We start from the raw sequence: 61,801 nt of genomic DNA on the forward strand, positions 1-61,801 counted from the left end.
TTATATTGGCTGGAGATTCATGGCGATGTTCGTAGGTGGTGTACGGCGTGCCGCGAATGCCAGTTAGTAAATCCAGCGGCCATTCCAAAAGCGCCTTTGCTGCCCCCTACCATTAATCGAGACCCCATTCGAAAGGATTGGGATGGATCTCATCGGGCCATTAGATCGGTCATCCCGAGGGTACCACTTTATATTAGTTCTGGTGGACTATGCAATGCGATACTCGGAAGCAGTGCCTCTGCGCAATATCTCAGCACGCAGTATTGCAGAGGCACTCTTCCGCGTTACCGGGTATCTCCCGAGTTGGAATCCCGAAAGAGATTCTGACTGATCAAGGCACCACATTTATGTCACGGACACTGTGTGAACTGTATGGGTTATTGGGAATTAAGCCGATCCGCACCAGCGTTTATCACCCACAAACGGACGGTTTAGTGGAATGGTTCAATCGCACCCTCAAAAATATCATTAAAAAATTCGTAAGTGAGGACACACGTAATTGGGATAAGTGGCTCGAGCCCTTGTTGTTTTCAGTGCGAGAGGTCCCCCAAGCCTCCATGGGGTTCTCCCCGTTCGAATTATTATATGGGCGTAAGCCGCACGGCATTCTAGATGTGCTGCGGGAAAATTGGGAGGAGGGACCTTCACAAAGTAAGAGCAAAATTCAATACGTTATGGACCTGCACGCAAAACTCCACACGCTCACCCACCTAACCCAGGAGAATTTGCGGCAGGCCCAAGAACGGCAAGCCCGCCTGTACAACAAGGGTACGCGCCTTAGGGAGTTCACACCGGGAGATAAGGTACTCGTACTGTTGCCCACATCGAGCTCCAAATTGATCGCCAAGTGGCAAGGACCCTTTGAGGTCACACGGTGAGTCGGGGACATCGACTACGAGGTGAGGTGAACGGACAGGGGTGGGGTGCTACAGATTTACCACCTCAATCTGCTTAAACTCTGGAATGAGGAGGTCCCTGTGTCGGTGGTTCTGGAGAAGGCAGAGCTGGGGCCGGAGGTTCAAAAAGGGGCATTGGCATCACGTACCTCTCCGGTCCCCTGTGGAGACCACCTCTCCCCGACCCAACTCACGGAGGTCGCCCAGTTGCAGACCGAGTTTTTGGATGTGTTCTCACCCCTGCCCGGTCGCACTAACCTCATAGAGCACCACATAGAGACGCCCCCGGGGGTGGTAGTGCGTAGCCGCCCTTACAGGCTACCCAAACACAAAAAAAAGGTGGTTCGGGAAGAACTTGAGACCATGCTCGAAATGGGCATCGTTGAGGCGTCCCACAGTGACTGGAGCAGCCCGGTGGTCTTGGTACCCAAAGCCGACGGGTCGGTCCGGTTCTGTGTGGACTATAGAAAAGTCAACACGGTGTCTAAATTCGATGCGTACCCAATGCCTCGTATTGATGAGCTGCTCGATCGACTCGGCTCGACTCGACTCACTTTTATTTGACACTGGATTTGACGAAGGCAGATCCCCTCGACTCCACTATCCCGAGAAAAAACGGGCTTTTCCACACCGTTTGGTTTACACCAATTCGTCACACTTCCGTTCGGGCTGTTTGGGGCGCCCGCTACGTTTCAGCGGCTGATGGACAGGGTCCTCCGCCCCCACGCCACCTATGCGGCCGCCTACCTTGATGACATTATCATCTACAGTCATGACTGGCCGAGGCATATCGAACATCTGAGGGCCGTCCTTAGGTTGCTGAGGCGAGCGGGTCTCACAGCCAACCCGAAGAAGTGTGTGATTGGGCGGGTGGAAGTACGGTATCTGGGCTTCCACTTGGGCAACGGGCAGGTGCGGCCCCAAATTAACAAGACCGCAGCAATTGCGGCCTGCCCGAGGCCCAAGACCAAAAAGGGGGTGAGACAGTTCCTGGGGCTGGCTGGCTATTATCGGAGGTTTATACCTAATTATTCGGACGTCACCAGCCCGCTGACTGATCTGACTAAAAAGGGGGCACCAGATCCGGTCCAGTGGACGGAGCAATGCCAGCGGGCTTTTTCTGAGGTAAAGGCCGCACTGTGTGGGGAGCCACTTTTACACTCCCCTGACTTTTCTCTCCCCTTTATATTACAGACCAATGCATCGGACAGAGGGCTGGGGGCGGTTTTGTCCCAGGAGGTGAAGGGGGAGGACCGCCCAGTCCTATACATCAGCAGGAAGCTGTCGGTGCATGAGGGGCGCTACAGCACCATAGAAAAAGAGTGTCTGGCAATCAAGTGGGCGGTCCTCGCCCTCCGTTACTACCTGCTGGGGTACCCTTTCACCCTCTGTTCGGACCACGCGCCCCTCCAGTGGCTCCACCGCATGAAGGATGCCAACGTGCGGATCACCCGTTGGTATCTGGCACTCCAACCCTTTAATTTCAAGGTGGTCCACAGGCCGGGGGCGCAGATGGTCGTGGCGGACTTCTTCTCCCGTCAAGGGGGGGGGGGGGAGTCGGCTGCAGGGGGTATGTGGCAGCGGGGGCGTGGCTAAGCGCCGGTCTGTGACAGGAGGGCGGAGTCAGGGAAGGTAAGTGGCAGAATCACTACACCTGTTGTCGATTAACCTGTGTTTGTGTGTGTCTTCCCAGTGACCGCGCCCTATTTAAAGAGGGAGAGCAGAGGAGTTCATCCCGAACCAGACGCCGGTTGTGTGTTGATGCATGTCTGAGTGGGAAATTTGTTCACTGAAAAGTGTGGCAATAAAAGCTGTATTTGCAAACCTGATCTCTGTCCTGCCGTCCTCTGTGCTCCACCCCTTTGTTAGAACTGTTGCAGGTAGTATGAGTATTTGGAAGCAGCCAATGTGTGGAAAACACGGGACATAAATGATTCAGTGATATTACCATCAAACTACTGATATCTACAGTTAGGTCCATATATATTTGGACATTGACACAAATTTTGTTTTTTTACCTGTTTACTGAAACATATTCAAATTGTAGTTATATAATGGACATGGACATAAAGTCCAGACTTTCAGCTTTCATTTGAGGGTATCCACATTAAAATTGGATGAAGGGTTTAGGAGTTTCAGCTCCTTAACATGTGCCACCCTGTTTTTAAAGGGACCAAAAGTAATTGGACAATTGACTTAAAGGCTATTTCATGGGCAGGTGTGGGAAATTCCTTCATTATGTCATTCTCAATTAAGCAGATAAAAGGCCTGGAGTTGATTTGAGGTGTGGTGCTTGCATTTGGAAGATTTTGCTGTGAAGAAAACATGCGGTAAAAGGAGCTCTCCATGCAGGTGAAACAAGCCATCCTTAAGCTGCGAAAACAGAAAAAACCCATCTGAGAAATTGCTACAATATTAGGAGTGGCAAAATCTACAGTTTGGTACATCCTGAGAAAGAAAGAAAGCACTGGTGAACTCATCAATGCAAAAAGACCTGGACACTCACAGAAGACAACATTAGTGGATGATCGCAGAATAATTTCCATAGTGAAGAGAAACCCCTTCACAACAGCCAATCAAGTGAACAACACTCTCCAGGAAGTAGGCGTATCAATATCCAAATCTACCATAAAGAGCAGACTGCATGAAAGTAAATACAGAGGGTTCACGGCACAGTGCAAGCCACTCATAAGCCTCAAGAATAAAAAGGCTAGATTGGACTTTGCTAAAACACATCTAAAAAAGCCAGCACAGTTCTGGAAGAACATTCTTTGGACAGATGAAACCAAGATCAACCTCTACCAGAATGATGGAAAGAAAAAAGTATGGCGAAGGCATGGTACAGCTCATGATCCAAAGCATACCACATCATCTGTAAAACACGGCGGAGGCAGTGTGATGGCTTGGGCATGCATGACTGCCAGTGGCACTGGGTCACTAGTGTTTATTGATTTGACACAGGACAGAAGCATCTGGATGAATTCTGAGGTAGGGGAGAGTGGGGTAAGATGAGCCACTTTTTACATTTTTCATCATAACTACATGTTAAAGCCATTTTTGCTTCCAGTCTACACACCATACCAAATTTCAAAGTGTACTGTTACTATCTGAGCAAAACATAATTGATAAGCTCTTATGGTTAGAGTGATATTACCTCTTGAAAAAAAAATGTCAAGTGGCTCAACTTACCCCATGCACGGGGTAAGATGAGCCACTGTGTGGGGTAAATTGAGCCAACACAAAACATGTTAGGTTAACAAGTAAACAACTTTTATTATTAGAAATGCAATCAATGAATCAAGTCAAGTCAATCAAGTGGGGGATAGGGCCGTTGCATAGAGAAGGGGAGATGAAGAGAGAGGTGATAGAACGAGATGGGATAGGGAGGGATAGATAGATGGACAGAGAGAGATATATGCGTAGATAGATAGAAAGAGGGATGATTAGAGAGGGAATGAGAGATATACTATATTATAGAAATTACTAAAACAGTAGAACAGTGCCAAAAGAATCTTATTTCTTTCAGTAGGTTAAAAAATTGCTAAAACATGCAGCAATCATTCCATCAATCATTCAATCATTTCATCATTATTCAATGTTCCAAGCGTTCAAATGGCAAGGGAACACCATTTGCCTCTCCCTCCGTGCTGTCCCCCCAACAGTAAAGGGGCAGGGCAATTTTTTCACAATATCCTGTCTTGACAGGACAGCCTCATCTTTCTCTTTGAAGACAAAGGTTGGCTTTCTTGCAGAGCCATGGCATGACCGGCTTCTTTTGAGAAATCTTGCCTCTATTTCGAAGACATCCAATTTGATTATCTGGCCAATGAAGAAATGCACTTTCTTCTTCCCCGTGTATTTGTGTATTTTGCCACAACATAATCCCCCACATCTAACAACTGGTCTTCCTCATCTGATGTCATATTATATATATATATATATATATATATATATATATATATATATATATATATATATATATATATATATATGTTGTTGTCATATATGACCAGTAAATGTGAAAACTTAAGTGTCATCCATATAGGGTAAGCTCAGCCACCAATGAGGTAAGTTGAGCCAGTGGCTCAACTTGCCCCACATCTAATGGCTCATCTTACCCCATGGCCACCATTTTGTAGAAAAATGCTAATAAAGGGGATTAGGCTAATCAAAATTATTTTTATTAGCATTCATATCATAGCTTAGAAAGCCACTAACTTAACCCTAATGTGTCTAAATATTATTCTACTTTTGTCTTCTCTAAATCATCTTCACTGTGGACAAACATGGAATTGACTTAGAAAGCACAAAAACACATTTTTATAAATATGTCCCTCACCTAGTTTGACATGTGGTGCTCCTCTCCACAAGTGTAAGTAAATGGTCCCGGCCCCCTTTGAATGTGGTCACATGGTCACATTTGTTTACTGTTTCTTAGAAACAGGGGGTGGCTCATCTTACCCCCTGGCTCATCTTACCCCGCTCTCCCCTATTCAGAGACATACTATGTGCTCAAATCCAGCCAAATAATAATCTGCATTTCATAATACAGATGGACAATGACCCAAAACATAAAGCCAAAGCAACCCAGGAGTTTATTAAAGCAAAGAAGTGGAATATTCTTGAATGGCCAAGTCAGTCACCTGATCTCAACCCAATTGAGCATGCATTTCACTTGTTAAAGACTAAACTTCAGACAGAAAGGCCCACAAACAAACAGCAACTGAAAACCACTGCAGTAAAGGCCTGGCAGAGCATTAAAAAGGAGGAAACACTGCGTCTGGTGATGTCCATGAGTTCAAGACTTCAGGCAGTCATTGCCAACAAAGGGTTTTCAACCAAGTATTAGAAATGAACATTTTATTTACAATTATTTAATTTGTCCAATTACTTTTGAGCCCCTAAAATGAAGGGATTGTGTTTAAAAAATGCTTTTAGTTCCTCAAATTTTTATCCAATCATTTTGTTCAACCCACTGAATTAAAGCTGAAAGTCTGAACTTCAACTGCATCTGAATTGTTTTGTTCAAAATTCATTGTGGTAATGTACAGAACCAAAATGAGAAAAATGTTGCCTCTGTCCAAATATTTATGGACCTAAATATATTACGTTCATTATGTCTTCTTCTTAAATCAAAATAATGAGTTTTTCTTTTGTTTCAGACATGTAAAAGCTTTTTACTTTTACCTGACATGTTTCGACGGTGTAACTTCCGTGTTCATCAGAGGTGACCCTCTGATGAAGACGGAAGTTACACCGTCGAAACATGTCAGGTAAAAGTAAAAAGCTTTTACATGTCTGAAACAAAAGAAAAACTCATTATTTTGATTTATGGACCTAACTGTATATAAACCGATCATGCATACTGCTCCACATTAGTCAGTACATAAGTAATGTGTGTGGATAATCACAAAATGGAGTTAGATTCTTGCCATTCAGGTTGTCTGTGTTTATGTGTCAGCCCTGTGATGACCTGGCAACTTGTCCAGGGTGTACCCCGCCTTTTGCCCGTAGTCAGCTGGGATAGGCTCCAGCTTGCCTGCGACCCTGTAGAACAGGATAAAGCAGCTAGAGATAATGAGATGAGACAATAGCAAACTGTCACAGGTACACCCCAGCAATGCCACAGTTACAGTATGTTTCCTGTAATTAAGACAAGAAATGATGAGAGAAATGTGGCTTGTGTCTAATTAAATGCCACCCCAATTGCTCTGCAGTTTGTAGGCCTGAGAAAGAGATTCACCTATCTCATTGACTTTCCCCCCAAAAAGCTAGACAAAATGCAGTCATTAACTCTTGCCTCATGTAGAACAAAACAGAAAATCAAACAAAACCATCTTTCAAAATATATACTATGCTGTATAACCAGTATACACAAGAAATGCTAATTGCATGCATAATTGTGCTTTTAAAAAGCCCAGATAATGGCCAGGGGTGGTGAGTAATGTGAAGAATGTGACTGAATGTGAAGAACTTTCAGCAAAGTAAAAAAAAAAAAAAAAAGTGTTGGCTGACAAAATATTTTCAATACATGAGATCTACTATTTACACTCAGAAGTGTGATGACATCTCTCTTGGGCTTGCACGGTGTCCATTATAAACATCCGCTCACATCAGTATCATTCCATTGAGCTAGGCTGCGAAAGTGAGGCTCTGCACCAGAGGTAACTGATGTAAGATCTGCATCAGATGTGCAAACATTTCATTGCAGATTCTCATTTCTTTTTTTACTTTTAAAAATCTGATCTGTGAGGAAGTGGTGGTGATTTGCAGAGATTAATCCTGTATTGTTAGTGATATCTGTAAATAGTTCATTGTTCTTTTTTTTCATATTATGTCAGTTATTAATGACAGCACAAATGAGGTTTTGCTTATACATGAGCAAATACTCCAGGTTGCACTGACTGAGGGACGAATATCAAAAGTTAGTTTAATAATGTTAATGTCTCTGTTCTTTTTCTATTTAAATTCCATCATGGTCTACACTCTTTGGAGTAAGCCTGTTTTTAAAGAGACTCCACGCTACATTCTGTTTAACCACATGCTTTTCAATGACTTGATTCAGCTCTTTGTTACATCTTTGTTGTTTATTTTTAGTGTGGCCTATCTCAGGTTAGTCATGGTTGCTTGTGCTTTTTTAGTTTTAGTTTCAGGTACAACTTTTCGTAATGCACCTTTAAACCTGGCTGTGATGTCATTAGAGCGTTATGTGGCCATATGCTTTCCTCTAAGACATGCTGAAATAGCCACTCAGAAAAGAACTTGTATTGCCATTGGAATTATTTGGTTTATGGGTTTCATAAACTATATAGTTGACTTGTTTTACAGTACACTGACAGAGCCTAAATTTTTAACATCACAAATATTTTGCACAAGAGAAAGGCTCTTCATAAAGCAGTGGCAAGTAGATGTCCATCAGGGCTTTAATGTATTTTACTTTGTGTCAGTGTCTATGATCATCCTTTTCACTTATATCAGCATTTTGATCACAACCAGGTCCATTTCCTCCAATAAAGACTCTGCTGTGAAAGCCCACAAAACCGTGCTGCTGCACCTCATTCAGCTGGGCCTGTGCCTTACTTCTTTTCTCTACAGTTTTGTTATAGAGCGAGCTGCAGCGATGGCCAGCAGCAACAGCAGCTTCTTCACGGACCTGCGTTATCTAAACTATGTGTTTGTGCTGCTCTTGCCACGTTGCCTAAGTCCACTCATCTATGGACTGAGAGACGATGCTGTACGACCCTTATTCATGTACTACTTTCGCTGTGCCAGAGGCAAACGCATGACTGCTGTCAATATACATTGAATTAAGGACATTTTTCAGAGGTTTAAGGATATTTAAACCTGTTCAATATTTTCAGGAACTCATGGAGAATATATATTATGAATATATATATATATATATATATATATATATATATATATATATATATATATATATATATATATATATATTCAATATATATATTCCTTGTAACTCAGCTTTCTTGTTGCTGGAGTCAAACACAGTTCCAACCACTTATGCATGTTTGCATAAGGCTGAAACCAAGTTATATATTTTCACTCAGAAGGGACTGACCACTATTTTATCATGTCTAATGGTAAAACTGTGTAATGCTTCAAATGTTTAAGTAAATCATGTCATTTATACATCTTTGAACAGGGCCTAATTGTCTTTAATGCAAATGTTTGACTATATCCTGCTGACCACTTAACATAAGTTAAAAATATTTTAAAAAGAAAAAAATGTGGTCATTAAATATATGTAGATTATAATTAAGGTTTAGTAAGGTTTATTATGATAGAAAACCCAATAAAATGATGCTGATAGATAGTGTTATAGGCTAAATGTGTTCACTAATATCCAGTTTTCCTCTCCTGAAAAATTTTCAAGTTTGTGCTCTTTTAATTTAAATCTCAGACAAGCAGCATATGGGGTTACTATGTTTACATTTAGAATAGACGTTTTGACAATGTAGGGTATTCTTTTAAGTCTCGGCTGAAAACACGTTTGTTTAATCAAGCCTTTTGTTGATAGCTTTTTATGAGGTAAAGGAGCAGATCTGGAGGGCTCTTGGGCAGAGTGCTTTGGTAAACTGGGATGTTTGGATGCCATTTGTCTCACATTTGGATGCTGTTCCAAATACCCAGTATGCACTAACATCAATTAACTACCTACTACCTGACCATTACTATAGTATGTTCTGGTAAGTCTGCATACTACGCTTGTAGTAGATCAACTGTTCTGTGTACCATTCAACTACTCTATATATGATTAAAAATGTACTGAGTATTCGGGCACACTACAGATTATGGCATGCTGCTTTTTATGAATTACACAGTACAGTAGTATGAGTATTTGCATGTAGCTAATGTGTGAAAAACACTGGATGTAAATGATTCAGTGAAATTGTAGTTGACCTACTGACGGCTACATAATTTGAATATTAATACCGTCTCACTGTAAAGTGACTTGCAGCAAATTTAAAAGAAGAAAACATTGGCCGATTTAGCTGGAAATTGTAACATATTATCCATTATATATGGTCTTGCACATTTCACATCTCATGGAGGTTCCCTCGCAGTAGCATCCCATTAAGTACAGTCAAGAGGGAATACACGGCACCTGTTACTTTACCGTTATGGAACACTGAGTGGAGATGAAAATTTATTATCTTTCTTTTGTTGTTTTTACCTGAGACATGACTATGTTTTGATTTTTTTATGTGAAAGGGGCGAAGGACAAAAAAGTCTATGTTCCATGTCACTTTTCTTGTTTCAACTGTCTTTCCATCTACAGTGTCAAATTGAACAGATACTTTCACTGTGCTGATATCTGCACTTTTTAAAAAAAAATATTTTCCTCCAGGAATTAGTTTGTTAGATTTTATCTTACCATATTGCAAGAAGGCATGGATACACTTGGAAATTAAGTGATTGACAGTCTTGCCTGGAAGAGACAGGCTGAGTACCTGGATCATGCTCTGTCTGTTCATTACATGGACTCTAGCTGCAGATAGCACCAGAAAGTCCTTAATATCCAAACTCTGGCTCCAAATTTGACAACATGGCAAATAAATTTTGGTTTCATTTCGATAGAACGGAAGGTCATAGAGCCATGCAGGTCATGTTTTTTTTTTTGTCAGTCATTTAAACAATCATACAAAATGAAAAAAAAAAACTTAAGTATCCAATGCTTGTTTTGCAAACAAAAGGGTTTACACAAACACACGTATCGTGGCTGGTTTTTCTACACGTTTGAGAAGCTGCCATAGTTTTTCTGGAGATAGTGACTGTCATAATTGTTTCTGTTTTTTCAGTAATCCCTAACAGCAACCATTTTTTGGGTTGTATATACATCACAGCTACACATCTCAAAAAAGTTGGTACAGGGGCAATAAGAGGCTGGAAAAGTTAAAGGTACAAAAAAGGAACAGCTGGAGGACCAAATTGCAACTCATTAGGTCAATTGGCAATAGGTCATTAACATGACTGGGTATAAAAAGAGCATCTTGGAGTAGCAGCGGCTCTCAGAAGTAAAGATGGGAAGAGTATCACCAATCCCCCTAATTCTGCGCCGACAAATAGTGGAGCAATATCAGAAAGGAGTTTGACAGTGTAAAATTGCAAAGAGTTTGAACATATCATCATCTACAGTGCATAATATCATCAAAAGATTCAGAGAATCTGGAAGAATCTCTGTGCGTAAGGGTCAAGGCCGGAAAACCATACCAGGTGCCTGTGATCTTCGGGCCCTTAGACGGCACTGCATCACATACAGGTATGCTTCAGTATTGGAAATCACAAAATGGGCTCAGGAATATTTCCAGAGAACATTATCTGTGAACACAATTCACTGTGTCATCCGCCGTTGCCAGCTAAAACTCTATAGTTCAAAGAAGCCGTATTTAAACATGATCCAGAAGCGCAGATGTCTTCTCTGGGCCAACGCTCATTTAAAATGGACTGTGGCAAAGTGGAAAACTGTTCTGTGGTCAGACGAATCAAAATTTGAAGTTCTTTATGGAAATCAGGGCCGTCGTGTCATTCGGACTAAAGAGGAGAAGGACGACCCAAGTTGTTATTAGCACTCAGTTCAGAAGCCTGCACCTCTGATGGTATGGGGTTGCATTAGTGCATATGGCATGGGCAGCTTACACATCTGGAAAGACACCATTAATGCTGAAAGGTATATCCAGGTTCTAGAGCAACATATGTTCCCATCCAGACGACGTCTCTTTCAGGGAAGACCTTGCATTTTCCAACATGACAATGCCAAACCACATACTGCATCAATAACAGCATCATGGCTGCGTAGAAGAAGGGTCCGGGTACTGAACTGGCCAGCCTGCAGTCCAGATCTTTCACCCATAGAAAACATTTGGCGCATCATAAAAAGGAAGATATGACAAAAAAGACCTAAGACAGTTGAGCAACTAGAATCCTACATTAGACAAGAATGGGTTAACATTCCTATCCCTAAACTTGAGCAACTTGTCTCCTCAGTCCCCAGATGTTTACAGACTGTTGTAAAGCGAAAAGGGGATGTCTCACAGTGGTAAACATGGCCTGGTCCCAACTTTTTTGAGATGTGTTGTTGTCATGAAATTTAAAATCACCTAATTTTTCTCTTTAAATGATACATTTTCTCAGTTTAAACATTTGATATGTCATCTATGTTCTATTCTGAATAAAATATGGAATTTTGAAACTTCCACATCATTGCATTCCGTTTTTATTTACAATTTGTACTTTGTCCCAACTTTTTTGGAATCGGGGTTGTAGAACATATTTGTGTGTTTGTGTGAACTTGAATTCACTTCCTGAAGTGGTCAGATTTCAATATTTGATGCATTTTCATCTACATATGTATGTGCATGATCATCATAGTCAATGAACATAGAACATCCAAGTGTCAATGTGATTTAGTACACCTGATTCCAGCTCCAACATAACTCAACCAGGTCAGCAATGGATGCAAAGCTTATTATTACCTCTGGCTCAGATTTGTTGAAGAGGTGGGCTGTGGGTTCCTGAGGACTTGGCCTTAGTCCCCTAATTAATTAGATCAGTTGAAATTTAAATATCCAGGAGCAGGTTGTGGATAGGTGAAACATAGTGGTAGGAGCATCATGCTCCGGGGCTATTTGTTTTTAGCTGGAAATGTGGCTCTATTCAAGATGGAATGGAATCATGAATGGCTCCTGTAATGATGGTAGGCCAACAACTGACTTATTCTCTGCAGGTGCTCCCTGCTGTGCCAATGTCCTGAAAGGACAGTGCCCCTCTCACAGCACCAAACATGAGTAGTGACAGTTCAGCACCACCAGTTGAAGATAGCACCGCATAAACACATAAGAGGAGGAGTGGCCTAATACAGCATGGCCAGCAGGCATTAATTACAGTGCATGGATTCACCCTTCCTGAGCTCACAACAGATAAGGGCTGCATATGGTATAGTGAGTTAGTTGTCATCCTGAATGCTTGTGCTAATTTCCTGTGTGTTTCTTCCATGCCAGACACCAGCTCAGACAATGCACTCTCTCGGTGCAAGGGGAAGAAAGGCTGCTTTCAGGCCATAGGAAGTTTCAGCTCTGTATTCACTCCTCTGGGACCCTCCACCCTGCCTGCAACCCTACTTCCAAGCTCACGGCACCACCTCACAAAAGGGGAAAAAAATTAATTAAACCCCATCTGCTTTGCACCTTACACCTGTTTTCTGTGTGTTTATGACTACCACTGCAAGCATCGGGGCAAGCCCTGTTACGTGCTCATCATCCCCCGAACTAGAATTGATCCCGTTTTTCTCCATGCTCTTGCAGAAGGCGATCGCATTTCTCTGCCTCTCCTCTCCCTTATCTTCCCTGCTTTTGCTTCTCTGTCTCATCTGTCTATTGTCTATACTTTTGAGAGACTCTCTCCACACTGCTCTCCAAACTAAAAATCATGGAATTGATAAACTGGTCTGTGGCGGGGGGGCGTGGTCAAGCATCGGTCTGTGACCGGAGGGCGGGGTCAGGGAAGGTAAGTGGCATAATCACTGTACCTGATGTTGGTTAATCTGTGTTTGTGTCTTTCCCAGTGACCACCCCCTATAGAGGATGTGCAGTCATGTGACCCGCACGTGTGTACTCCGCCCACTCCGGCATATTGGACAGCATCAGGATAGTTTACCTTGTGTGAGCATAATGGATCCAGGGAGTAATCCCCAAGAAAATTCGGAAAATACCCCATCTACATCGCGCGATTACTTGTCTAAGTTTGTTCAGCATCTTGAAGGTGACCTGAGGCAGTGTTACGTGGAAAAGTGTTCCAGGTTGGGGATTGCAGATCCGTACAACTTGCCTCAATCCTTGTTCAGGGAAATTCGGAGCTGCGGTGCCGGCGATTTGCCCGATCTGGCCTACCACGACATTTACAATTTTCTTGTTAATCGTGAATCGTGTTACACTGGCAAAGCCCTCAAAGCTTACAAGAGCTTGGAAGCTTATAAATATTTTGTTGCAGGATGGGTATCTCAACTATACCTCTGGAAGTTCCCGAAGAAGGAAGTCTACTTGATAACCTCACGGGTAAGTGGCATTAAGACGTTTATCATAAAGAGACTATGCAGGACGTTTTATCTTAAGAATGTTTGAAATTTAAACTCGGTTCCAAATAATGACAGGGTTGTAAATATGTATGTTTTTGTCTGAAAAACAGTAAATCTGCGCAGCTTCCACGAAAACGTGGGCAGTTTTCTTCTCATACTTCCTATTTTTCATGGACTGTAAGGCATTTGCTTATTTAGTAATTTTAATACAGAATTTACTCTGATGAAATTATTCAGACACTCCAACGCCCCCAAAGAAAAAAATCGGGTCTGCGCGTTTCAGCCGTGAAACGGCATCCACCGTTTGCATCCCTGTTTAAACTCATAGGTTAACCGACTTTAACCGGCTAATGAGGCTCGGTGGTCAGTCAAGATTTTTTTTAGTTTTCGCCATCCCTACTATGGATTGGCCTTTCAAAGGCATATATGAGCCAAAAAGATAAAACATTGTCATAGACTAGGCCAGGATAGTAGGGCTAGGCATAGCCATTTTAAACGTTAGAGATTGTCTAGTTTCTAAGTATGCAGCTATCATTCAATCCGAAAATCAACTTAACAGATGTACTAGGAGTATTGAATTAGAAGATTACACAAAATGCTGAACAAGATATAACCATTCTTGAAAGATCTACTCCCACACACTTGATAATTAGAACGGGTTAGTCTAAGTTCTATGCGCGGCCTTGCCGTCCAAAATGGCGGATAACGAATATCACATGACCTCGTGACGTCATGTGCACGCTCTCTATGTAAGGAGAGAGAGAGCAGAGGAAGGAAGCTCTCTCCATGACCTGAGGTCTCATGTGTGTGTGTGGCTGAGAGAGTGAATATAGTTACTGAAAAGTACTAAATAAAGAGATTTTCTTGTGGAACTTAATTCTGGCCTGCCATCTTTTCTGTGCTCCACCCCTACGAACTGCTACAGTGGTGCCGAAACCCAGGAATTTGAGCACAGGAAGAACAGCCCCATGGAGTCCTCCCCCTTCGCGGACCTGGTCCACGCCCTCGCCACGGCCCAGCAGAGCCAGCACCAGGCGCTAGTCACCCTCCGAAAGGAGCAGGAGGACTGGTTCGAGGCCCTGGTGCTGGCGTAGCAGGAAGACCGACAGGCGTTCCAGCACCTCCTTGCGTCGGCGGGGTCCACCACCTCCACCGCCGCGGGCTCTTCTCCCCTCACCCTCACTAAGATGGGCCCGCATGATGACCCCAAGGCCTTCCTCATGTTCTTTGAGCAGGCAGCAGAGGCCTCGGGCTGGCCGGTGGAACAGAGCGCGGCGCGCCTCCTCCCCCTTCTAACGGGCGAGGAGCAGCTGGCCGCGCTACAGCTCCCCGCCGATCACCGGCTGGTCTATGCGGACCTTTGCTGGGCCGTCCTCCAGCGGGTGAGGCGCACACCTGAACAACAGCGACAGCGCTTCCGCACTCTGCGTCTGGAGGAAGTTGGCCAGCCGTTCGCGTTTGGCCAGCAGCTCCGGGACGCCTGCTGGCGGTGGTTGAGGGCCGACAACCACGACGCCGAGGGGCTCATCGATCAGGTGGTACTGCAGCAGTTCATCGCCCGCCTACCAGAGGGAACCGCGGAGTGGGTCCAGTGCCACCGCCCGGCATTGCTGGATCAGGCCATCGAGTTGGCGGAGGACCATTTGGCGGCTGTTCCGACGGCAGGACAGCGGACATCGGACATCCTCTTCTTCCCTCTTCTCTCTCTCTCTCTCTCTCTCCCCCTCTCTCCTCCTGTGTCTCGTCCTCGCCCCGTTCCCCCACTGTGGAGACGGGGGCCGGCCCCACCCCAGCCACCCCGTCACACCCGTGGTGCCCTCCCATTTTTCCCTTCTGTGTCTGTCTCTCCCCCCCCCCAGGTGAGTGAGCCCCAGAGCGCCGGTGCAGAGAGGAAGCCCGGGCCGGTTTGCTGGTGCTGCAGAGAGCCGGGCCACCCTAACAGCAGTGCTCGGCAATGGAAGTGGGCACGGTGGTTCGGATCCCCGACGCACCAGGAGCCGCCCTTGATCGGGCCGGAGCGTATCGCATACCGGTGAGTATCCAAGGGGATACATATCAGGCTTTGGTGGACTCTGGCTGTAATCAGACCTCAATTCACCAAAGCCTGGTGCAAGATGAAGCATTGGGGGGAGCACAGGGGGTGAAGGTGTTGTGTGTGCATGGGGATGTTCACAGCTACCCTTTAGTGTCAGTCCACATTCTTTTCCGAGGGGAAAAATTTAGAGTAAAGGCGGCGGTTAATCCTCGCCTCACCCACTCTATAATTTTGGGGACTGATTGGCCAGGATTCGGGGAGTTAATGAGCCATCTAGTGAAGAGTGGGTCCTGCTGTAATTCAGCAAGGGGAGGTCCCGGTGTCGCTTTGGCGGGAGCAGCTGTCACAGAGCCGTCTACGTCATCTCCTCGTCAGAGTGAGGAGCAGCAGGCTGCTCCTCCCTCTCTCGGGGAATCCCTTGGGGATTTCCCGTTAGAGCAATCACGAGACGAGTCTCTGCGGCATGCGTTTGACCAAGTGAGAGTAATCAATAGTCAAACGCACCAGCCAAATGCCACCCCGTCGTTCCCCTATTTTTCTATTATGAAGGATAGGTTATACTGAGTGACGCAGGACACTCAGACTAAAGAGCAAGTCACGCAGCTTTTGCTTCCAAAGAGCCGCCGGGAATTGGTATTCCAGGCAGCTCACTTTAATCCCATGGCTGGACACTTAGGGCAGGATAAGACACTAGCCCGACTAATGGCCTGGTTCTATTGTCCAGGGATTCACGGCGATGTCCGTAGGTGGTGTACGGCATGCCACGAATGCCAGTTAGTAAATCCGGCGGCCATTCCAAAAGCGCCTTTGTGCCCTTTCCCATTAATCAAGACCCCGTTCAAAAGAATTGGGATGGATCTCGTCGGGCCATTGGATCGGTCAACACGAGGGTACTGCTTTATTTTAGTTCTGGTGGACTATGCAACGCGATACCCGGAAGCAGTGCCTCTTCGCAATATCTCAGCAGCGCTCTTCCACGTCATCTCCCGAGTTGGAATTCCGAAAGAGATTCTGACTGACCAAAGCTCCTTGTTTATGTCATGTACACTGAACGAACTGTATGGGTTATTAGGTATTAAGCCGATCCGCACCAACGTTTATCACCCACAAACGGACGGCTTAGTTGAACAGTTTAATCGCACCCTCAAAAATATAATTAAAAAATTTGTAAGTGAGGACGCACGTAATTGGGATAAATGGCTCGAACCCTTGTTATTTGCAGTGCGAGAGGTCCCCCAAGCCTCCACGGGGTTCTCCCCATTCGAATTGTTACATGGGTGTAAGCCGCGCGGCATTCTAGATGTGCTACGAGAAAATTGGGAGGAGGGACCTACGCCCAGTAAAAATCAAATTCAATACGTTATGGACCTGCGTGCGAAACTCCACACACTCACACACCTAACCCAGGAGAATTTGCGGCAGGCCCAAGAATGGCAAACCCGCCTGTACGACAGGGGTACGCACCTTAGGGAGTTCGCACCGGGAGATAAAGTTCTCGTACTGTTGCCCACATCGAGCTCCAAATTAATCGCCAAGTGGCAAGGACCCTTTGAGGTCACACGGTGAATCGGGGATGTCGACTACGAGGTGAGGCGCTACAGGTTTACCACCTCAATCTGCTCAAACTCTGGAACGAGGAGGTCCATTAATAGAATTGAGGAATGTGTTAAGGACATTAGACACTGGATGCTTATTAATTTCCTTCTGCTTAACTCTGACAAGACTGAAGTACTTGTACTAGGATCACATACAGCTAGAAGTAAGTTTTCTGATTACACAGTAACTCTGGATGGCCTTTCTGTTTCTTCACGTGCAGCAGTAAAAGACCTCGGAGTGATTATTGACCCCAGTCTTTCATTCGAAACTCACATTGATAACATCACCCGGATAGCTTTCTTTCATCTCAGAAATATTGCAAAGATAAGAAATTTAATGTCATTGCATGATGCAGAAAAACTAGTCCATGCTTTCGTTACCTCCAGGTTGGATTATTGTAATGCCTTACTGTCTGGATGTTCCAATAAGTGCATAAACAAGCTCCAGTTAGTTCAAAATGCAGCAGCAGGAGTCCTTACTAGAACTAGAAAATATGACCACATCACACCTGTCTTATCCACACTGCATTGGCTCCCAATCAAATTTCGTATTGATTATAAAATACTACTATTGACCTTTAAAGCACTAAATGGTCTCGCACCACAGTACCTGAGTGAACTTCTGCTCCTCTATGACCCGCCACGCCTACTTAGATCAAAAGGTGCAGGCTATCTGCTGGTACCTCGTATAGTGAAGGCTACATCAGGGGGCAGAGCCTTTTCTTACAAAGCCCCACTGTTATGGAACAGCCTTCCAAGTAATGTTCGGGAATCAGACACAGTCTCAGCATTTAAGTCTAGGCTGAAAACATATCTGTTTAGTCAAGCCTTTTGTTAATGGTGTTTATGAGGTAAAGGAGTAGATCTGGAGGGTCCTCAGACAGAGTGTTTTGGTAAACTGGGATGTATGGATGCTGTCAGTCCCCACTCGCTTGCTCACTCGAGTTTGTTGACGGTGTAGTGGCTGGCTGCTTTATGTCCCGGGGCTCCCTCATGCCTGTGTTACCTTCTGGCTCTCTCCTTTTAGTTATGCTGTCATAGTTAGTTGCCGGAGTCCCTGCTTGTACTCGGTGCAATATGTATACTGTTCCTACTTATTCAGGTGACATTGGGCATACCTAACAACCTGTGTTTTCTTTCCCTCCCCCCCCACCCCAAATCTGTCCCTCTGAGTTACATGGAGTCAACAAGAAATCTTTTGGTGGAGAGGGTGGAGACCTCGACTGTCTATCGTAGCCTGCAGGGAATCGGCCATCAGACATTCTGTCACATGTCCCAGACCCGGTGAAATGTAACTGAATTGTCTTGGCTAGCCCTAAGGGTCCCATCTGCATCTCATCATTGCTGAGGAGTGTGCTCCCATCACCCAATCAAGCATCCAGCCAGAGCAGGTCATGATATATTTTACCATATTAACATGCCATTGTTGTGTGTTATGCCTGATGTAAAGACTCTCGTCTCTGCGAGCCTACCACACAGATTTAATACTTGTCATTTTTAGGGCATACCTAACAACGTGTTTTCTTTCTCTCTCTCTCCCCCCCCCAATCTGTCCCTCTGAGTTACATGTTGATCCTGGGATTGAGATGCTGGCCTCTTCTGCCCCTCAGACCTGCTTGATCCTGGTGCCCTGTGTCTGGTCGGAGTTTTATCGCACCGCTCCTGTGAAGGACGGCCCCATGAGGACAGTTGAGGGTTATACCTGTTAAAACTGTTAATATTATAGTCAGGCTGTCTGTTGTTGCCCAAATGAGGATGGGTTCCCTTTTGAGTCTGGTACCTCTCGAGGTTTCTTCCTCATGTCGTCTGAGGGAGTTTTTCCTTGCCACCGTCGCCACAGGCTTGCTCATTGGGGATAGATTAGGGATAAAATTAGCTCATGTTTTAAGTCGTTCAAATGCTGTAAAGCTGCTTTGCGACAATGTTTATTGTTAAAAGCGCTATACAAATAAACTTGATTTGATTTTGATTTGAGTCCCCGTGGCATTGGTGTCGGTGGTTCCGGAAAAGGCGGAGCTGGGGCCGGAGGTTCAAAAGGGAACATTGGCATCGCGTACCTCTCCGGTCCCCTGTGGAGACCACCTCTCCCTGACCCAACTCGCGGAGGTCGCCCAGTTGCAGACCAAGTTTTCGGACGTGTTCTCGCCCCTGCCCGGCTGCACCGACCTCATAGAGCACCACATTGAGACGCCCCGGGGGTGGTAGTGCGCAGCCGACCTTACAGGCTACCTGAACACAAGAAAAAAGTGGTTCGGGAAGAACTCGAGGCCATGCTTGAAATGGGCATCGTCGAGGAGTCCCACAGTGACTGGAGCAGCCCGGTGGTCTTGGTACCCAAGACCGACGGGTCGGTCCGGTTCTGTGTAGACTATAGAAAAATCAACGCGGTGTCTAAATTCGACGCATACCCAATGCCTCGTATTGATGAGTTGCTCGATCGACTAGGCACGGCTCGCTTTTACTCGACACTGGATTTGACAAAGGGTCATTGGCAGATACCCTTAACTCCATTATCCCGAGAAAAAACGGCCTTTTCCACACCGTTCGGCTTACACCAGTTTGTCACACTTCCTTTTGGGCTGTTTGGGGCGCCTGCTATGTTCCAGCAACTGATGGATAGGGTCTTCCGCCCCCACGCCACCTATGCAGCCACATACCTAGATGATATCATTATTTATAGTTAGTTTTTTTTCTTTATATAAAGACATAATGAACGTAATCGAAATAAATAGATATCATTATTTATAGTAATGACTGGCCACGGCACCTACAACACCTGAGGGCCGTCCTTAGGTCACTGAGGCGGGTGGGTCTCACAGCCAACCCGAAGAAGTGTGCGATTGGGTGGGTGGAAGTACAGTATCTGGGCTTCCACTTGGGCAATGGGCAGGTGCATCCCCAAATTAACAAGACAGCAGCAATTGCGGCCTGCCCGAGGCCCAAGACCAAAAAGGGGGTGAGACAGTTCCGGGGGCTGGCTGGATACTATCGTAGGTTTATACCTAATTATTCGGACGTCACCAGCCCACTGACTGATCTGACTAAAAAGGGGGCACCAGATCCGGTCCAGTGGACGGAGCAATGCCAGCGGGCTTTCTCTGAGGTGAAGGCTGCACTGTGCAGGGGGCCAGTGTTACACGCCCCTGACTTTTCTCTCCCCTTTTCGTTGCAGACAGACGTGTTGGACAGAGGGCTGGGGGCCGTTCTGTCCCAGGAGGTGGAGGGGGAGGACCGCCCCGTCCTGTACATAAGCAGGAAGCTGTTGGTGCATGAGGGGTGCTACAGCACCATCGAAAAGGAGTGCCTGGCGATCAAGTGGGCGGTCCTTGCTCTCTGCTACTACCTCCTGGGGCGCTCTTTCACCCTCTGTTCAGACCACGCGCCCCTCCAGTGGCTCCACCGCATGAAGGATGCCAACGCATGGATCACCCGTTGGTATCTGGCACTCCAGCCCTTTACTTTCAAGGTGGTCCACAGGCCGGGGGCGCAGATGGTCATGGCGGACTTCCTCTCCCGTCAAGGGGGGGTGTCGGCTTCAGGTCGGATGGCTGCCCGGACTCAGTCGGGTGGTGGGGGTATGTGGCAGCAGGGGCGTGGTCAAGCGTCGGTCTGTGACCAGAGGGCGGGGTCAGGGAAGGTAAGTGACAGAATCACTGCACCTGATGTTGGTTAATCTGTGTTTGTGTGTCTTCCCCAGTGACCACCCCCTATATAAGGAGAGAGAGAGAGCAGAGGAAGGAAGCTCTCTCCCTGACCTGATGACTCGTGTGTGTGTGTGTGGCTGAGAGAGTGAATATAGTTACTGAAAAGTACTAAATAAAGAGATTTTCTTGTGGAACTTAATTCTGGCCTGCCGTCTTTTCTGTGCTCCATCCCTATGAACTGCTACATGGTCTCTTCACGCAATTGACACAATTTTCTCGATGAGAAGCCTGGGTTCGGGGGAACTGGCCTGTCCTGCCGGAACGTTTGCAGCTGGCTACACGATGGATGCGTGGGAGAGGTGGCGGATCGTGTGCCTGGTGGTTCTTTCTGTGGAGGACATTGAAGACATCTACCTATTCGGAACCATGATCACAGGACTTTTGCTGATTGGATTAGGCATTGCCCTGGTTTATTGAGGAAATCAGAAAACGGTGACAGCTGTCCAAAGCCCCATAAAGCTGCCCGACATGATTGAAGTGGTGGGCAAAGCTGTCGGCACTCAGACTGTGGCTATTCAGAACTTGAACCGCAACATGGATAACATCATGGAGAAGCTTTTGGCTTTGCAAAGGAAAATGGATCGATTCGGAGACCAGAATGGACAAACAGTAGTCGTGTAAAAGAATGCATCTACTCGCCCCAAGACCAAACAATCCCAATCTTATCTGCTTTCGGCTCCCTCAGACAGCACTGGCCAGGGCCGTTGCTGGAACAACAACTCCCCCTGAAGATCACTGCAGTGAGATGGTCTTGCATTCCTTCCCCCACTCTCCACGGTCACTGCTTTTTACCCCCGGTGTGACAAGAGGGTGCGCGACCAGCGCCATTGTGGCTGCAGGAACTGGCTGCTTGCTTGCACTGCATTCCCCCTACCTCTGCCCCTCCCCCCTTACCCCCCCGATCGCCCCCACCCTCTCCCCCCTCAAGTCCCGAGTTTTCATGTTGTTAAGTGTACTGTGTTATTTGTGCTTATGTGCTGAGGTGTTTTTTTTTTTAATGTTCCCACACTGTACTCCCCACAGGAGCATAGTGTGGGGGTTGCTTTTTTCTCCTCCCCTCTCCTCATGTTCTCCATATTTTTTTCTTTTCATCCCTGTCTTCCTGTCCTGTCTACTCCCTCTCTGTCAATTGTATGTATGTGTATATGTAAGGACGGGTTGATGGTTCATTTCGCTGGCACTGACTAGTGACAATAAAGGGTTCATTCATTCATTCATACACCTGGCCCATGTCCACCCGTTATGCAGCCACCTTTTCATCTTGAGAAAGCTTAAAAAAGCCAAACTCCCTTGTCAGTTCTGAGTGAACTTCTACAGGAGCACAGTAGAGAGCCTTATCTGCTATTGTGTCACAGTTTGGTACACCAGCTATACTGCAGAGAATCAGAGCGTTTTGGACTGGATAGTTAAGACTGCACAGAGGATTGTGGGAACTAAGCTACCAAATCTTGACAAATGTTATGCTAACTGTTTATGTAAGCGAGCTAACAACATTATCAAGGACTCAACACACCCAGGTCATAAACTGTTTGTTCCCTCCCATTGGGCAAAAGATACAGGACTATCAGAACACACACAAATAGATTGAGGAACAGTTTCTTCCTCAGAGCTGTAGCCTCCATTACCTCCCCCCCCCCACACACACACACACACCCCCAAGTTGCTGCTAACGCACTGATCACTTGACATTCAGGCCTGTAAATACAATTATTACAATCTGTGCAATATCTGCTTACATTTCATTTTACTTACTTGATCACTTTACACATAAGAATGTAAATACACCTATTACAATTGTGCAATATCTCCCTACACTGCAATTCCTCCACTTACTTTATCTTGTATTTTGTTTATATTCTTTTTATTGCTGCTATTTAAAGTAATCTCAGTTCTTTAAGACAATGCAAATTAATGCTCAGGGTTTCCTTGCTTGAAATCCTTTATGATTTGTGCAGATTATTTGGTTACTGACCCAGTTTGTACTTTGATTACTGCTCATCATCTTTGCCTTTGATACCCTGTTTATCCCTTGCCTGACCATTGCCTGTTTAATGACTCTGCCTTTGATTACCGATTTGGATTTTTCTGACAGCTTTGTTGCAATTAACTCTCTACTGCTTTTATAACTGCTTTGTATATCTGTCACCTACATACATCACAAAAACATGACATGTTTTTAATATGGAGGGGAACAAATTTCCATATTTTCATATGGTGAGCTAAAATTTCACTGTGGTGGCTGCTGCAAAATTTTCTGTGCCACCAAAAATCTGTACATCTCTGCCACCACTGCACACTCTGAGAGGGTATTTAGCACTGAAAGCAATACTGTATCCTGTTCTCGGCCATCTGTGAAGCCAGCACCAGTGAATATACTTGTATCCTTCTCAAAGAACCTTATACTGTGATATATGTCAGACAGATACAATCTTCTTGCTATTTTATTACTTTGTTTACATGGATAAAGAGTGAATGAATGATTTTTCTTTGCACGGTTAGTTTACTTTATATTCAGTCTACGCAAAAAGATTAGAATCAGGCCCATTTTGGTAGGAAAGAATGCATGTTTTGTTATGGCTTGCATTTTTGCGATCGATCGATCGATAGATCGATAGATAGATAATGTTATTTACCAGCTGGGAGGTCCGTATCATGAAATACTGTGACCGAGGTCTTGAAAGTACTGACCGAGGCCCTCTGGGCCGAGGTCAGTATTTAAGGCCGAGGTCACGGTATTTCACCATATGGACTGACCTCATCTCATTATCTCTAGCCGCTTTATCCTGTTCTACAGGGTCGCAGGCAAGCTGGAGCCTATTCCAGCTGACTACGGGCGAAAGGCGGGGTACACCCTGGACAAATCGCCAGGTCATCACAGGGCTGACACAGACAACCATTCACACTCACATTCACACCTACGGTCAATTTAGAGTCACCAGTTAACCTAACCTGCATGTCTTTGGACTGTGAGGGAAACCGGAGCACCCGGAGGAAACCCACGTGGACACGGGGAGGACATGCAAACTCTGCACAGAAAGGCCCTCATCGGCCACAGGGCTCGAACCCGGACCTTCCTGCTGTGAGGCAACAGTGCTAACCACTACACCACCGTGCCGCCGGTAAATAATATATTTATTTTTTTCTTTACCAAATTCTAACAGAAAATGAGGGCACCCGAAAGGGAAAACCAAGCCGAGGCACCATTTTGAATCCTCATTCATGGCTGTAATGCAAATGGCTTCCTCCTCGGTATACAAGTGCACTTCCATGGCAGGAAAAAAACTACATTTTGCCGCCTATGTAGTCCCCTATTTATACAAAATTGAGTCATTTCAGGATTCAGCCATGTTTTTGCTTGGCATTAGCAAGTTACAGGTTTTTAGCTTTCTCCTGAAATGTTTTCTTTTATTTCTTCTTCCTCAGGTTAGTGAAACTCGCTTTCGCTGTGAAGACTGTCATCGCTATCCATGATGTAAAATTAATGCTATTCTCCTGAGAAATGTGAAAATAAATGTTGACAAAAAATGCTACTGTGTTTGTTGGGTCCGTAACGGATCCGCTCACCAGCCAATCAGAGCGCAGGATTTGATGGAAACCGGACCACGAAAAAAAATAATTGCAGGTTATTAGGATGCAGTGCTGCAGCACAGCAACCTATGGGCTCCCCTAGGGGAGCCCATAGGTTGCAGTGCAAAGCACTGCAACTATTGTTCTTCTACGTGTTTCTTCTTCTTCTTCCTACGTATTCTTCTTCCTCCTACGCAAATTTCGATTAACTCAATAACCATATGTCGCACACAGACAAACAATATATCAAAACGTGCGGCTCGATCGGACTCGCTATGCTATTACTTTTCTCTACAGAATACGATTTTTTCGCAACGTAGTCGCGAAAAAATCGTCGAAAAAACCCCCATTCATTTCTATGGAATTAATTGAAAAAAAAGCACTTTTTCAACGTTTTTCAAACGTCCGCTGCTCTGGTATGCTTTCACCTAGAGACGTGATTCAAACTCTAAAACGTAGGAAAACTTCTCCTCTGTGGATCTGGCATTCAACTTTTCTGCTAGGTTCTACACTTTCGGATCAGTCCTGGCTCAAACGCCATGTGGGTTCCGGGAGAAAATCCGGCTTTTGAATGGGTGTCTATTGCATTACACACCAGTGCATCTCGTTAAGTCAGAGTGTAGACAGCTTGAAAAAAAAGGTCAAACTTTCTCGCTTAAACTGTGTTTTCAGCCACAAATTTCACTCTACAGACATGATTTTCTCAAAAATAGTAGGAAAACTTGTCCTGATTCACAAAATGTGAATAATTAAACGATAGGATTTACAGTTTTTGAATGAGAAGCCTCAAACTGAGAAGAGTGCAGCCGAGAGGCTTCATTGACATCCATTATAAATGGGACAGAAAAGTCACTCATTTTTAACTTGCTCTAGTGTCATTATTTTTAACACTACAGACAAAAAAATATATCATTTTATTCAGGAGACCCTTCTAGCACTCACTGTGAAAGAATTTTGTGAATAGCTGCTTCCGTTGTCGAGTTATTTGTCATTGTTCGAGGCCTGGTCCTTCATGAAAAACAGCACAAAACTCCATACCTTGTGTGTCTTAGCTCATTGACACCCATTATAAAAGTGACAGAAAAGTCTCTCATTTTTAACACTACAGACAAAAAATTACATCAGTCTATTCAGGAGACCCTTCTAGCGCTCACTGTGAAAGAATTTTGTGAATTTCTTTTTTTTGTGAAAAAAAAAAAAAACAGCCTCGGTCGGCATGACACTTCACCTTAGCCGCCCACTTTATTAGGAACACTTCTGTTCGTACATACAAACACTCTTCTTAGAGTTTATTTTATTTTTAAAAAGGACAGTGCACAAATTAAACATTATCCTTGTGGTAAGGACAGATGTCTGTCCCAGGTTATAGCAGTACATGCTAATTTCCGCCTGTAGTCACTTTGTTTATACTCTTGAATAGCTCTTCTTCATGACGGCTGCTGTCTCAAGCACACACAATCATTGCATTGAAACATCATTGCAGGTCACACATTCACAGCCAGCAAACATGCGTGACCGAATTGCTTCGCGCACTGCATCCTCTCACAATTTCCCCCGGGGAATTGTCCGGTCTAGTTTTGTATTACTGTTGTAATGGTAGATTTAGTGTACATTTACTGTATATGCATATTTAAAATATACTAAATGTAGAGTAAACTTTTTGGTTTAAATGAGAAGTGCTATGTTTGGAGAAAGGAAAACTGCATTTCAGCATAAGAACCTGTAGAGTAAATTTTAGTGTCATACTGTTTTGTTATTTTCCTTTTCTCTGAGCATTGCCTCTTCAAGGACAAACGACAGAACATTTTGCACCGAAACATGTTTATCTTATCATGTTCCTTACATGTGTAGTAGACGTACGTAGCAGATGTGCATACAAGACAGTGATTAGAGACGATCCAATCAGCCTTAGAGCTGATCACGCTCCCGGCGCGTGATCAGGGCATGTAATTGCAATGATGTAATGCAATAGATATCTTTTTATCTAGTAAAGACTATATATAAATTTGAGAAGAAAAAAAAATGTAAAAAAAATAAAATAAAATAAATTTGAGAAGAAAGGGACGGTGGGAGGGGTGTGCCGAACCCTCATCACTTGTCCGTTTCTGTAATAAACCTTCTTTCTCTTGCAAAAGGACGAGACTGGTGTTGGTGTTTGTCATTTTTCCACGACACTAAACATGTGCCTGTTTACTTGTCGATTTATTGTATTGAAATTTGCTAAATATGATTACCTGTATTAACACAGACAGAAGGATTTTTAATGACTCATCCTGTACTCCAATATGTGCCAAATCAAATGCCCTCTAGAACACATGTCCAGCTGCTGTACACAAATCCTGAATATTGCTACACAAGAGGAGCTAGTTAGCATCAAGCATTGGTCATTTAAATTATTTGCCATGCAACTTCCCACACATTCTGCTTCTATACCAAGACTGGTGTATTGAAAAAAATGGTTGTAGTTTATGTGTGTCAACCGAAATCATAATTTGGTCACAAATGTTTTTAACATCTCTCCAAAACATTGCATTCTGTACTTGTCATGATGGCCTATGCAGGGTGCAGTCAGTATATAACTCATGTGTGGGTAACAAAAATATGGAGTTAGATTCATGACATTAGAAATTTGAATTTAAAAATCTGAATTTGAATATTATTTTAAATTTGTATCATAAAATCTGAAATTGAATTTTGCAAAATAAATTAATGTTACAGGTACATGAAATGATGAGACAGAAATGTTACAGGTACATCAGAAATGATACAGAGAAAGGTGGCTTGTGGTCTAATTAAATGCCCCCAAGGGCTCTGCAGTTAGTAATTATTAATCATGATATATTAATTAATAAGATGGAATTAATTAATTCATATTAATATTAATCTTCATATTAAATATTAATCATGATATATTAATTAATAAGATTCTTTTTAGCATTATAGAGCGAGCGGCAGCAATGGCCAGCAGCAACAGAAGCCTCTTCAGGGAGCTGCGTTATCTAAACTATGTGGTTGTGCTGCTCTTGCCACGCTGCCTAAGTCCACTCATCTATGGACTGAGAGACGATGCTGTACGACCCTTATTCATGTACTACTTTTGCTGTGCCAGAGGCAAACGCATTACTACTGTCAATGTACACTGAACTAAGGACATTTTTTCAGATGCTTAAGGATATTTAAACCTTTTCACTGTTTTCAGGAACTCATAAAGAAAATCTATTATGAATGGTTATACACAGTTACCTTGTAACTCAGAATTCCTATTTTTGGAGTAAAACACAGCTCCTTCCACTTATCCATGTTTGCATGAAGCTGAAACCAAGTGATATATTCTCAATCAGAGGGGACTGACCAATGTGTTATCAGGTCTGATGGTAAAACTGTGTAATGTTTTGTGTAAAAATTAAATCCTGTTATTTGTACATGTTTGAACAGGGCCTAATAGTCTTTAATGCACATGTTTTAACTATACTCTGACGGCCAATTCACACAAATTAAGTTATAAAAAGTGGTTATTAAATATATGGTGGATTAGACATAACGTTTAGTAATGAATACTAAAGAAAACCTCATTAAATGATGCTGATAGAAAGTGTTTAGGGTTAATGTGTTCACCAATATCCATTGCTCCTCTCCTGAAAATTTTTCAAGTCTGTTCTTATTTAATTTAAAACTCATACAAGCAGCATATGGGATTACTTGGTTTAAAATTACAATAGCCTGTTTGACAATGTTAGGTATTCTTGTATGGTAAGTCTAGTCTGAAAACATCTATTTAGTCAAGTCTTTTGTTAATAGCCTTTTTTTTAAATCAAGGAGCAGATCTGGAGTGTTCTAGGGCATAGAGTGTTTTGGTAAACTGGGATATTTGGATGTCGGTTATCTTGCGTTTGCATGCTGTTACAAATACCAGTATGCACTAACGTCAGTTAACTGCCTACTACCTGAACATTATTGTAGTAGGTCCTGTTAAGTCTGCATATTATGGATGTAGTCAATCATCTACTGGATATACCATTTGACTACTATTTATCAGGCTAAACATGTACTGAGTATTCGGACACACTACGCATTACCCAATGGAGAATGAGTGTTATCATACTAGCTGAATGGAATATATACTGATATACCATGCAACACCAACCAATATTTTATTTAAATATGTACTGAGTATTCCGACACACTACGGATTATGACATGCTGCTTTATATGTATTACCTAGTATGGTAGTATGAGTATTTGGAAGCAGCCAATGTGTGGAAAACACTGGACATAAATGATTCAGTGATATTACCATCAAACTACTGATATCTACATAAACCGAATATGCATACTGCTTCACATTAGTCAGTACATAAGTAATGTGTGTGGATAATCACAAAATGGAGTTAGATACTTGCCATTCAAAATTTCAATTTAAAAATCCGAATTTTGAACTGAAATTAACTGAATGAACTGAATTATACACAATAGCAAACTGTCACAGGTACACCCCAGCAATGCCACAGTTATGTTTCGTGAAATTAAGACAAGAAATGACGAGAGAAATGTGGCTTGTGTCTAATTAAATGCCACCCCAATTGCTCTGCAGTTTGTAGGCCTGAGAAAGAGATTCACCTCTCATTGACTTTCCCCCCAAAAAGCTAGACAAAATGCAGTCAATAACTCTTGCCTCATGTAGAACAAAACAGAAAATCAAACAAAACCATCTTTCAAAATATATACTATACTGTATATACAGTATACACAAGAAATGCTAATTACATGCGTAATTGTGCTTTTAAAAAACCCAGATAATGGCCAGGGGTGGTGAGAATAACCTGGATACCTGTGAATGAATGTGAAGAACTTTCAGCAAAGTCAAAAAAAGTGTTGGCTGACAAAATATTTTCAATACATGAGGTCTACTATTGGGCGGCACGGTGGTGTAGTGGTTAGCGCTGTCGCCTCACAGCAAGAAGGTCCGGGTTCGAGCCCCGTGGCCGGCGAGGGCCTTTCTGTGCGGAGTTTGCATGTTCTCCCCGTGTCCGCGTGGGTTTCCTCCGGGTGCTCAGGTTTTCCCCACAGTCCAAAGACATGCAGGTTAGGTTAACTGGTGACTCTAAATTGACCGTAGGTGTGAATGTGAGTGTGAATGGTTGTCTGTGTCTATGTGTCAGCCCTGTGATGACCTGGCGACTTGTCCAGGGTGTACCCCACCTTTCGCCCATAGTCAGCTGGGATAAGCTCCAGCTTGCCTGCGACCCTGTAGAACAGGATAAAGCGGCTAGAGATAATGAGATGAGAGGTCTACTATTCACACTCAGAGGCGTGATGACATCTCTCTTGGGCTTGCACGGTGTCTATTATAAACATCAGCTCACATCAGTATCATTCCCTTGAGCTGGGCTGTGAAAGTGGGGCTCTGCACCAGAGGTAACTGATGTAATATCTGCATCAGATGGGCAAACATTTCATTGCAGATTCTCATTTCTTTTTTTACTTTTAAAAATCTGATCTGTGAGGAAGTGGTGGTGATTTGCAGAAATTAATCCTGTATTGTTAGTGTTATCTGTAAATAGTTCATTGTTCTTTTTTTCATATTATGTCAGTTATTAATGACAGCACAAATGAGGTTTTGCTTATACATGAGCAAATATTCCAGGTTGCACTGACTGAGGGACGAATATCAAAAGTTAGTTTAATAATGTTAATGTCTCTGTTCTTTCTCTATTTAAATTCCATCATGGTCTACACTCTTTGGAGTAAGCCTGTTTTTAAAGAGACTCCACGCTACATTCTGTTTAACCACATGCTTTTCAATGACTTGATTCAGCTCTTTGTTACGTCTTTGTTGTTTATTTTTAGTGTGGCCTATCTCAGGTTAGTCATGGCTGCTTGTGCTTTTTTAGTTTTGGTGTCAGGTACAACTTTTCGTAATGCACCTTTAAACCTGGCTCTGATGTCACTAGAGCGTTATGTGGCCATATGCTTTCCTCTAAGACATGCTGAAATAGCCACTCAGAAAAGAACTTGTATTGCCATTGGAATTATTTGGTTTATGGGTTTCATAAACTATATAATTGACTTGTTTTACAGTGCACTGACAGATCCTAAATTTTTAACATCACAAATATTTTGCACAAGAGAAAGGCTCTTCATAAAGCAGTGGCAAGTAGATGTCCATCAGGGCTTTAATGTATTTTACTTTGTGTCAGTGTCTATGATCATCCTTTTCACTTATATTAGCATTTTGATCACAACCAGGTCCATTTCCTCCAATAAAGACTCTGCTGTGAAAGCCCACAAAACCGTGCTGCTGCACCTCATTCAGCTGGGCCTGTGCCTTACTTCTTTTCTCTACAGTGTTATAGAGCGAGCTGCAGCAATGGCCAGCAGCAACAGCAGCTTCTTCATGGACCTGCGTTATCTAAACTATGCGTTTGTGCTGCTCTTGCCACGTTGCCTAAGTCCACTCATCTATGGACTGAGAGACGATGCTGTACGACCCTTATTCATGTACTACTTTCGCTGTGCCAGAGGCAAACGCATGACTGCTGTCAATATACATTGAATTAAGGACATTTTTCAGAGGTTTAAGGATATTTAAACCTGTTCAATATTTTCAGGAACTCATGGAGAATATATATTATGAATATATATATTCAATATATATATATTCCTTGTAACTCAGATTTCTTGTTGCTGGAGTCAAACACAGTTCCAACCACTTATGCATGTTTGCATAAGGCTGAAACCAAGTTATACATTTTCACTCAGAGGGGACTGACCACTATTTTATCATGTCTAATGGTAAAACTGTGTAATGCTTCAAATGTTTAAGTAAATCATGTCATTTATACATCTTTGAACAGGGCCTAATTGTCTTTAATGCAAATGTTTGACTATATCCTGCTGACCACTTAACATAAATTAAGTTAAAAAAATATTTTAAAAAGAAAAAAATGTGGTCATTAAATATATGGTAGATTATAATTAAGGTTTAGTAAGGTTTATTATGATAGAAAACCCAATAAAATGATGCTGATAGGTAGTGTTATAGGCTAAATGTGTTCACTAATATCCAGTTTTCCTCTCCTGAAAAATTTTCAAGTTTGTGCTCTTTTAATTTAAATCTCAGACAAGCAGCATATGGGGTTACTATGTTTACATTTAGAATAGACTTTTTGACAATGTAGGGTATTCTTGTAAGTCTCGGCTGAAAACACATTTGTTTAATTAAGCCTTTTGTTGATAGCTTTTTATGAGGTAAAGGAGCAAATCTGGAGGGTTCTTGGGCAGAGTGTTTTGGTAAACTGGGATGTTTGGATGCCATTTGTCTCACATTTGGATGCTCTTTCAAATACCCAGTATGCACTAACATCAAATAACTACTTACTACCTGGCCATTACTGTAGTATGTTCTGGTAAGTCTGCATACTACGCTTGTAGTAGATCAACTGTTCTGTGTACCATTCAACTACTCTATATATGATTAAAAATGTACTGAGTATTCGGGCACACTACGGATTATGGCATGCTGCTTTTTATGAATTACACAGTACAGTAGTATGAGTATTTGCATGTAGCTAATGTGTGAAAAACACTGGATGTAAATGATTCAGTGAAATTGTAGTCGACCTACTGACGGCTACATAATTTGAATTCATACCGCCTCACTGTAAAGTGACTGGCAGCAAATTTAAAATAAGAAAAGAAAACATTGGCCGATTTGGCTGGAAATTGTAACATATTATCCATTATATGTTCTTGCACATTTTTCACATCTCATGGAGGTTCCCTCGCAGTAGCATCCCATTAAGTACAGTCAAGAGGGAATATACGGCACCTATTACTTTACTGTTATGGAACACTGAGTGGAGATGAAAATTTATTATCTTTCTTTTGTTGTTTTTACCTGAGACATGACTATGTTTTGATTTTTTTATGTGAAAGGGGCGAAGGATAAAGTCTACATTCCATGTCACTTTTCTTGTTTCAACTGTCTTTCCATCTACAGTGTCAAATTGAACAGATACTTTCACTGTGCTGATATCTGCACTTAAAAAAAAAAAAATCTTCCAGGAATTAATTTGTTAGATTTTATCTTACCATATTACAAGAAGGCATGGATACATTTGGAAATGAAGTGATTGACGGTCTTGCATGGAAGAGACAGGCTGAGTACCTGGATCATGCTCTGTCTGTTCATTACATGGACTCTGGCTGCAGATGGCACCAGAAAGTCCTTAATATCCAAACTCTGGCTCCAAATTTGACAACATGGCAGATGAATTTTGGTTTCATTTCGATAGAACGGAAGGTCATAGAGCCATGCAGGTCATGGTTTTGTTTTGTTTTTTGTCAGTCATTTAAACAAAATCATACAAAATGAAAAAAAAATACTTAAGTATCCAATGCTTGTTTTGCAAACAAAAGGGTTTGCACAAACACATATGGTGGCTGGTTTTTCTACACATGTTTGAGAAGCTGCCATTCAGTTAGTCAGGTTCAATGCCCAAACTGATGATCACATCATCAGTTTTTCTTTGGCTAATCAGACACAAGGTACACCACCACTCTTGCCAGAGCGGTTGGGGGTTAGGTGCCTTGCTCAAGGGCACTTAAGTCAATCCTGCTAGTCTGGGGAATCAAACCAGCAACCTTTTGGTCCCAAAGCTGTTTCTCTAACCATTAGGCCATGACTTCCCCGCCATAGTTTTTCTGGAGATGGTGACTGCCATAATTGTTTCTGTTTTTTCAGTAATCCCTAACAGCAACCATTTTTTGGGTTGTATATACATCACATATGTACACAGTTCCTGTGCTTATAATATATACTAATACATCTAAAAAATTTGAATATACAGGGAGTGCAGAATTATTAGGCAAATGAGTATGTTGACCACATTACCCTCTCTATGCATGTTGGCCTACTCCAAGCTGCATAGGCTTGAAAGCCTCCTACCAATTAAGCATACCAGGTGATGTGCATCTCTGTAATGAAAAGGGGTGTGGTCTAATGACATCAACACCCTATATCAGGTGTGCAAAATTATTAGGCAACTTCCTTTCCTTTGGCAAAATGGGTCAGAAGAGGGATTTGACGGACTCAGAAAAGTCAAAAATAGTGACACATATTGCAAAGGGATGGAGCACTCTTAAAATTGCCCAGCTTTTGAAGCGTGACCATCGAACAATCAAGCGCTTCATTCAAAATAGTCAACAGGGTCGCAAGAAGTGCGTTGAAAAAAAAAGGCGCAAACTAACTGCCCGTGAACTGAGGAAAGTCAAGCGTGAAGCTGCCAAGATGCCACTCGCCACCAGTTTTGCCATATTTCAGAGCTGCAACATCACTGGAGTGTCAAAAAGCACAAGGTGTGCAATACTCAGGGACACGGCCAAGGTAACAAAGGCTGAAAAACGACCACCACTGAACAAGACACACAAGATGAAATGTCAAGACTGGGCCAAGAAGTATCACAAGACTGATTTTTCTAAGGTCTTATGGACAGATGAAATGAGAGTGAGTCTTGATGGGCCAGATGGATGGGCTCGTGGCTGGATCAGCAAAGGGCAGAGAGCTCCAGTCCGACTCAGACGCCAGCAAGGTGGAGGTGGGGTACTGGTATGGGCTGGTATCATCAAAGATGAGCTTGTGGGACCTTTTCGGGTTGAGGATGGCGTCAAGCTCAACTCCCAGTCCTATTGTCAGTTTTTGGAAGACACCTTCTTCAAGCAGTGGTACAGGAAGAAGTCAGCATCCTTCAAGAAAAACATGATTTTCATGCAGGACAATGCTCCATCACACGCATCCAAGTACTCCACAGCATGGCTGGCCAGAAAGGGTCTAAAGGAAGAAAGATTAATGATGTGGCCTCCTTGTTCACCTGATCTGAACCCCATAGAAAACCTGTGGTCCCTCATCAAATGTGAGATCTACAAGGAGGGGAAACAGTACACATTTCTGAACAGTGTCTGGGAGGCTGTGGTTGCTGCTGCACGCAATGTTGATCGCAAACAGATCAAAACACTGACCGAATCCATGGATGGCAGGCTTTTGAGTGTCCTTGTAAAGAAAGGCGGCTATATTAGTCACTGATTTGTTTTTTTTTTTGAATGCCAGCAATGTATATTAGTGAATGTTGAGTTATATTGGTTTCCCTGGTGAAAATAAATGAGTGAAATGGGTACATGTTTGTTTTTTGTTAAGTTGCCTAATAATTATGCACAGTTATAGTCACCTGCACACACAGATATCCTCCTAAGATAGCTAAAACTAAGAAAGCCCTACTCCAACTTCCAAAAATACTCAGCTTTGATATTTATGAGTCTTTTGGGTTCATCAAGAACATAGTTGTTTTTCAATAATAAAACTAATCCTCAAAAATACAACTTGCCTAATAATTCTGCACTCCCTGTAATGAAAAGTTCATTTTTTTCATAATTTAATTCAAAAATGTAAACTTTCATATATTCTATATTCATTACACCTAAAATGAAATATTTCAATGCGATTTAGTACACCTGATTCCAGCTCCAATGTAACTCAACTAGGGCCGCAATGGATGCAAAGCTTATTATTACCTCAGGCTCAGATTTGTTGAAGAGGTGGGCTATTGAAATTTGCTAAATATGATTGCCTGTATTAACACAGACAGAAGGATTTTTAATGACTCATCCTGTACTCTAATATGTGCCAAATCAAATGCCCTCTAGAACACATGTCCAGCTGCTGTACACAAATCCTGCATCTTGCTACACAAGAGGAGCTAGTTAGCATCAAGCATTGCTCATTTAAATTATTTGTCATGCAACTTCCCACACATTCTGCTTCTATACCAAGACTGGTGTATTGAAAAAAATGGTTGTAGTTTATGTGTGTCAACCGAAATCATAATTTGGTCACAAATGTTTTTAACATCTCTCCAAAACATTGCATGCTGTACTTGTCATGATGGCCTATGCAGGGTGCAGTCAGTATATAACTCATGTGTTGGTAACAAAAATATGGAGTTAGATTCATGACATTAGAAATTTGAATTTAAAAATCTGAATTTGAATATTATTTTAAATTTGTATCATAAAATCTGAAATTGAATTTTGCAAAAATAAATTAATGTTACAGGTACATGAAATGATGAGACAGAAATGTTACAGGTACATCAGAAATGATGACACAGAGAAAGGTGGCTTGTGGTCTAATTAAATGCCCCCAAGGGCTCTGCAGTTAGTAATTCAGAGACAAAAAAAAAAAAGATTTACCTATCTCTCTGACTTACCCCCCCCCCGAAAAAAAAAAAAACTAGACAAACAATAACCCTTAACCTGTGCGGGGGGAAAAAACAGAAAAACAATCAAAAACATCTTGCAAAATATATACTATAACGTATATACAGAACACACCAATTACATATGTACTTGTGGTTTTAAAAATCCCAGATAATGGCCAGGGGTGGTGAGAATGATCTGGATATAGAGAATGAATGGCAAGAATTTTCACAAAATGATGTCCCGCAAAGTGTTTTCACTCAGAGGTGTGATAACATCTCTCTCTTGGGTCTGCATGATGTCTTTTATAAACATCAGCTCACATAAGTATCATTCCTTAGAGTTAGGCTGCAAAAATTGGGCTCTGCACAATGCACTGAAAAAAAAAATTCTTTGGATTTACTTGATTTTAATGTGTACATCAGTCCCACATGATCAGAATGTGGATGACTAACATAATTTCCTTCTTTTTCTCAATGAATTATTACTTGTTAAACCAAAATATTTCACTCATGTTAGACTATTTAAAATAATCAAGTTGATTTAATTTTTTTAAGCTATTGCAATGCCAATTAATTAAGCAATGTTAAAGTGATTTCATCATGTTCAGGATACCTGATTTTTAAATGTAACTTTAACTTGATTTGTTAATGCTAATATTATTTAAAGGTATTATGTAACTTAAAAGCAATTTTATGATGTCCTTACAACCCAAGTTAGGTCTCTAAATTTAACTTGATTTGTTAAAGCCAGCCAAATTGTAGACATCAGTTTTATATTTAAGTCTGTGCAAATACAAAAATCAAATATTAAAAAAAGAGATTGCATTGACAAAAAAACAAAGACTCAGAGTTCTGTATTAAACTTTGATTGTATTGATCCTTAAAACTTTACAGATTACACATTTTACCTGAACAGAAGGACTCCGTGCAGTTGCCATACAATAAATTCAGCATAAAAACACACAGCAGATACAGTATAAACTTAACATACATTGAAAAAAAATACTGTGAACTGTTAGTACAGTGCAACAGTGCATCCTCAAGAGGGAATACAAAATAACAATAACAGTATTTTATTGACGTTACCCAAACATGCCACAAACTGAATAAGGGAAATAAGCTGTAGTGCTTCATATAAAAAAAAAAAAAAAAATCATTACCATGAGGGTTAACCCTGTGAACACCATTTTACATAGCTGACAACTTTGACAAATCAAAGTGGATTTACAAACAAAAAGTAATCAACCCTGCATAAACTCATCACTGAGAAATAAACACACAAAAAAGTGGATACACAACAGAAATCAGTCTGACCCATTCACTGAGAGAGACTTTTTTCAGAGCAAGTGCTTTGTTGGAAAGTTTACTTCCATCCAGTTCCATCCAAATCTTTTGGATTAACTCAAAAGCAGGGACGGATTACGAGTCTGTGGGCCCCTGGGCCAGACGACGAGAAAGGCCCCCCCAACAACGCACACACGCCGCTGCAGCGACACCCAACTTGCACACAAATCAGCAGCGGTACAAAGGTTGCGCTAAAAACTATACTACATTTTTATTCATGAAACATCACTTTTTGAACAAACAACTCACACAGAATATCTGATCTGAAATGTAGGCTATATGTAACGGTAATGTATATCAAACGAATAACTTTATGTCAGCCAAGAAATTGCTAATTCCTATTCACATATTAAATGCATCTCTTCCAAACTGCGCTGCGCGAATTCATGTACAATGTCATTAAAGTCCAATGACTTGGTCAGCTCACTCTCAATGGCCATCAGAGAAAGCCAGCAGAGACGTTCTTGTTTCATCTTTGTCCTTAATTCATTACCTCCGCCAAGGAGGTTATGTTTTCGGTAGCGTTGGTTTGTTTGTTGGTTTGTCTTTTAGCAACATTACGGAAAAAGCTATGAACGGATTGCTCTGAAAATTTTTCCAGAGGTGTGACTGGGCACAAGTAACAATCCATTAAATTTTGGCGGTGATCCGGATCACCTTCTGGATCCCGGATTTTTTTAAAGGATTCTTTATCATTGCGAGATAGGCCCATTTTTGGAATTTGTGCATATAACTCCATAACAAATGACCAGAGTGTTTGGTGAAAAAATACACAAAAGGATCTCCATGAGCTCTATAAAGTATCAAAGTTTGATCCGGATCCAGACAAAATTCTGGATACTAGTAAGTCTCAATATGTGGTGAAATGAGCTGCTTGGCGGAGGTCTGCGCTCTCCGAGTGCTTTTCTAGTTTTTAATTCGACCCAAAAGAGAGAATGATCGCTCTCCTTCACAGTTGGTAACAGGCAATGTGAGGAATAACCGAAGCGCAACGTATATGTTCGGAAACATAGACTCAACCCATACTCCAAAATAAGTCTGAGCAGTCCTTTTGGGCTTGTGTCATCCCCAGCCTTGATGAATGACCTCAGTTGGATTAGTTCGTCGCCTAAACATTCACCCAGATCAGATGGGTAGGCAGATGCCAGAACACTGGCCTTCTGCATCACTGAGGCATCCGATTCAGTCTTTTCGAGGAAAAGCGCACTGAACAAGTCATACAAGTCTCTGTATGCCTCCAGACGGTGTCGGAGGCTCTGTGTGAGTCTGTTGATGGCAACATTAAAAGTCTCTATTTGAAATGTGCGTTTCCACACAAACTCAATGCCATCTTCTGCTGTTTCGTAAGCAAAGGTTTTGCGTCTCTTTCGACGACAAATGTCATGCTTGTCCACCTGACTGACACCAGGCACACTCAACGCGGCCCTCTCAAATTCCTCAAATCGATCCCTCTGTGCAGTAACGAAATCACGCAGTGACTCCAACGCTCTAATAGCACACTCAAGTGAGACATTGCTGTGCTGCAAATTAGTGCTAGTTGCATAGAATCGTGACAATATTGTATCCCAAAACTTGGCCATGAACGCAATCTCCAATGTCTCAAACTGCTTACAGAGTGAACGTGCTTCTGAACGGGTCTCCCTTTTTTCATCCATATCCGTGGAAAAAAGCTTTACCCTTTTGTGCAACTGCTGGTAATTTTGCCACAATGCCTTTGTTGATTCCGCTCGGCAGCCCCAGCGTGTGGATTTCAAGGTAAGCTCTAAGCGAGTGTCAGAATCTCTGAATACTTTGGCCCATCGATGCGTGGAGGCAGCGGCAAATTTGTACAGAGACTGCAAAAAATCAAAATAATTGCCAACCGCATCACTACAGTCCTCAATACTGTTAACTCCGACCAGGTTTAAAGAATGGGCTGCACATGGGACATAGTGAATCATTGGATTCTTCTTTTTTAGGTGGGCTTGCAATCCGCTATATTTTCCACTCATGTTATTCGCATTATTATACAACTGTCCACGACAGTTTGCAAGATCTAGACCAAGTTGATGCACCATTGAGATAACACAATCAGCTAAGCTTTCTCCTCTGTGACTATTGATGGGCTCAAATCCAACAAAGCGCTCCTCTGTGTGGCCTGTTTCACTCACGAATCTAAAAATGAACGTGAGCTGGTCTATGTGGGATAAATCAGGGGTCGGGTAAACTATTACAGAGAAATACTTGGCATCACGTAATTCCTTCATAATAGTTTGCCTTGTTTTCTGTTCCATGAGTTCTATGAACTCGTCACAGACTGTTGAGGATAAATAGGAGACGCTGCCATGGCCCTTCTGCCCAAACTTTCTGATGTGCTCTGCCAAGAACGAGTCAAACTGCGCTAACAATTCTAAAGTGCCCAAGCAATTCCCATTGTGGGGTGAGCCTACCCTTAGCAAAAAGTAGTATACTTAAAGTTCATTTTGTAAAGTATTCTGAAGTGTAAGTATAAGTATATCAAGTGTACTACAGGCCATGTACTTCAAGTGTACTAGAAAGCATACTAATTTAATACTTCTTCGGACTAAATTGGAACATTTTAAGTTTATAAAAGTATACTTTCAAGTATACTCATTTATATACTATCAATGCACTTGGTATATCCCTATTGTGTACTTGAAGTATATCATAAGTACACTTATTTATGTACTGCCATTGTACTAGATATATACTGTAAGTATATTCATTTATATACTATCAATGTACTTGGTATATCCTTATCGTGTACTTGAAGTATATCATAAGTACACTTATTTATGTACTGCCATTGTACTAGTTATATACTGTAAGTATACAAGAGGGATATACCAAGTACATTTACAGTATAGATATAGTATAGATGAGAGTACTTAAAGAGTACTTTTGCTAACTTAAAAGTAACTTTGAAGTATACTTTTATAAACTTAAAATGTTCCAATTTAGTCCGAAGAAGTATTAAATTAGTATGCTTTCTAGTACACTTGAAGTACATGGCCTGTAGTACACTTGATATACTTATACTTACACTTCAGAATACTTTACAAAATGAACTTTAAGTATACTACTTTTTGCTAAGGGAAACCAGTATAAAAATGTCATATAGGCTTGCCATTGAAAAGTTGTGTGGGAAACTAAGTAACTGCTTTTGGTCTTACAACCGTTTTTTGGTTGATGGAGTTACGTACCACAGTAAAACCTATGACAGACTAAAGAAGAGATTCAACAGTGCTGCATACTTGAAAGATGGTACATTTTGTTGTATTATAGAATTGGTTGATTTTAAACAAATATGTTTACATGAAATCTCTGCTTTTTGTCCATGTCGCAAACTATGTTGTGTTTTAGTTGACGTACTTAGTAAATCAGGCAGGCCTGTATGTAAAGATTCGCAAATAAATGTACAAAGTCATTTTGTATATGATGTTCAAAAAACTGAAACTGTTCATGCTGTCTCGCCTGACGTGATCAAAACAAAATGTGTCCTTGTTGAAACAGCTGACACACTGTACATAACACCATTGCCAAACCCTTTTGAAAGCGACTAGTTAAATAAATAAAGTCAAGCCAAACTTTTTTCGGTTTTCCTGTTTTTGTGTATGATGAAGTGTAAGGTACATGAAGATAATGCAATTCAGTACACATAATGACTAAGTGTTAATCTCCAGAATTATAATAAGACATTAAACAAGACATGCATGTTGACGGTTGGGTTGGCTGGTAATGTTCATCATGTGCTGTTGAGTAAGGCTGCTGCAGAGGGGATGAAGGACTTTTTGTTTATAGTGGTACATTGTAGCGCCAGCCTGATGGGAGCAGTTGGAAGGAGTGATGGAGGGGGTGAGAGGGGCCCTCTGATCAGGTTGGATTCCCTAATCACTTACCAGCTGTATAGCTCAGCTAATGTAATATAAATTATAAATATAATATATATATAAAATATAATGTAATATAAATTATAAATATAATATATACATATAGTATAAATATATAAATTAAACGTTGAGTCAATTAATGAGTTGACCTTATTGTGCTCTTGAAGCAAGATATATGCTAAGCATTCCTATTTTGTGGCAAAAAGATTTACAAAGTATACTTAGGTCCAAGTATAAGTTTTAGTATTAAAGTAATGTATAAGTGTAAGTCTTAGTATTGATATAGGTCTACTTATACTTTTTTATACTTGGTTCAGTATAAACCAAGTATACTTCCCTGTACTATGTTGTAAGTGTATCAAGAATTAGTTTATAAGAAGTAACCTTCAAGTACACTTCCTCGATTTTAGTATAAAATAAGTATACTTGTAGCACACTTGATTAAACTTCTTTTTGCTAAGGGTAGTAGTTCATCTTGTCCCCTAAATGCAAGTCCTCTCTCCCCCAAGAACTTGATAACGGAGACAACTCTCTTGAGCACCTCTCTCCAATACTGCCTCTCCCCCTCTATTTGCATCATCAGTCCGCTGTCCACGATAGCTGCTGCTGTTGTCCGACGATGCAACATGATCATAAAGGCCATATGTTCCGCACTTCTCTCATGTTCTCCAATCCGCTCTGGATGTTTCCAGTTGGAATAACCAGCGATGAATGAATGCGATTTAGACGAAAACAATTTAGACTCAAAACAGTAAATATTTCCTGTGGTCGGAGAATACGTGAGCCACTGTCTATCGATGACTTGGCCATTTGGGAACATGCATTTGAGCTGGTCGTTTGTTAGAACACGAGTCTTGCCACCTATTCCACTGTCTCTTGCAGAGGCAGGATAACTCACCCTCCTGTTTTGAAACACTTTGACCCCTCTGTCAATGAGGACTGCTTTAGCCCTGTCACTTTGAGTGTCCTCCCAGCAAGCTGGGTCAGTAATAGTCTCAAACCACAATGACGCCCCTTGCTCCTCTCTTGCATTAAGACATGGTAACTGACACTCCTGTACATTGCTAGCAGAGGTAACCTGCCTTTGGTCCCCATCTACTGTCATGTTCTTCTCCTCCTTCCCTGCTTCAGCTGGCATAACACTGCTGCTGTTGCTGCTACTGCTGCTACCTGGCTGTCTCTCGTCACCATGTCCTCCTGTTATCCCTTCATATGTGTGCTCATTGTCCTCCTCATTGCCCTCCTCCTCCCTCAATTCTGTTAGCATAACATCACTGCTCCTGCTGTTACCCGCCAGTCTGTCTTCATCAAATTTAGCTCTTTTCCCTCCAATGTTTCATCATTTATTGTTTTACATTTAATGTAAAATTCTAGGAACTTGATTTAAAATCTCAGCTTCTCTCAAATCTTTGTTTTTTTAACTTGCGCTTAGCTGCTCCACTTAATACCCGCCGCTCCATGATCTTGCATTGACTTAATCATTAGTATTGTAAATGTTCACCTGCCCGTCAAGTTTTCTAACTAGTGCCCTCTATTGACAAATCCAGTTATAGCCTACTAACTATTTTCAGTAAGCTAACAGACTAGCTTTGTCCTAGACGTAAACAGAACTGAATTACTTTTACGTATTACCATACTGAAGCAATTAAAAGTAATTCAAACAAAAGAGACTGACTTAAACATCAGTATGCGTTGCGTTGGTATGGCAGAAATATTTTTTCACGTTCCATATTTAGACTACGGTGGGGCAAATTAGACTATGGTGTGCAAGCCATGCACTCAGCAATACATTTAATGCAGGATCAGAGAGAAATCTTTATTTTTCTTTTCTTTTTCTCTGGGCCCCCCTCCAGACTGGGCCCGGGTGCAATCGCTCCCGTTGTTACCCCTCCAGAACTGGCCCTGGACCTGCACACTAATGAAGCAGATAGAGGGGTACATGTGACATTTAATACCCCACGTTATTTGATTGAGAGGCCCCTTTTAGATACCAAGGGTGAATAACATAACCTGTGGTTCAGGGGCCCTATTAAGACATATGACATATCATACCCCATGCTATTTAATTGAGGGGCCCTTTCAGATACCAGGGATGACTAACATACTGTAACCCATGTTTCAGGGCCCCATATGACATATAATGACCTAATTGAGGGGCCCTTTTCCGATACCAAGGATGAATAGCATACACAATCTGTGGTTCAGGGGCCCCATATGACACACCATGCTATTTGATTGAGGGGCCCCTTTCACATATCAGGGATGAATTACAAAGCCCGTGGCATATAATGGAGGGGCCCTATTAAGACATATTGCATAATATAACCAGTGTTATATGGCTTCAGGGCCCCAATAGGATATCGGGATGCATAATCAGGGGTTAAATTGGGCCGGGGCTGTCCGGGGCTGAGCCCCGGCACATAAGCTCGGAGCGGATGGCATATGATCACGCACACATCAAAAGCAACAAACGATTTTCAGTTCTGAATAATTAAATATCGTTTTATTAATCAATAAACCCATGACTTTTATGAGATAGATCATAGTTTTCCTGATAACAAGACGACCTGTCAAAGCTATTTAGAACAGAACTTGCGATCAGAGATTCTGGTTTCTGGAACACTGCGTGGGTTGCCAATTCCGCTTTTTATAAGCGACTTTGGGGTTTCTTTTTTTGTGAGCTCGCTTTAAAAAAAATCAGAAGTCGTGGTTTGCGGGTTTTTGGGCTTGTGTTTCAGCGTTGTGACTTGTTTATAATTTTCTCCGTACACCGTCTCCCCTTTTACCTGCATACGATCCTAATCCATCAGAGGTGCTTGAACGAACTGTCTGTGCATTTGGTGAGTTCAATTTCCAGGGGAAAAAATAATACTGATCTAAATATGTTGTGTTTTTATTTTTAGACAGTATGTGTTTAGCAAAACACATACTGTCTAAAAATAAAGACAGTATGTGTTTAGCAAAACACGTACTGTCTAAAAATAAAAACACAACATATTTAGATCAGTATTATTTTTCCCCTCTTCAGTATTATTTGATATTTTGTTTTTAATAATAAAAAATATGATAATGATTATGTTCACTGTATTGTTAATATTATTAGTGTTTTATTATTTATTGTTAATATTTAATTTAATGTTAATTTATTATTATTTATTGTTAATATTATTAGTGTATTATTAGTGTAATTATTATTGTTATTATTATGTATTCAATTATTTATTTGGCATGTGGTGCTTTTTGTATTGTCTAGAACATACATAAGATGAGCATATTATAGCAGCAAAATAGAAGCACAATCATTTGAATGCAGCAAAACTTTTGCTGCATTCAAATGATTGTGCTTCTATTTTGCTGCTATAATATGCTCATCTTATGTATGTTCTAGACAATACAAAAAGCACCACATGCCAAATAAATAATTGAATACATAATAATAACAATAATAATAATAAATGCTTCCAATGTTATAGTGTTGTTTGTATTTGGTTGCATTCACTGCATGAATATATTTGATTGACAATTTGACTGACAGTGTTTTGGCATATTTAACATTTATCCTCCAAAATAAATCAACTGTTTTGGTTTAAGATTGTGCAAGCCTTCAGATTTTCTCACTGAACATTTCTCCTTCACATTTTTCACCTGTAGGCATGTGACAAGATTTAACATGATATTGCTCAACCTACCTCTGTAAAGTCAGCTAACAACTTATTAAAATGCACCAGAATTCAGCAAATAACATGTATGATAATAAAAAAACTTCTGGGGGAGGACCCCCAGACCCCCCACTAATCATTTCCTTCAAACCAATGTACAACAACCTGTACAATCTGTTACATTGGCCAACCAATCTACATTCAAACTGCCATAATGTGTAGGGGGGCACTACAAGACACACATAGGCCTACAACACACAGATAAGGTGTATATCTCTGTGCAATATGATATGGTTATCAAATTAGAGGGTTATTTTCCAAAAAGTATATTGGGGCAGGGCGGCAGGGGCAGGGGCGGGTACGAGGCAGAGCCCCCCCACATAACCAATCCCAATTTAACCCCTGTGCATAATGTTGTAAAAACAATATTGAAATGGTAGCACGGAGGCTTGGGCGTCAGGGCCCCCTTGGCCCTTGGGCCTGGGCCCGGTAGGCCCGTGCAGTAATCCATCCTTGATATTACACTTATATTATTTACTGCTATGCACTTCTGGTTAGATGCAATCTGCATTTTGTTGCCTTGTACCTGTGACATGCAATTTCAAAGTTGAATCGAATCGAATCTAATCGAATCTAATCTAATCTAATCTAATCTAATCTAATCTAATCTAATGAGAGAGTGAGCTGTGTTTTGCAACATGTTATGTACAAGTGTTAGTCACTGAAAAGTGAGGATTAAAAATAAAAGACCACCTTCAATTGTCATTCCCTGTCCCTCATTGCCCTGTCTCAGGGAATTGTTATATGTATATACTGTACACACTAGAAACACTATGTATGGAATTGTGGTTCTAAAAAGCCCAGATAATGGCCAGGGGTGGTGAGAATGACTTGGATGCATATGAATGAATGCCAACAACTTTCAGCAAAGTCACAAAATGATGGCTGGCAAAGTATTTACAATACATGAGGTCTACTATTCACACTCAGGGGTGTGATAACAATCTCTCTCTCTAGGGCTTGCATGTTATCTGTTATAAACATCAGTTCACATTAGGATTATTCCTTAGAGCTGGGCTACAAAAGTGGAGCTCTGCACCAGATGCAACAGATATAATATTTGGACCAGATATGCAAACATTTCATTTGGAAATATTGTCTCATTTCTTTTCTTTTCTTTTTACCTTTAAAAATCTGATCTGTGAGGAAGTGGTGGTGATTTGCAGAGATTCATCCTGTACTGTTAGTTATATCTGTAAAAATTGTATTGTTCTATTTTGTATCATATTATGTTAGTTATTAATAATAGCACAACTGAGGTTTTGCTTGTACATCAGCAAATATTCCAGGTTGCACTGACCGAGGGACCAATATCAAAAGTTACTTTTGTTATATTAATGTCTCTGTTCTTTGCTTATTTGAATGCCATCATGGTCTACACTCTTTGGAGTAAGCCTGTTTTTAAGGAGACTCCACGTTACATTCTGTTCAACCACATGCTTTTCAATGATTTGATTCAGCTCTTTGTTACGTCTTTGTTATACATTTTTGGTCTGGCCTATCTCAGGTTAGCCATGACTGCTTGTGCTTTTTTAGTTTTTGTTTCAAGTACAACTTTTCGTAATGCACCTTTAAACTTGGCTCTGATGTCGATAGAGCGTTATGTGGCCATAAGCTTTCCTTTAAGACATGCTGAAATAGCCACTCAGAAAAGAACTTGTATTGCCATTGGAATTATTTGGTTTATGGGTTTGTTGCACTTTTTAATTGACTTGTTTTATGTAGTAGCCAAAGATCCTAAATTTTTAACGTCACAAATATTTTGTACAAGAGAAAGGCTCTTCATAAAGCAGTGGCAAGTAGAAGTCCATCAGGGCTTTAATGTATTTTACTTTGTGTCAGTGTCTATGATTGTCCTTTTCACTTATATCAGCATTTTGATCACAACCAGGTCCATTTCCTCCAATAAAGACTCTGCTGTGAAAGCCCACAAAACCGTGCTGCTGCACCTAATTCAGCTGGGCCTGTGCCTTACTTCTTTTCTTTTTAGCATTATAGAGCGAGTTGCAGCAATGGCCAGCAGCAACAGCAGCCTCTTCATGGACCTGCGTTATCTAAACTATGTGTTTGTGCTGCTCTTGCCACGCTGCCTAAGCCCACTCATCTATGGACTGAGAGATGATGCTGTACGGCCCTTATTCATGTACTACTTTTGCCTTGGCAGAGGTAAATGCCTGACTACTGTCAATGTACACTGAACTAAGGATATTTTCCAGATGCTTAAGGATATTTAAACCTTTTCAATGTTTTCAGTAACTCATGAAGAAAATACATCATGAATGGTTATACACAGTTACCTTGTAACTCAGAATTCCTAATGCTGGGGGTTAACCTGTTTGACTAATCATGTCATTTATACAGGTTTGAGCTTAATCGTCTTTGATGCAAATGTTTTGACTATATTCTGCTGACTAGTTAACAAATTAAATTTCAAAATAAAAATAAATGTGGTCATTAAACCTATAGCAGATTATAATGAAGGTTTAGTCAAGAATACTAAAGAAAACCCAATTAAATGATGCTGATAGAAAGTGTTTACAGTTAATGTGTTCACTAATATCCAGTTTTCCTCATCTGAAAAATTTTCAAGTTGATGCTTATCCATCCATTATTTGTAACCGCTTATCCTGTACAGGGTCACAAGCAAGCTGGGGCCTTCCCAGCTGACTATGGGCGAGAGGTGGGATACACCCTGGACAAATTGCCAGATTATCGCAGGTCTGACACATAGACACAAGCAACCATTCACACCTATGGTCAATTTAGAGTCACCAATTAGCCTAATCTGTATGTCTTTGGACTGTGGGGGAAAACGGAGCACCGGAAGGAAATCCATGCAGACACTGGGAGAACATACAAACTTCACACAGAAAGGCCCCTGTCAGCCACTGGACTTGAAACAAGAACCATCTTGTTGTGAGGTGACAGTGCTAACCACTGTGTCACCCAAGTTTATGCTTATTTAATTTAAAACTCATACAAACAGCATCACCTGGCAACTTGTCCAGGGTGTACCCCGCCTTTCGCCCGTAGTCAGCTGGGATAGGCTCCAGCTTGCCTGCGACCCTGTAGAACAGGATAAAGCGGCTAGAGATAATGAGATGAGACAAACAGCATCTAGGCTTAGTATTTTTAAAGGTACTGACTGCAAAGTCATCTAAAGATTTTAAACCTTTTAATTGTGCATGCCATTTTCCTCTTTCCCACAAGAACAATATCATGTGGATGAGATGTGATAATTCTGTTGAGATGAGGGTTGCTTTCCTTCGTTTTGGGACTGAATATCGTACCTCTTAGAGCCAAACAGTATGGCCCCACAGAAACAGCCAAACCCAAGGAGCTATAACTCCATCCATCCATCTATTATCTGTAGCCGCTTATCCTGTGCAGGGTTGCAGGCAAGCTGGAGCCTATCCCAGCTGACTATGGGCGAGAGGCAGGGTACACCTTGGACAAGTCCCCAGGTCATCGCAGGGCTGAGACATAGAGACAAACAGCCATTCACACTCACATTCACACCTACGGTCAATTTAGAGCCACCAATTAGCCTAACCTGCATGTCTTTGGACTGTGGGGGAAACCGGAGCATCCAGAGGAAACCCACGCAGACACGGGGAGAACATGTAAACTCCACACAGAAAAGCCTTCATCGGCCGCTGGGCTTAAACCCAGTACCTTCTTGTTGTAAGGCGACAGTGCTAACCACGACACCACCTGGAGCTATAACTAATTAGCATAATTATGGAACTGGGTCACACCAAAATGGCGATGTGCAGAAAATATCGTGACATTGCATTGACCTCAGAGAGTTTTGAGTCTCAGGTAGGTATGTAATTTGTGGTTGACTTTCGCAAATAGATCCATGAAACAAAAAACAAATATCTTTTCTCAGTTACTGCATTTGTATCATTGTTTCTTTCTCTGTAAGATCAAAACATTACCGGTAGGTATATAACTCCATACTCATCCTTGTATGTATGTGTATATGGACAGGTATACTAGACAGGTGTGATGATGTCAGACATGTTGCTTCCACTAAAAAGTATATCATTCTCTCTCCCTGTGGCCCACAAAGTGCCTGTTATAAAGATCAGTTCACAGTGGTCTTAATATTCAGAGGTAAACTCACGAAGGAGTAGGGTTCTATGCAGGACATAATAGATCTGTACATGCACATAATTTATAATTGTTGTCTACTCTGTTTGCAGTTTTAAAAATCTGATCTGTAGGGAAGTGGTGTTATTTTGTACAGACTTTATCTTTTATCATACATATATGTGTAAATATTATGCAATTACATTTTGCATTATATTATGTTACTAACGTTAGCAGTGATGAAATTTTGTTTGTGCAGCAAATATTTCAGGTTGTGCTGACTGAGAGACCAATAATTAAAATTATTATTGTGACCTTACTGGCGATATTCTTTATCTATCTGAATACTGTCATGGTCTACACTCTTTGGAGTAAGCTTGTTTTTAAAGAGACTCCATGTTACATTCTGTTTACCCACATGCTTCTCAATGATTCAATTCAACTTCTCTTCACCTCCGTGTTGTTCATCTTTGGTCTGCCTTCATTCAAGTTAGTCAGGGCTGCTTGTGCTATTCTAGTTTTTGTTTCCGTTACAAGTTTCCGTAATGCACCTTTCAACCTGGCTGTGATGTCACTTGAGCGTTATGTGGCCATCTGCTTCCCACTAAGGCATGATGAGATTGTCACTCAGAAAAGAACTTGTATTCCTGTTGGTGTTGTTTGGTTTACTGGTTCCATAAACTGTATAAAGGGTGGCATGGTAATCTAGTGGTTAGCGCTGTCGCCTCACAGCAAGAAGGTCCGGGTTCGAGCCCCATGGCCGGCGAGGGCCTTTCTGTGCGGAGTTTGCATGTTCTCCCCGTGTCTGTGTGGGTTTCCTCCGGGTGCTCCGGTTTCCCCCACAGTCCAAAGACATGCAGTTTTGGTGATTAAATTGACCGTAGATATGAATGTGAGTGTGAATGGTTGTCTGTGTCTATGTGTCGGCCCTGTGATGACCTGGCGACTTGTCCAGGGTGTACCCCGCCTTTCACCCGTAGTCAGCTGGGATAGGCTCCAGCTTGCCTGTGACCCTGCAGAACAGGATAAAGCGGCTAGTGATAATGAGATGAGATAAACTGTGTAAGTGATTTGCTTTATGTAACAGTGATGGATTCTGAGTTTTAACCTCACAAATATTTTGCAAAAAAGAAAAGCTCCTCATTAAGCAGTGGCAAGGAAATGTTTTACAGGGCTTTAGCATATTTTACTTTGCATCAGTGTCTGTGATTATCCTTTTCACTTATATCAACATTGTGATCACAGCCAGGTCCATTTCCTCCAATAAAGACTGCTGCAAAAGCCCATAAGACTGCTGTTGCACCTCATTCAGTTGGGCCTGTGTCTTTCCTCTTTTCTCTACAGCTTCATAGAGCATGCTGCAGTAGCAGCAGCTGGCAACAGCATCCTCTTTTCAGATTTGTGCTTTCTGAATTATTTGTTTGTGCTAATCTTGCCATACTGCCTCAGCCCAGTTATCTACGGTCTGAGAGATAATGCTGTATGGCCTTTATTCATCTATTATTTCTTCTTTGCCACAGGCATATGCAGGTCTACTGTCAATGTACACTGAATTACAGATATCAAATTGCATGCATCAACCTGTTAAATGTCATATTTTGGTGTTGTGGGAAAAAAAATTGTTATGCATACCCTGTAACCCCACTCTGGTGAGGGATTTGTTTCAACTCTGAGCATCAGTCTGTGTACCCACTCAGATATAGCTAACCACCATTAAATTTTGTTTTCTTTTACAATTAAAAAAAAATTATGTTTAGCTGAACTGCTAATATACAGTAAAAGTTGGGGAATAAGGTAAAATAAATTTCAATAAATTTCTGGCCTATCATTAAACATGACATACATAGTTTTTACTCAAGAGACAGTACATAATAAGCTTCATGAAAATATACTGGTAATTTTTCTTTTACGGACAGTGAATTAATTGATCAGTTTTTCCTCTTGTGAAAGTTTCTGAAATTTCGTGATAGTCTCATCTCATCTCATCATCTCTAGCTGCTTTATCCTGTACTACAGGGTCGCAGGCTAGCTGGAGCTCATCCCAGCTGACTACAGGCGAAAGGCGGGGTACACCCTGGACAAGTCGCCAGGTCATCACAGGGCTGACACATAGACACAGACAACCATTCACACTCACATTCACACCTACGGTCAATTTAGAGTCACCAGTTAACCTAACCTGCATGTCTTTGGACTGTGGGGGAAACTGGAGCACCCAGAGGAAACCCACGCGGACACGGGGAGAACATGCAAACTCCGCACAGAAAGCCCCTCGCTGGCCATGGGGCTCGAACCCAGACCTTCTTGCTGTGAGGCGACAGCGCTAACCACTACACCACCATGCCACCGAAATTTTGTGATAGTTTAAAATAAATTTGAACTTCTTGCATGTAGATGCAAGCAGCTTCAAATATTAATTTCCAGGAGCAGACTTTCTGACCAAGAAGCATATGCTGCAAAAACCAATTAATGCCTTTGCAGATTTACAGTAATTGATAATTTCAGTGTTTGAGTACCATATTTTTCGGACTATAAGTCGCTCCGGAGTATAAGTTGCACCAGCCAAAAAAAATGCATAATAAAGAAGAAAAAAAACATATAAGTCGCACTGGACTATAAATCGCATTTTTGGGGGAAATTTATTTGATAAAATCCGAGACCAAGAACAGACATTTCATCTTGAAAGGCAATTTAAAATAATAATGGATTAGAGAACAACAGGCCGAATAGGGTTACGGTATGCTAACGTAACATTAAGTTAGACAACAAACTGAGTATGTGTCTGGTATGTTAACGTAACATATTAACAGTTATTCAGATAACTATAGCATAAAGAACATGCTAACAAGTTTACCAAACCATCAATCTCACTCCAAACCATTAAATCCATTGAATTCTTCATCCTCGGTGTCAATTCTAAACAAATCCGCCAACTCCGGAGGTAGACGACGCGCCGCTTCCTCTTCTGCGTTGCATTCGTCAGACTTGTCGTCAGTTGCAGTTCCAATTATTCCAGCCTTTCTGAATCCCAACAGGATGGTTTCGGTTGTTACTGAAGCCCATGCTTTGTCGATCCATCCAATGACTTCCAGGAAAGTTGCGTGGCGCATTCTCCTGGTTGCCGTGAAACTGTGCTCTCCATCCATCATCCACTGCTCCCACAGGTTACACAAGACTACCTTAAAGCTCCGGTTCACGGAGATGTCAAGTGGCTGGAGTATTTTGGTTAAGCCTCCAGGGATGATGGCAGGTATGGGGTTGAAAACTTTTAATTTATCTTTGAACTGCGGCATGATGTGCGCTTGCATGCTGTCCATCACAAGCAGGGCTTTGCGTGTTCTAAAGAAGCCATCCGGACGCTTAGTGTAGCACTTCATAAGCCATAAGTTCATCATTTCTTGATCCATCCACCCTTTCTCATTCACGGTGACAGCAACTGAGGGGGATTGGATTTTTGGCATGGTTTTTCATTTGAAAATGACCATTGGTGGCAATTTTGATCCATCTCCACAACATGCCAGCACCACTGTGAAGTGTGATTTCTCATGACCAGTTGTTACTATATTCACACTCTTTAGCCCTTTCTCTGCAACACTTCGGCCCATGGGAATGTCAAACGTGAGGGGGACCTCGTCCATGTTAATAATATGATCCGGTGTCACGTTGTGCTCAGTTACATGCTTTTCAACAAATTCACGGAAACTGTCGACCTTGGCTTGGAAGTCTGCTGGCAGTTTTTGGGACATCGTTGTCCTTGCTCTGATAGAGAGGCGGTTGCGCTGCATGAAGCGGTAACACCAAGAAGGTCCTCCCGCAAAGTCATTTATATTCATCTCCTTGGCAACTACCTGGGCATGGAGATGCAACTGCACTGTTGACAAGCCTCTCCCGGCAGCATGTTGTTCAAGCACCCATGTGCGAACTCGTTCCTCTAGCTGTGGCCACCTAGCTTTTAGTCCGCGATTAGCTTTTTTTGTTTTCTTCATTGCAGTAAGAGTAACCTCCACTTTTTGCCAGTCCCTCACAAGTTTCTCGCTCACTCCAAACTTTCTTTCTGCTGCTCGATTACCGTTTTCGGCTGCATATTTCACTACTTGCAGCTTGTAATCTGCAGAATATGATTTTCTTTTTGATGGCATTTTTTTTCAACCCTTCTCAGTTGTCTTTATAAGTTACCGGTAATGTTGAAATTTAAAATTTTCAGTGGTACAGAAGTAGCAGGTACAGGTACACAAGCCTAGAGCGCCCTCTTGCAGTTGTCAGTGTGAAAATAACGAACATGTGAAATTATATAATAATGTGTTAATAATTTCACATATAAGTCGCTCCAGAGTATAAGTCGCACCCCCGGCCAAACTATGAAAAAAAGTGCAACTTATAATCCGGAAAATACTGTAAATGTATTCATTGAACATCAACTGTGGTTCATAACTTTGTTAAATGGTGGCATTATTTGTAGTTAACACCTACTTGTATTTAACTAAGCTTTAATGTTTCATGAATATGAAACATTAAAGAGCGGGCCGAGAGGTTGCGTGGGAGAGAGGCTGCGCGAGAGCGGGCTGAGAGGTTGTGCGGGAGCGAGGCTGCACGGGAGCGGGCCGAGAGCTACCTGTGGGCTGCGTAACAACAAATGCAATGCCCCCGAAGAGAGCTCCTACGGTCGAGGAGATTGACGACATCAAAAAAAATCCCTCGACTTTCTGGGTGAGGAAATCTCTGCCGTCAGGATGCAGCAGAAGACCATCCTGGACCTGGTATAAGAGGTCAAAGTTCTGCGGCTGCAGAACACGGAGAAGGCAAAGAGGATTGCCTTTCTCGAGAACCGAGTGGAGGATCTGGAGCAGTACACCCGGATAAATAACATCATTGTGACCGGACTGCAGATTAAACCCCGGTCATATGCTGGAGCAGTGGCGAGAGGAGACGGAGAGGAGCAGGATGAGGAGGATGCTAACTCTGTGGAGCAACAGGTGATAGCATTCCTGCACTCCAAAGAGATAGAGGTAAAAAGTACTAACATTGAAGCATGTCACCCTCTCCCACAGAGAAGCAACACAGACAAACCGGCTTTAATAATAAGATTTGCCAACAGAAAGTATAAAATGCAACTGTTAAAGCAAGGGAGGGAACTGAAAGGTTCAGATGTTTTTCTAAATGAGCACTTAACCAAAAAAAAAAAAAATGCAGACATTGCAAGAAAGGTGAGACTCCTGAGGAAACAGGGGAAAATCCAAAACACTTGGACAAAAAACTGCAAAATATTCATAAAGCTGAAGGGATCTCCAGAAGAGGCCAAGATCCTGGTCATCCGAGATATTGGGGAACTGGACAAATTCTGAGGGAGCCAATCAAAGCAACTTACAATCATGACACAAAGACTGGACACTGGACACAAGAACTGGACCCTTTCCTTTATACTGAACATAAAATACAAGATATGGAAAATAATATTGATCCGGAAAATAATCTTTTCAGCAACATCAATATCAGCTGCCGGGATTACACTGAAAATCAATACAATGCAACAATCTGAGAAGGAAATAAGATATCAATTATTCATTCCAATACCAGAAGACTGTATGCCAATTTCCATAAAATGAAGGAATATCTCAGTCAGTTCAATACTCCATTCAATATAATAGCCATATCAGAAACTTGGATTAATGATGAGATGGGAGTAAATTTTGAGCTAAACGGGTATGAATTTAATTATATCAACAGAAAGAACAAAAGAGGAGGGGGAGTGGCAATATATGTTGATAATAGTTTGGAATATAAAATTAATAATAAAATGACGGTAGCTGTTGATGATTGGATGGAATGTATTACAGTAGAAATATGTTGTGAAAAAATTAAAAATATAACGGTGAGTTGTATATACAGATCTCCTGGATCAAGCATAGAAGTTTTTATAGATTGGATGGAAAGTATGTTTATAAAATCAACACAGAAGGTCATGTACCTCTGTGGTGATTTTAACATCGACCTCTTAAATCATAAGAAACATAAAATGACAGAAGAGTTCATTAACTCAGTGTTCAGTATGGGACTGTATCCAACTATTACTAGACCAAGCAGGATCACTTCTCACAGCACCACTTTAATAGATAATATATTTACTAATATCCTGGAAAATAATATAGAGAGTGGACTACTATTAACAGACATCAGTGACCACCTACCTATTTTTAATGTATATTACTGTAATTATAGCAAGAAAAAGGATACTAAAAATTATAAATATATAAGAGTGAAAACTGAAGAAACCATGATTGCACTAAAAATGACTTAATGATGCAGGACTGGAATGTAGTTTATAAAGAAAAAGATGTTGATAAAGCATATGAGGAATTTTTAATAATATTCAATGAACTATATAATAAAAATTGTCCTATAAAGAAATACAGTAATATACATAAATATACAAATAGTCCGTGGGTCAACAAGGGGCTACAAAATGCCTGCAAAAAGAAAAATATATTATACAGACAATTCTTAAAGCATCGAACTATAGAGGCAGAGGAAAAATATAAAATGTATAAAAATAAATTAACTAATAATATGAGGATATGTAAGAAAGACTATTATAATAAATTAGTGGAGAAAAATAAAAACAATATTAAAGGTATATGGACTTGTACTAAATGGTATTGTGAGAAATGGATCCAAAACTACAAATTACCCGGAGTACTACACTGAAAATAACAAGACCATATATAATATGGAAGATGTGGTGAATGGTTTTAACCAATTCTTTGTAAATGTGGGACCAGATTTAGTGGCAAAAATAAAGAAACCCGAGACAACACAATGTGGGGACATAGAAGATATGGGGGACAGAAATCCAAGTACAATCTTTCTAACTGCAACTGATGATGAAATTATGCAAATTGTAAGAAAATGTAAAAACAAAACCTCTGCAGACTGGAATGATATAGACATGTTAACAGTAAAGACAGTTATTGAGGGAATTGTGAAACCACTCACCCACATCTGCAATTTATCTTTTCAATCAGGTACATTTCCAGACAAAATGAAAATTGCAAAAGTGATACCATTGTTTAAAACTGGAGATAGACACCATTTCACAAACTACAGGCCTGTTTCTTTACTCCCCCAATTCTCCAAAATACTTGAAAAACTTTTTCAGATAGACTGGACAAATTCATTGAAAAACACAACCTCCTTACAGACAGTCAATATGGATTCAGAACGGACAGATCAACATCGATGGCACTAATGGAACTAATAGAGGAAATCACAAACTGTATAGACAATAAAACAATAGCAATTGGAGTATTTGTGGACCTAAAAAAAGCATTCGATACCATTGATCATAGTATATTATTAAGTAAACTAGAAAAGTGTGGTGTTAGGGGAGTTGGGTGGAGCTGGCTGTCGAGCTATCTAAGAAACAGGCAACAGTTTGTGCAGATAGGTGACCATAAATCTGATTTCATGAACATTACATGCGGGGTACCACAGGGGTCAATATTAGGTCCGAAATTATTCATATTATATATCAATGACATATGTAGAATTTCGCAAGTACTGAAATTTGTTTTGTTTGCAGACGACACCAATATTTTTTGTTCCAGTGAGAATTTGCAGCAGACTTTGGAGACAAACACAACTGAAATAAATAAACAAACTATGGTTTGACAAAAATAAATTATCATTAAATCTAAGCAAAACAAAGATCATGTTGTTTGGGTGACACAAAATAGATTGTAATGTAGAATTGATAATAGACAATACTAAGATAGAAATGGTACAGGAAATTACATTTCTTGGTGTGATTTTGGATCATAAAGTCTGCTGGAAACCTCATGTAGGATACATACAAGCAAAACTGGCAAAGTGTTCGGCAATTCTGTGGAAAACAAAACATTCTTGATTGCAAATCTTTGCATACTCTATATTACTCATTATTTTTGCCATATCTGACTTACTGTGTCGAAGTCTGGGGAAACACCTACAAAACCACTCTGCAGCCGATATGTACAATACAGAAAAGAGCAATAAGGACAATAAACAAAACAGGATACAGAGATCACACAAACTCACTATTCATAAAATCACACATGTTGAAATTTATGGATCTGGTCAAATTCAAAACAGCACAAATAATCTAAGGGGAGATCTAAATTTTAAAAAACCAAAGGTTCGAACAAATATGAAAAACATGTGCGTATCGAGCTGTGGGGTGACTTTATGGAACAGACTGGAGACAGAAATAAAACAAAGTGCAATTATAAATCTGTTAAAAAAAAGGTACAAAAAATATTTTTAAACAAGTATATAGAAGAGGAAGTATGTTAACAGAGGATGATGAGGGATAAATAGAATAGGGTTGATTGTTATATTTGAACTAACTTGGTATACGGTATATGGTATATATTTATTTATGGGGATAGTTTATATATTTATATTTACGGGGATAGGTATGTAGTAGATATTTATTTTTGTAATTATATATTTATACAGATATTTATGAAGTGTATATATATATATATATATATATATATAAAAGAATCACACTTTATACCCAGTCATGTTAATGACCTATTGCCAATTGACCTAACGAGTTGCAATTTGGTCCTCCAGCTGTTCCTTTTTTTGTACCTTTAACTTTTCCAGCCTCTTATTGCCCCTGTCCCAACTTTTTTGAGATGTGTTGCTGTCGTGAAATTTCAAATGAGCCAATATTTGGCATGAAATTTCAAAATGTCTCACTTTCGACATTTGATATGTTGTCTATGTTCTATTGTGAATACAATATCAGTTTTTGAGATTTGTAAATTATTGCATTCCGTTTTTATTTACAATTTGTACTTTGTCCCAACTTTTTTGGAATCGGGGTTTTATATATATATATATATATATATATATATATATATATATATATATACATACACACACACAAATAAAAATATTACAATGAAGATAAATGTAGGAAAAAAATTAAAAAAGAAAAACATTGAATTTGAAGGTGTTTCCAAACTTTTGACTGGTACTGCGTGTGTTTATATATTTTAGGGTGCATCAGTTGCCCCCTAAAAATGAAAAGTTCCTCCGATCATGATGCATTTTTGTTTTTATGTTCCTTTTGGTAAGAAAACACACTGGGTGAAATATTTTGACAAAATTCAAAAGTTTAATGGTGGCACCAGGAGCTCAAAGTTATGGAAAAAGCTGCTAGTTTATGACTTTTATGACAAAATTTCGATCACTTTTCATGAAACATTATGGCACCTTATAGAGTATACCAAATATCTTAGATACACATTTTTAGTACATATTCTAAATACAGTGGGGCAAAAAAGTATTTAGTCAGTCACCAATTGTGCAAGTTCTCCCACTTAAAAAGATGAGAGAGGCCTGTAATTTTCATCATAGGTACACCTCAACTATGAGAGACAAAATGAGAAAAAAAAAATCCAGAAAATCATATTGTCTGATTTTTAAAGAATTTATTTGCAAATTATGGTGGAAAATAAGTATTTGGTCAATAACAAAAGTTCTTCTCAATACTTTGTTATATACCCTTTGTTGGCAATGACAGAGGTCAAACGTTTTCTGTAAGTCTTCACAAGGTTTTCACACACTGTTGCTGGTATTTTGGCCCATTCCTCCATGCAGATCTCCTCTAGAGCAGTGATGTTTTGGGGCTGTCGCTGGGCAACACGGACTTTCAACTCCCTCCAAAGATTTTCTATGGGGTTGAGATCTGGAGACTGGCTAGGCCACTCCAGGATCTTGAAATGTTTCTTACAAAGCCACTCCTTCGTTGCCCAGGCGGTGTGTTTGGGATCATTGTCATGCTGAAAGACCCAGCCACGTTTCATCTTCAATGCCCTTGCTGATGGAAGGAGGTTTTCACTCAAAATCTCACGATACATGGCCCCATTCATTCTTTCCTTTACACGGATCAGTCGTCCTGGTCCCTTTGCAGAAAAACAGCTCCAAAGCATGATGTTTCCACCCCCATGCTTCACAGTAGGTATTGTGTTCTTTGGACGCAACTCAGCATTCTTTATCCTCCAAACACGACAAGTTGAGTTTTTACCAAAAAGTTCTATTTTGGTTTCATCTGACCATATGACATTCTCCCAATCCTCTTCTGGATCATCCAAATGCTCTCTAGCAAACTTCAGACGGGCCTGGACATGTACTGGCTTAAGCAGGGGGACACGTCTGGCACTGCAGGATTTGAGTCCCTGGCGGCGTACACTGTAAACCCTGATAAGTTGAGTTTACTCAAACAGTGTTTGGAAACTGGTTGCCTTGAAATTTATAGTACATTAAACTTCAGATGTCTTGTAAATGTAAATTGCTTTACCATGCAGCATGAACTAACCATTTTAAGTTTTTTGTACTTAAAAGCCTGATAAGTTGTATTTACTCAAACAGTGTTGGGAAACGGGTTGCCTTGAAATTTATAGTACATTAAACTGAAATATGTTTATTTGATTGAACTTAATATTTAAACTTTCCTAGAATTCATCTTTAGTGATTATACTTTACATTTTAACTTAACAAGAATTCGATTTACCTGTTAAAGCAATAAAACAAATGACAGTGTATAAAGTTTTTCCATTGCATTTGTATTTTATTAACAAGAAGTGCACAATAAACATTGAAACATGAAACATGTTTTTTCTTTAACCAGATATGTGCTAACATTAATACGTAGCCCCTTAACATTCCCCGTACTGCCAGCGGGACGCTGTATACTTACATTATCCGAAAAGTTTTCAAAAAAAAAAAAGTGTCTCATTCCAAATCCAGAGAGCTCTCCACAGTGACAAAAGCAACTTAGCCAACAGATGAAAATGATGTGAAATTGGTAAAATACCACCTGTAACTATCAAACTGTAAAACACGCGATTTCCACTGCTCTTAAAGTTAAAACAAACATTCCCACCGACAGTCAGGATCCAAAATACTAAGTTCAGAGAAGAAACGTTGGCTGAAGCTCACTCTGAATTTTACCAAACCTCACGTAACTGCTGCTGATCTGTGAAAGTTAAAATGGCGGCTTCACAACTCTGCGCAGATTAAAAAAAGAGGCGTGGTCATGACTAAAACTTAGAATTTTAAGGCCATTCAACTTAAACTTATTAACACTTTTGACTATGTGTACAAATTAGTAGAATATACTTAATATTTTTTAGTAATGCAATCAAACTTAATTTTTTACGTACATTGTAATTAAAACATTTAATTAAATACAAAGTCCGGGCTTACAGTGTAGCCGTCAACGGACAAGCACGGACTTGTCTTGAGTTTTGAGCCAATCACAACAGGGCAGCACTGTGGCCTGAGGTAAAACATGATAGTTTAAAGTTTGTTTAAATTACAAAAATGAGTACACCCAATGACTGTCTCATATACTCTTCATATACTCATACTGTTTAAGTAATGCAATAAAACTAATCTTTAAAAGTGGTATTTACTCAAACTGTCTGCATAGAATGAACTTTCGGGTTAACAGTGAGTGTGTTACTGATGGTAGCCTTTGTTACTTTGGTCCCAGCTCTCTGCAGGTCATTCACTAGGTCCCCCCGTGTGGTTCTGGGATTTTTGCTCACCGTTCTTGTGATCATTTTGACCCCACGGGGTGAGATCTTGCGTGGAGCCCTCGATCGAGGGAGATTATCAGTGGTCTTGTATGTCTTCCATTTTCTAATAATTGCTCCCACAGTTGATTTCTTCACACCAAGCTGCTTACCTATTGCAGATTCAGTCTTCCCAGCCTGGTGCAGGTCTACAATTTTGTTTCTGGTGTCCTTTGACAGCTCTTTGGTCTTGGCCATAGTGGAGTTTGGAGTGTGACTGTTTGAGGTTGTGGACAGGTGTCTTTTATACTGATAACAGGTGCCATTAATACAGGTAACGAGTGGAGGACAGAGGAGCCTCTTAAAGAAGTTGTTACAGGTCTGTGAGAGCCAGAAATCTTGCTTGTTTGTAGGTGACCAAATACTTATTTTACTGAGGAATTTACCAATTAATTCATTAAAAATCCTACAATGTGATTTCCTGGATTCTTTCCCCCCATTCTGTCTCTCATAGTTGAAGTGTACCTATGATGAAAATTACAGGCCTCTCTCATCTTTTTAAGTGGGAGAACTTGCACAATTGGTGGCTGACTAAATACTTTTTTGCCCCACTGTATATTATCAAGCACAGTTTGAGTTTTAGCTGTTCATTGAATCATTGTTCAACTACTTTTAAACAATACAAATGTATTATGAATCACATTACTGCTTCTCAATCCCTTGCAAAGGTTCTTAACATGATCTCTGGGTCACAAGAAATCAATAAATGGAGTCCAACATTGTGATTCAAACCTTACGCGAAAACATAAAATAAGCATTTTTTGGCAAAAAATGAACCTCATGGTGCCACCATTAGACTTCTGAATGTGGGCAAAAATTTTTACAGGATGTCTTTATTGGTGAAAAGGAACACCCAAACAAAAATGCATCAGATTTTATGAAAGTGAGGGCAACTGATGCACCCTAATATATATATCGTCTCATTATCTCTAGCCGCTTTATCCTGTTCTACAGGGTCGCAGGCAAGCTGGAGCCTATCCCAGCTGACTATATATGTGTGTATATATATATATATATATATATATATATACACACACACGCACACACAGGGTTAGTCAAAATTATGTGAACACTAATGGATTATTTTTCTCCTACACATAGACGTACAACATGGGTGACAAATTAAATGGTATGGTTGCTTGCTGGTTTTTGTGTGTTGAACACGATGGCGAACAGGTTCAGACCATCCTGTAAATCATCTTGCACATATGATGTATGTTTTGTGAATAAATGGCTTCTACCATTTAAGTGTTCATCAAAATTATGCTATAATATATATAATATAAACCAATTGCCTGTGTTTGTTTACCTTTTAAAAATATTAATTAAAACATTAATAAGAAATTATATTCATGTGTGCCTCTAAAAGGGCCAATGGCAGGAAATGATTGTGGGAGTTTGTAGTTTATGGTGAAAGTAGTTTGTGCTTGCTAAGTAAGGAGCTGATTCAAATAAAACCTGAAGAAAACATCTTGAAAGAAAGCATCA

At 41.0% G+C, this 61,801-nt stretch overlaps 3 protein-coding genes and 1 pseudogene across 3 annotated transcripts; all 4 read left to right on the top strand.

Moving 5' to 3' along the window:
- Nucleotides 1–7,230: 7,230 nt before the first annotated feature.
- Nucleotides 7,231–8,202, top strand: LOC132894983 (odorant receptor 131-2-like). Its single transcript, XM_060935132.1, has one exon. The coding sequence runs from the start codon at nucleotides 7,231–7,233 to the stop codon at nucleotides 8,200–8,202; it is 972 nt and encodes a 323-aa protein (XP_060791115.1).
- A 21,771-nt stretch (nucleotides 8,203–29,973) lies between these two features.
- On the top strand, nucleotides 29,974–30,942 carry LOC132894984 (odorant receptor 131-2-like). The gene has a single exon (XM_060935133.1). It carries the CDS (start codon nucleotides 29,974–29,976, stop codon nucleotides 30,940–30,942), a length of 969 nt encoding a protein of 322 aa, XP_060791116.1.
- Nucleotides 30,943–45,823: 14,881 nt separating this feature from the next.
- On the top strand, nucleotides 45,824–46,792 carry LOC132894985 (odorant receptor 131-2-like). The gene has a single exon (XM_060935135.1). It carries the CDS (start codon nucleotides 45,824–45,826, stop codon nucleotides 46,790–46,792), a length of 969 nt encoding a protein of 322 aa, XP_060791118.1.
- A 2,090-nt stretch (nucleotides 46,793–48,882) lies between these two features.
- Nucleotides 48,883–50,241, top strand: LOC132894795 (odorant receptor 131-2-like; annotated as a pseudogene).
- The last annotated feature ends 11,560 nt before the right edge of the window (nucleotides 50,242–61,801 follow it).

The sequence above is a fragment of the Neoarius graeffei genome, chromosome 12 (genome assembly GCF_027579695.1).
Source record: "Neoarius graeffei isolate fNeoGra1 chromosome 12, fNeoGra1.pri, whole genome shotgun sequence".
NCBI lineage: Eukaryota > Metazoa > Chordata > Actinopteri > Siluriformes > Ariidae > Neoarius > Neoarius graeffei.

Coding starts and splice junctions, on each gene's coding strand:
- LOC132894983 (XM_060935132.1), top strand. CDS start 7,231: ATGTCAGTTATTAATGACAGCACAAATGAGGTTTTGCTTATACATGAG.
- LOC132894984 (XM_060935133.1), top strand. CDS start 29,974: ATGTCAGTTATTAATGACAGCACAAATGAGGTTTTGCTTATACATGAG.
- LOC132894985 (XM_060935135.1), top strand. CDS start 45,824: ATGTTAGTTATTAATAATAGCACAACTGAGGTTTTGCTTGTACATCAG.